This window comes from Cyprinus carpio, chromosome B10 (genome assembly GCF_018340385.1).
Source record: "Cyprinus carpio isolate SPL01 chromosome B10, ASM1834038v1, whole genome shotgun sequence".
Classification (NCBI taxonomy): Eukaryota; Metazoa; Chordata; class Actinopteri; order Cypriniformes; family Cyprinidae; genus Cyprinus; species Cyprinus carpio.
In genome coordinates, this window is record NC_056606.1 from 18,853,159 (window position 1) to 18,925,247 (window position 72,089).

The window sequence follows — 72,089 nt, forward strand, 5'->3', positions numbered from 1 at the left end:
TGTGCAGGAGCATTTCTGTTGTGTTGTGGCTGACTTTAGTTGTTGTGGCTTGATCCCACTGTGTTGTTATGTTTTGTTTTCTTTTTAAATTCCATTGTATTGTGCACTACTGGGTCACCATACAAAAGAAACAGGGCAAATGCACACCAGACTGATGCAACAGCTACTGCTTTCAACTGCAGGGTCGGGCAGTCGTTTTTATTATTTAACTATTGTTATTTATTATCATTATTAATTTAATACAGCAATTCATCTTTTCACTAAACTATTTCAAAAGTCATATGAAAGTGCATAAGCTGCCAAAGCTGACTGGATAATTAGTAAAAGCAGTTTAATATCACCCTTGTTTATTTCTTTATTCACATCAAATTTCATGAAACAACAAATATGATATCAATTGATGGTAATTGAATTAAAAAGTTACATTATAGGTTTTTGACTATTCTGATGTTTTGCTGGACATTTTTGTCGGTGGAGCAGCTGCGCTGATCACACGCTTCAAGAGGATGCGCAGACGGGGAAAAAAAAGAGCTGACGCGCTCGTGAGACTCAGAAAACGCGGATTTCGAATGCCGTTGCCTAGCATCCATCTGGCAAATCTCCGCTCTCTACCCAACAAAACGGACGAACTCCTTCTGCTCTCTCAGACAAATAAGGATTTCTCACACTCTGCTGCTCTGTGTTTCACGGAAACTTGGCTGCATGACGCTATTCCGGACAGCGCGCTCCATCTACCGGGCTTTCAGCTGTTCAGAGCGGACCGCGACACAGAATCAACGGGGAAATCGCGCGGCAGCGGGACGTGCTTTTACATCAATGAACGGTGGTGTACAGATGTAACTGTTAAAAAAGATGTGCTGCTCAGATCTCGAAACACTCTTCATTAATTGCAAGCCGTTCTATTCGCCGCGGGAGTTTCACTCGTTCATTCTGGTGAGTGTTTACATCCCTCCGCAAGCGCACATAAGCCTTGCTTTACAGAAACTCGCTGATCAGATCACAGAGACAGAACAACAACATCCGGACTCCATTTTAATCATTCTTGGGGACTTTAATAAAGCCAGTCTCTCCCGTGAACTGCCAAAATACAGACAGCATGTTACATGTCCCACAAGAGACAGTAATATATTGGATCACTGTTACACCACAATAAAGGATGCATATCACTCTGTTCCACGAGCAGCTTTGGGACGTTCTGATCACTGTCTGGTTCATCTTATACCGACCTACAGGCAGAAACTAAAATCAGCTAAACCTGTAGTAAGGACTGTAAAAAGATGGACTAATGAAGCAGAGCAGGATTTACAATCTTGTTTTGACCTCACTGATTGGAGTGTTTTTGAAGCTGCTGCCACCGATCTGGATGAACTCTTATATCAGTTATATCAGAATCTTATATCAGTTTCTGTGAGGATATGTGTATTCCTAACAGGACTCAACTAATTTACAACAACGGATCGTCCTTATAAGGATGCCGTTTCACCTGTGATGGTGATGGTGATGGTCACGATCGCTGCCTCATGTGTCTGGGCATCAAGCACGCTGAGGTGGCCTTCGTGGATGAGTCATGTTCCCACTGTGTTCTGGCGGCCGACAGACGAGAACCACTTCCAGCAGCGGGTGGTTTGAGGATTACAGTGGTGCCAAACCCTGCAGGGAACCAACCCTCTACGGACCATCACTCCTCTTGCACCTCCGATCCAGTGGAGGAACCCACGGAATGCGCTGGGCCCTCTTCAAAGAGCATACCAGCTGTATCCAGTGGGCCTCCCCCCAACCAGATGTCGATCTCAGCATCGGAGGGAGAGCTGTTCTATTAAGATTCGGCCGCGCTCCCGCCCTCCGGGATGGTGGCAAAGCCTGAATCGGATCCGGAGATGGCAGCTATGCTTTCCCGGGCCACCGAGAGGGTAGGGCTCGAGTGGAAATCTCCACCACGTCCCAAGCCCTTGAGGCGGGATGATTGTTTTCTCGAGGTGGCTTGCGCTGGTTCTTAGCACCCCGCCCCGGTGCCTTTCTTCTCGGAAGTGCAAGACGAGCTCACCAGGTCGTGGACTTTACCTTTTACTGCCAGAATCCGGCCTGTGGGCTCCTCCTCCCTCACCTCCCTCCGTCTTACATGCTATGGCGTTACTGCAGGTGCACCAGGCCAAGGCACTGAAGGATCTGCACAAGGGTGGTCATGATCCGGAAGTTCTGAAAGAACTCTGAACCGCCACTGACCTTACGCTCTGATCGACAAAGGTCACCACGAATTCTCTTGGTCGTTCGATGTCCACGTTTGTGGTCAAGGAGCGCCATCTCTGGCTGAGTCTAGTTAAAATAAGGGATGCCGACAAAGATTGTTTACTTAATGGCCCTGTGTCCCAGACCGGCCTCTTCGGCGAAGTGGTCGAAAACCTGGCCCAGCAGTTCTCGGCTGCACAGGAGCAGACTGAGGCGGTCCAACCTTCTGCCGGGCGTGCAGCTGCTGCCTCCACCCATACGCCGGCTGCAGCACCCCAGCCTGCTCGCACAGGGCACTGGAAGGGGCAGCACCCATGGCGCTTTGGTAGGGATCCCAATTCGTCTGTCACCGACGTGACGTCGAGAGTGACTGACTGAAAGGGTACGTCTCGGTTACGTATAGTATGTAAAAAAAAAAAAAAAGTAACCCTCGTTCCCTGAAGGAGGGAACGGAGACATCCCGTCGCCACGGTTGCTGTACCGCCGCTTAGTGGCCTGGTCGCTGGCTCGGCTCCTCAGCGAAAACCTTGTATGCATTGGACCTGCTGCCTTATTATGCTCACGCTGTGATCAGCGGCAGCTGGATGAAGTAATTGCATGCCAATGTGTGTCACTTGACTGAAAACTGAAACTGCTTTGTAATAATTATTCATTTTAATATTTTATTAAACAATATAAAGTCATTTTATAAGACTTTTTAACTCAATTGTAATGGCCCTGATTTTAAAAACCACAAGCCAATAAAATAACCACACTTTTACTGAAAGTAACAATAAAATTGGACAGAAAAAAATATTAATATTTAATATCACTGTATTATTTTTATTCAGTTCTATGCAACAGAATCAAATATAACTTTTTTGGGACTAATTATCCAAATAATATATAGTCCTACAACACTATTATTATTAGCGCATTGTGAGCAGTGTTGCGCGACATATATTTTCGGCTGCAGAAAATATGGTGCATCCTTACTTTATTGTAGGTTTACATATTATATTTAAAATGACAGATACTACAAGCAACTACACTTAACGGTTTTTCAAAAAAAAAAAAAAAATAATAATAATAATAATAATACAGGCTAAGTAAATAACTTAGCCGGCCATGCAATTACTTCTCTGTCTTGTTTTGCAATAATCCATGTCTTTAGAGGAATTTTGGAAGAACTTTAAGAGTGGTTAACCTAATGAAGTAAAGTAAACAACCGTACGCTAACATCCAGAGGCACAGCAGCGTTTATTGATTGTTGCTAGGTTAATCGACAGGACAAAAAAATAAAAAATGCTACTTACGCGGGCAAAAACCAAATGATTCTCATTGTGGAGCACCTTGGTACCAAAGTCGTGGACCCTACCACTAACAAAAAAAATATATACATCCATACTTTTGTACGCTTTCATCTGTTTTTGTGTGTAGAAGGATGTCTGGAGGATGAGGTAGTTGCTGATGTCTACTGCCTCGATGGCAGGCAAATATTTAAGTTCAGCAGAAGATTCACTCCTCTTCATAATAAAAGGATCCCTTCCAACATATTTAATGATTTTCTGTTTATACCTTTCATTAGAAAGGTATGGGTATTCTTGTCTTGGGTATTCTACGTCATCCGCCAGAGCGGGTTCCGGTTTTGACAGTCGGCAGAAGTGAGAGAAAAGTGTTTATAAAGCACATACATTTTTTTTTTTTAAATGACCAATCATTTCGCTAGATAAGACCATTATTCATTGTCTGGTATGGTTTATAGCCATTTGAAGCTGCACTGAAACTGTAATTTTGACCTTTTGGAGTCCATTGAAGTCCACTATAGGGAGAAAAATCCTGGAATGTTTTCATCAAAAACCTCAATTTCTTTCTGACTGAAGAAAGAAATACATAAACATCTTGGATGACATGGGGGTGAGTAATTTATCAGGAAATTTTAATTTGAAAGTAAACTAATCCTTTAATATGGCCTCCCAATCGCAGAAATGAAAAGAGCCAATCGCTAATTGGTAAAGTCAGCGCATCACTGCAGCTGCCGTTAGAAGTGTCCTGGTTGCTATAGAAACAGTCAGCGTTCCGAGACATGGGCTTAGGACTGCGCATGCGCATTGGCTGATCTAGACTGAAAAAATAAGCTTTTTATAATGCTATTTGAGCAAAAGAAACTACATTTATAACAGTTGTTGTCAGATTTCTCTGGTGATTTCAAATATGAAATTTAATTGTGAGCTTAGTGAATAGTTTGGGATAATTTAATGTTTCCCCATACAAAGTGATAGGAGCTGCACTTGCATGCCCGAGAAGCATTTCAAAGATGGCCACAGAGTGACATGACTTGCCTCAAAGGGACTTTGGTTTCGGGGCCCTGGATAAGTTTTGACATGTCCTAACATTTATGCTTTTTCCAGTATCTTAAAGGGGTCATGCACTGAGAAACCGAAATTCACTTGATCTTTTGACATATAAGAGGTCAATGTACTATAAAACATCCTGTAAGTTTCAGAACTCAAAACTTTGTCATTAGTCTAAAAACAGTTTTTCGAATGTTCTACTCTATGATGTAATAGTGTGGATAAGCACCACCCCTGCAGCTTTAGATCAGTGCCTGCTTCTACATCGCTGCCTGTTTAGCCCCGCCCACTGATTTGTGCATGTAGTGTAATGAGGGTCGCCATGATTTTGCCAAGCAAGACATGTTCAACATCCTTTGTTGATTCTGGATCAACATTGCTATCCAAAAATATAGACTAAACTCAATCCCTACCCCTAAACCAAACCCTAACAATAATTTATTCCTTAAATCAGTGTGAAATGATAGCTGATTAACTAGGGTGTAGAAGCACCTAACCCTGATCATAAGCCTAAAACTTAAAAACTTCAATTCTGATTGGTTAATTGGAATGTTGTTCCAGGATAGACAAGGATGATGATCCAGGAACATGTTGTACTTGGTGAAATCATGGTCACTGTGTTATGAGAGAGGAAAACGCGCAGGTCTGAACAATAAAGATACTCTGAAGACAACAAGACAAGTACCAAGTTGTGGAAAAACAGTGTTTGCATTGCCTTCCTTATGATCAATCAATCACAGCAGTGGGCATTTGCTTGAGTCTACAATCCACCACGCCTATTCAAACAGAGCGTTCTGATGAGGGGGGTATAAAAACAGGACAGAAAATGTTCCTCAGAGAACATTGCAAAATTAAACATGGCAATTCATGACCCCTTTAAAACATTAATGGCTAAAGTCTGATTACTGTATTCAGCACAAACTGTGCTGCAATAATATGTAAGCAATATGAATGTACATTTTTGTGTTTTTAAGAAAACCTTTATGCCTGACTAGTGAAAACCTAGGTAATTAGTCAAAGCAATTGATTAGGGAAAAAATGGTTTGCATTAATTTTAGCCTTGCTTGTATCAAAAGAAAGAGAAATCAGCCTGTGTAAGGTTATGTTTTGTTGTTCCATATGTCATCAATTTATTAACATCCAGTTTTATCAAACAATAAACATTACTTCAACTTTGTTGAAAAGTTACAATAGAATAGTTAAGCTCCAGCCTTTAAATTTCTTTTGGATGAAGCTGAAGTTACTTGAAGCTACTTAAATGTTTTAACCCTCTGAGGTGTCCTGAAAGGCATTTTAATCATTCACTTTGTGATGAACCACCATGATAATACATTTCATCTTTACAGTTTTATATGGCTTTCCTCTTTTTGATCATTGTGTTTTTCTGTTAACACAGATTCAACATGAGTGATAAAAGTACATAATATTTATCTTAATCATTTATTTCAGTAGATTGAAGATTTGTAATTCTTGCTCAATTTTCCTAATAAGCTAATGCAACACAGCTAAACACTTTGTTACTTAAACTTACTGTTAAAATGCATTTACTTAATTGTTAAATTCTGAAAACCTACAAAACCTGCATTTGAACATCAGAGTATAGGAATTATACAGCAATGATACTCAATGTAACAAACTACATAATATTAAAATACATGTAGTCTAAAACTATTATGATTATCTACCTTTATGACTTTGTAACAATTGGAGTTTAAGTTAAATTGTTCTCATAGTGATGGCTTTACCAGTTTAATTACAATTGATGTTCTGTTAAAATGTTGACCAGAGAGGATGCTGGCTGAAATACTTTCAGAGTTAAGATGTGTTTTACTGTTTTTTTAAACCAGGGGTAAAATAAAGCATAGACCATAGGATTCAGACCTGAGTTAATATACACAACCCATGTCAAAACATTTATGGTTGTGGAAGAGATTACTGTAATAGAACAGATATAGTAGGGAATATAGCAAAGCAGATAAACAGTCACAATGATTCCTAATGTCAGAGCTGCTTTGCTCTCAGATTTCCTCCTCAATGAACCTTCATTTACGTATTTGCCACCCTTCATCAGGGTGTTTATAGCTTTCACTTGCTGATGTACAACATAGAAAATCCTCAAATAAAAAGATATGATCAGGATACAAGGAAAAATAAAAGACATGTTCAGATCAGTGACTCTCCAAGCAAAACCCATCATAACAGAACAATCTCCATAACACTTGTCTGTTCTGCGTGAAATGTCAAAATATCCATTATTAATTACAAAGGCAGTATTATAAGTTGAAGAGCAAATCCAGCTCAGACAAATGCTTGTTAATGTTTTAGTCATGGTTATTTTCTGTGGATACAGTAATGGGTGACACACAGCTACATACCGATCGACAGCAATTAAAACTAAATTACTAAGAGATGCTGAGAAAAGCACTGTCAGAATTATCAAATAGAGTCCACAGAAAGTGTCTCCAAAGTACCAACACATCTCAATCAGCCTCATGGCCTCTATGGGCATCACAAGTCCAAGAAGAAGGTCGGCAACAGCCAGAGAGAGAATGATCAGGTTGGTTGGAGTGTGAAGTTTCTTGAAGTGAGAGATGGAGATAATCACCAGCAGGTTCAGAAACACAGTCCATGCTGACAGCAATGATACAAACACATATATGATATTATATTCATGACTGGAGTGTTTTCCCTTGATACATGATGAGTTGATGGCAGGAAAGCAGTATTGGGTCTCATGACCCTCTGTCTCATAAGCCATGATTAAAGCTCCTCCTGTTAGGAGTTTGTTCTGCTCTCCTTACTGTCCTTTCATTTATACAGTGTCTGGATCAGACTGACCAACCCATCTACCACCCACTCTGATGCAGTATAATGACATCATTTCCATCCAGCACTCTCAAGCTTGATCTGACTGAAGTGATCTAAAGACACCTCATTTAGGATCTATACAATATTCCTGCTATATTTTATGTAATTATTTTTAATTTTTTAATTATTATTTTTCAATTAATTATTTAGAGTATGTTGGCCCTTAGTAATTTTATCTGTTCCACCACAGTTTCATAATGAAACAAAAATCCAATCTATTCAACTATTTATTCCAACTATTTATTCTGTCGCACTGCGAGTTCCAAAGCAAAGCACAACACTGGGTTTAAGCAGTTTGAGCAAACTCAATGTCTGCATTTGTTGTGAATTTAACATGCATTTAAGAATGCCAACATCAGTGCTGGCTCTATCTAAATAAGTGCAGCACCCTGCTAGCAAATAACAAAAAGTGTTTTGTTTTCTATAATCATGAAAACTGTAATTTGTTAAGCCAGTGACAGACAGAAATCAGAAAATTCCTAATGGAGAGTCCCCTGCTCTGCTCGTTGGTACTTAAAGGTGTCATATGATGTGATTTCTATTTTCCCTTTCTCTTTGGAGTGTTACAAGCTCTTGGTGCATAAAGATCTGTTAAGTTGCAAAGACTAAAAAAGTCTCAAATCAAAAGATATATTCTTTATAAAAGTTAAGAGTCAACAACGCCCTCCTAAAACAGCTCACTCTAATACGCCCCCACATGTCTACATCACGATGTGGGAAGATTTGCATAACACAACCCAAATGTTCACACAAAGAAAGAAGGCGTAACTATTATTCTCGCTTTTGCTGCTGCCACCATGTTGTGGAGTCACAGCTTTTTTTTTCATTCTGAAAGCGAAACTACTTTGTTTGGCCTTTCAAAAGAGGACACAACTAGAAATCAGTGGTTAGGTTGTATTTACAACACTGTTCCAGAACAGTTCAACCCAGATATTCAGATGTGTGCAGTGCATTTTATGGAGGATGAGGTCTGTTTCCTGAATCAGTAGCCTACGCAAGTTTTGAGCAGTGTAGAGTGGGCTTGTTGTTTCTCCGATCACAAATGTAGACATGGTTTTATGTTTACGCAGCGCGATACACAACACGTAAAAATACAGTATAAGTAATTATAATCAGTAATTATGTCCCCACTGGATGCAACAAATTCCTTGTTTGTAATGGGTTTTATTTGTTTTGTCTCGTCTAGTAATGTCCGGATCACAAACGAATCGTTCTATTACATAGAATGGATATATCGTCCGGATTTTCTTGGTGAATTGGTCAAACCAGTTCACCAAATCGAACTGAATCGTTTGAAACAGTTTGCATCTCCAGTACGCACTAATCCACAAATTACTTAAGTTATTCGGTTTATAAACGTGCCTGAAACTCCCTCTGATGCAAAATAAACCAATATCCCGGGTTATTTAGTTACTCCTAATAGTACATTGACTGAACTGCTAAAAGAGAACCGATGATGGGATGTGCATGAGCAGAGCAGCTGGACTGAGTCTCGCCCTGCTTGGAGATGGCATCGCAGTATGTTAAGGGGTGTAACATTTGCATCACACGCTTGAGGCATTCGGCCAATCACAATACACTGGATAGTGAGAACTCTAGCTGCTGCATTTTGGACCAGCTGGAGTTTGTTTAATAAGGGTGGAGAACAACCACCCAGTAAAGCATTACAATAATCTAACCTTGAGGTCATGAACGCATTAATTAACTTTTCTGCATTTGACATTGAGAACATAGGTCTTAATTAGGGCCCGAGCACCGATGGTGCGAGGACCCTCTTGGAATTGCTCCGTTTATTAGGGCCCGAGCACTGGTGGTGCGAGAACCTTCTTGGAATTGCTCTGTTTATTATTTTTCTTCCGCTTCTTCTTCTTCTCCGAAATGAATCGCATTTTTGAGGACCTAAACATGCTCCAAAACTCACGAAACTTTGCACACGCATCAGAACTGGTGAAAATTTACATCTGATATAGGTTTCAGAAGTGGGTGTGGCAAAATGGCTCGATTGCGCCACCTGTTAAATTTCAATGGAGTGCGCCTCGAGCTACGTTTCACGAATGCATGAAAATCGGTACATACGTGTAACACACCATTACCTACAAAAAAGTCTCTTGGAACAAAATCCAAGACCCAACAGGAAGTAAGTTATTTTGAATTTTCTGTTTGATTTTGGGCAGTTTTTGGCATTTCCATGCCTTGTACTTTGAAGAACTCCTCCTACAGTTTTAATCGGATTATCTTCAAATTTGGTGGGGGTCATCATAAGACCTTTGTGACGTTAAATTGCGAAGATTTTGAGTTTTCGTCAAGGGGTGTGTCCCTGGCAGCCTGACAAATTTTGATGTTTCACCGTGAAACAGGAAGTCAACATGCTAGAAACATACTAATACATGCTGTGTATTACAAGTGAAAAAGGAAGTTTTTGTAACTCAGGCAAGCAATGCCCAATCTGCCCCAAACTTCACACATTTTATAAGAGTCCTGGCCTGAACACATCAACATGCCCATATTCGGTTATAGTCATAGCGTCTCCTGCTGGCAACAGGAAGTGTCGTGTGTAACATTGTTATGGACTGCTTGCAAGATAATAAAAAGCATCAAGAAGTGTTAAATATGCTGGCAAAATTCTAGAAGCATGCTAAAACATGCTAGCAACACTTAGCTCAGTGTTAAAGCATGCTATTAATGCAGTGTTGCAGAACATTACTGTAACTGGTGCATACAATGTCCAATCTGCCTCAAACTTCACAAGTTTGATTAGAGTCCTGGCCTGAAGATATCTACATCCTCATATTTGGTTATAGTTATAGTGCCACCTACTGGCAACAGAAAGTGACATGTTTTACACTTATGCACTATTAGCAACAAAGTAAAATATGCCATTGTGTGCTAATCATGCTAGAAATATTCTCAAACATGCTAGTAACACTTACTATGTGCTAAAGTATGCTATTAATACTATGAAACAGGGAGTTGTTGTAACTCAGGCAAGCAATGCCCAATCTGATATGAGGTTTATATGTTTTATTTTTGTTATTTCATGTGTTTTATAAGAGTCCCATATTCAGTTATAGTCATAGCGCCACCTGCTGGCAACAGGAAGTGTCATGTGTAACATTGTTATGGACTGCTTTCAAAATAATAAAAAGCATCAACAAGTGTTAAATAGGCTGGCAAAATTCTAGAAGCATGCTAAAACATGCTAGCAACACTCAGCTCAGTGTTAAAGCATGCTATTAATGCAGTGTTGCAGAACATTACTGTAACTCATGCATACAATGTCCAATCTGCCTCAAACTTCACAAGTTTGATTAGAGTCCTGGCCTGAAGATATCTACATCCTCATATTTGGTTATAGTTATAGTGCCACCTACTGGCAACAGAAAGTGACATGTTTTACACTTATGCACTATTAGCAACACAGTAAAATATGCCATTGTGTGCTAATCATGCTAGAAATATTCTTAAACATGCTAGCAACACTTACTATGTGCTAAAGGATGCTATTAATACTATGAAACAGGAAGTTGTTGTAACTCATGCATGCAATGTGCCCCGATCTGCCCCAAACTTCACATGTTTTGTAAGTGTCCTGGCCTGAAGACATCTACATGCCAAAATTCAATTATAATTATAGCGCCAACTGCTGGCAAAAGGAAATGACTTATTTTAAACTAACTTAAACATGAAATGTCTGATCTGCCCTAAACTTCACATGTTTGATAAGATTCCTGGTCTCAACAGATCTTAAGACCAATATTTCAGTTATAATCATACCGCCACCTGCTGGCGACAGGAAATTACTTGTTTTAAACTAACTTAAGCATGCAATATCTGGTCTACCCAAAGTTCATGTGTTTGATATGGGTCCTGGCCTGAACTCATCTTTAGGCCAATATTTATTTATAGTCTTAGCGCCACCTGCCTGCAACAGGAAATTACTTATTTTACACTAACTTAAACACGCAATGTCTGATCTATCCAAAACTTTGCATGTTTGGTAAAAGTCCTGGCCTGAAGACATTTACATGCCGATATTCAGATATAATCATAGCGCCACCTGTTGGCAGCAGGAAATGTGGCACAAATATTTACCATTTTAAAAGCATATGGTCCAACGTTCACTGATCTCCTATGTCAACCAGGTGGTGGTGAGCCTGGGTGCGAGGGCCCTTTCATCACTGCTTGCAGCTTTAATTTAGATATATTTTTGTGATGGAAAAATGCAGTTTTACAAATGCTAGAAATGTGGCTTTCAAAGGAAAGATTGCTATCAAATAGCACACCTAGGTTCCTAACTGATGAAGAAGAATTGACAGAGCAGCCATCAAGTGTTAGACAGTGTTCTGGTTCATTACATGCAGAAGTTTTAGATCCGATAATTAACACCTCTATTTTTTTCTGAATTTAACAGTAAGAAATTACTCATCATCCAGCTCCTCTTTGGCGAGGATTAGGATGGTGTATGCAGTGTTACATTTTTCATTCAGCTCTGCCAATTGCGTGGAACGGCTGGCAGCTAGGGGTATGCTATATTGACAAAAAAATGTGCTGATCTTGTGTTATTGTGCTGGTAGTCTTAAGGACTACCGTGGACAGCTGACTTTGATATTCTTCATATTCTTTGTGGTGGTCAGTTCATAGCAGGGATAGAAATGAATCTTTTCCAATAGTGCAAGGCAAGTGTGAAATCATATTCCTCTGTAAATAAATACAATTTAAATTCATGTCTCACACATTTCAATGCACTTTGAATGGAACATATACGTTCGCTTCGAACTGGAATCATAGTGGAATATCCTGTGATGTCCACTTCGCAGGGCACTTATGTTCAAACAGAACAAACATCTGAAGCCATAAGAGAAATATACAAAATGTGTAGAGCGGTGGGGGAGCGTGGGGTGAGAGGACTGGAATTGAGAACCAGTGCTCTACACTGCTCAGAACTTGCGTTTGAAACATCAGTGGCAAATCCTTTACATATGTAAACGTACTTACAGACTGTGAGTCAGTACAGCTGGCATTTTAGTCTTCTCTCCCAGGATCAGGAAACAGTCCTCCATAAAATGTGTTGCACACATCTAAATATTTGGGTTGAAGTGTTATGTAATTTTGTTGTGTATACGTATTTATAACTGATTTCTAGTTGTGTCCTCTTTTGGAAGACCAAACAAAGTATTTTTGCTTTCACAATGAAACAGGGTCTCCACAACATGGCGCCAACGGCAACAGCGAGAATCAAAGTTACGCCTTCTTTCTTTGCATGAACATTTAGGTGGTGTTATGCAAATCTACCCACATCGTGACGTAGATGTGGGGGCATGTTTAAATGAGGCATTTTAGGAGGGCGTGGACGAGTCTTAACTTTTATAAAGAATATCTCTTTGGGTTTGAGACTTTAGTCTTTGCAACTTTAGGGATCTTATCTATTCATGAACAGGTTGTATCAATCCAAAGAGAAAGGAAAACTTGAAATCGAATCATATGACCCCTTGTGTCTCCCGACTGCCTGCTGGAGATGGACATGAAATGAGTCCCATACCCTCTCGCTCTCACGGAACTAGTAATCTACCACTGGGACTTCTTGAACACTCCTCGGTCCAGGGAAACAGTGGCGCATGGTATCCAAGGACACACTGAAATGGAGTGAGTCCGGTGGTTTCCTGGCACAGGGAATTCTGGGCATACTCTGCCCAGGGTAGATACTGGCTCCAGCTGTCCTGATGTTCATGACAGTAGGCCCGGAGATACCGCCTGATTTCTTGGATTTTACGTTCAGTCTGGCCATTGGTCTGCGGGTAGTATCCGGAGGATAAACTGACCGATACTCCCAGGTGGCAGGAAAACCCTTGCAAGACCCTGGAGATGAACTGGGGGCCCCTGTTGGAAACTATGCCTTCCGGAAAACCGACGTTCCTATATACGTGTTGGAATAGGGCTTCTGCTGTTTCCAGGGTGGTAGGTAACCTTCGTAGTGGGATTAATTTGCAGGATTTGGAGAACCAGTCAATGACTATTAGGATGGTTGTTAATCCATTCGAAGGAGGGAGGTCAGTGGCAAAGTCCACCCCAAGGTGGGAACAGAGCCGGGGAGGGAGGAGTAATGGGACCAGTTTACCCTCAGGCAGATGACGTGGCATGGTGGAGATGGCACAGATCGAACATTCCTTGACGTAGCGGGTGACATGTTGGGCCACCATTAGCGGTTCTGGAGGAGCGAGAGGGTTCGGTGGCTGCCTGGGTGCCCGGATCCCAGAGAGGTGTGGATGGAGTCCAGAAGGGCCAGACGCAGGGTGGATGGGACGTAACTTTTCCCTTCTGGATCTCCCGGCAAAGCAGTTTCCGTGAGAGTGGCGGCATGGATTTGGTCGTCGAATGCCCACTGGATAGGAGACATGAAGACTGAAGGTGGTAGGATGGACTCTGGTTCCTCTGGGGTTGGATCAGGCTGGTGAATGTAGCAAAGTGCGTCCACTTTGACGTTCTTACTCCCCGGACAATAAGTGACCATAAAGTGGAAGCGGGTAAAGAACAAAGCCCAGCGGGCCTGCCTAGGGTTAAGATGCTTGGCTTCTCGGAGGTACTGCAAGTTTTTGTGGTCTGTGATCACCTCAAATGGATGTTGGGCACCCTTTAACCAATGCCGCCACTCCTCCAGGGCAGAGAGAGGTGAGTGGTGCCGCCTTCTGGCTATAGTGGGCGATAAAGCGGCTGTAGAAATTTGCGAACTCCAGGAACCTCTGAATCTTTGACCGTAGTGGGTTGTGGCCAGTTCCGAACCGCATTCACCTTTCTCTGGTCCATTTGTATTCCTGCAGGGGTGATAATGTAGCCCAGAAAGTGGTTGGTGGATTTGTGGAATTCACATTTCTCAGCTTTTAAATACAGGTGATGTTGGCGGAGGCGTTGGAGTACCCAGGGGACATGGCCATGGTGTTCTTCTAGATTGGGCGAGTACATGAGTATATCATCTATGTAGATGAGGACGAACCAGTTGAGCATGTCTCTGAAGATCTCGTGCATAAAATTTTGGAAGACGGAAGGTGAGTTGGAGAGCCCACAGGGTATCACCCAGTACTCATATTTCCTGGTTGGCATCACAAAAGCGGTCTTCCATTCGTCACCCATGTGGATGCAGATAAGGTTATAGGCGCTCCTTAGATCCAGCTTGTTGAAGACACGGGCACCACGTAGTCCCTCCAAGGCCGCTGGAACCAGTGGAAGGGGATAGGCGAATTTCACCATCTGGTCATTGAGTGCACGGTAATCAATACAGAACCTCAGACCCACATCTTTCTTGGCCACGAAGAAGAAGCTCAACGCTGCGGGTGAGGTGGATGGATGGATGAACCCCTGTTGTAAGGCTTCTTGAAAGGTATTCCTCCATAGCGGCTCTCTCCGGGATCAACAGTGGATAGATGTGTCCTTTGGGTAGTTTGGGGCCTGGTAGCAGGTCAATAGCACAGTCCCATGGCTGGTGAGGTGGAAGGTGAGTGGCTGCAACCATGCTGAACATATCCTGGAACGCCTGATACTCAGGAGGAATAGGAGTGACATGCGGTGAGTCTGGGCTTTCCACAGAGGTGGAGCAGATGGAGAGGATGGTTCAAACTAAGATCAGAACAGGCAGATCCTTTAAACATTCCTGCTTACACTCCGCACTCCACTCGAGAACATTCGTGGAGTTTGTGCTTACTATGGTTTGATGTTTAAGGTACCAGGGGCATCCCAGGACGATGTCCATGACAGCCTCCTCCAGCACCAGTAGCGAGATCCATTCAGTGTTGAAGCACCCAATACGTAGACCAACCTCTGGTGTGCGGTGCCGCACCAGCCCCTTGCCCAGCGGCTTTCCATGGACAGTGGATATCTGGTAGGTGGTGTCATTTTTTTGCAACAGGGAATTTTGAATTCAGCAAGGCTACAGGAGGAGATTAAATTTCCAGACGCTCCAGAGTCCATGAGGATTTTGACTGGAAAGGATTGGTTTTGATACAGTAGAAGTGCATCTATATGAGGCATGCAGGATACATCTGGAGTGATTTGGATAGTACTCATCACTGGGTGTGGTGGAAAAACGGGGCAGGTGTGGAGCTGGTGTTCACTGGATCCATGGTAGAGACAGAGGCCATGGATGAGTCGATGGGGCCGTTCCGTGGAGGATAGGTGGTAATTATCCGTGATCATGGGCTCTGGTGCTGGAGGTGAGAGGTTGTGTGAGGCAGCTGCAGCAGGTATGGATTCCATATGGCAAGCCGCAAAGTGTTGAGAGATGCGAGTTGCCTTTTGGAGGAAGCTTTCGAGCCCAATTCCATGACAGTACCATTATGTACTGCCCATTTAAGGAAATTTACAGTAACTTACCATTTCTAACATGGAAAATTTAAGATATAACATTGCAACTACAATGTGTGTTGTTTTGTCTAAAACAAAACCATATGAATTGTAATTGCAATATTTGATCTTACTTTCCCTGCTAAAGTGTTTTACAGATTAACAGTTGCTGTCATTTCCCATAGTAGAGTAGGGTATAAAAAACAGTACTATGTACAGCATATTTATACACCTTTTGTACATGTGATGGCATCAGCCACTTGCATTTTTCCGTTGTGCAGGAGGCTATATCTTAACACTAGCTTCAATAGGAAAAAGTACTGCCCCTACATGAGAACAGGATTCTGATAATCTGAAAAAGAATAGAATAGAATTTCTTAATTAATCACAAATGGTTGATACATTAAGATATAATAATAATAATATATTAACAGATTATAGGGATTCACCAAAATGAAAATTCTGGGCAGAAACCAAAAATTTTGGATGCACTTGACTGAAAACTGAAACTGCTTTGTAATAATTATTAATTTGAATATTTTATTAAATAATATAAAGTCTTTTGTAAGACATTTTAACTCAATTTTAATGGCTTTGATGTGATTAATGAATTTCTTATTTAACCACAAATGGCTGACACATTAAGATATAATAATAATAATATATTAACAGATTATAGGGATTCACTGAAATGAAAATTCTGGGCCGAAACCAAAAATTTTGGATGCACTTGACTGAAAACTGAAACTGCTTTGTAATAATTATTAATTTTAATATTTTATTAAATAATATAAAGTCATTTTGTAAGACTTTTTAACTCAATTTTAATGGCTTTGAATTTAAAAAGCACAAGCCAATAAAATAACCACAGTTTTACTGAAAGTAAAAAAAAAGTAAAAAAAAAGTAAAAAAAAAAAATTAATATTTAACATCACCGTATTATTTGTATTCAGTTCTATGCAACAGAATCAAATATAACTTTTTTGGGACTAATTATCCAAATAATATATAGTCCTACAACGCTATTATTATTAGCGTATTGTGAGCAGTGCGGCGCGACATATATATTTTTGGCTGCAGAAAGTATGGTGCATCCTTACTTTATTGTAGGTTTACATATTGTATTTAAAATGACAGATACTACAAGCAACTACACTTAACTGTTATACAAAAAAAATAAATAAATAAATACAGGCTACGTAAATAACTTACCCTGCCATGCAACTGCCATGCAACTGCAATGCGCTGCAATTACTTCTCTGTCTTGTTTTGCAATAATCCATGTCTTTAGAGGACTTTCGGCGGATCTTTAAGAGTGGTTAACCTAATAAAGTAATGTAAACAACTGTATGCTAACATCCAGAGGCACAGCAGCATTTATTGATTGTTGCTAGGTTAATCGACAGGGCAAAAAAAAATAAAAAATGGTACTTGCAGGCAAAAACCAAACGATTATCATTGTGGAGCACCTTGGTACCAAGGTAGTTGACCCAGCCATTAATGAAAAAATTATATGCATCCATACTTTGCACACTTTCATCTGTTTTTGGGTGTAGAAGGATGTCTGGAGGACGAGGTAGTTGCTGATGTCTACTGTCTTGATGGCAGGGAAATATTTAAGTTCAGTAGAAAATTCGCTCCTCTTCATAATATCTTCAACATATTTGATGATTTTCTGTTTATACCTTTCTTTAGAAATAGTTTAAACTGTTACAATACATACTTTCCTCTCTGACTTCCATTCTGGTTTTTTAACTTCCTGCCCTCCATCTGAATTTTGTGCTTCATCAGAATCACATGATTGCAAACAACCTATTAAAAGTAGTATAAAAATATTGAAAGTGAAAAAGTGAAAGTGACGTGACATTCAGCCAAGTATGGTGACCCATACTCAGAATTCGTGCTCTGCATTTAACCCATCCGAAGTGCACACACACAGAGCAGTGGACACACACACACACTGTGAACACACACCCGGAGCAGTGGGCAGCCATTTTATGCTGCTGCGGCGCCCGGGGGAGCAGTTGGGGGTTCGGTGCCTTGCTCAAGGGCACCTAAGTCATGGTATTGAAGGTGGAGAGAGAACTGTACATGCACTCCCCCATTGTCATGTTCTAGTGAAACAAGTATCTGTATTTTGTCTCATCTCGTGAGCTAAGTGTATTGTCACACCCCTAGTGTCGAAAAGTCGAAAAGTCAACCATATATTCATGAAAAAAATATCAGTTTGAATAAGGAAAGCAATAACTTTGCACTAGTATCCCTTCAAATGTTAAAGAAAGGACTGCCCCATCCCACACCTGGAAAAAAGTTCAGGTTCAGGATTTTTTATTTTTTTTGCTTTAACCCCTGTGTTTTACTAAATTCTGCTGAGGTGAAATTCAGTGCAGTCCTGTATTGTGATATGTACTGTATCTTGGCCTCTGTATCGTGATATGTATCGTCACTCCACACAGGCAGCGTACGCTCTTCTGTGTCAGCCATGACACAGGATGCGCTGTTTTCTTTCAAATCAAAGTGTAAATATACGTAGAAAATGTATCCTTGTGGTGCAGCTGACACAGTAGAGCATAAGTTGCCTGTGTATAGCTCAGATTTGCCAAAATGGCGCTTCGCTGATGTGGAATGACACAGAGGAGACAAATTGTTGAATAAAGTCATTATTTTTGTTTTATTCGGACACAAAAAGTATTGTCGTCGTTTCATAACAGTACGGTTGAACCACTGATGGCAGATGGACTATTCTGACGATGCTTTTCATACTTTTCTGGACCGTGACAGTATATTTTACTTGGCAGTCTATGGGACAGTCACAAGCCTCACTGTTTTCATCAAAAATATCTTAAATTGTGTTCCGAAAACGAACAAAGCTTTTACATGTTTGGAATGACATGGGGGTAAGTGATTAATGACAAAATGTTCATTTTGGGGTAGAGTATCCCTTTAAGGCATTTTGCAGGGTGTCATGGGTGGAAATGTCTCATGCTCAAACACACACACAGTGCTTTTGATGTTTTATCAAGAAATCAATTACAGTAAACTCTGAAGTCCTGTTATGGACATTATGGCTTGTTATTTTGGAAATGTGCACCTTAGGGTGCTGTTAACACCTGTGCTACATGTAGAGATAATTCTCAAGTGAATCAATCAATGAAGGTGCAAAAGAAACACAGGGAAGCACACACAACAGACTGATGTAACATCTAATGCTTTCTACTGCAGGTCCAGTGATTTAACCCTCTGGCATCTAACACCATGTCTACACTAGACGTGACAGTTGTCGTGTTGCGCTGCGCCACGCCGCAACAACTAAAGTCTGTCTAAACTGGACTCGACAAAGCGACCGTTGAAAATCATTCAGTGTAGACAGCATCACTGATCATAATGAGTTCTATAGTATTTTGTCACGCCATTCGCATCCAGTGTTGACACGGTGTGGGGGGTTTTGGCAAATACTATAGAATACCCAAGATGTGTCACTTGTATAGTTTTGAATGGGGAAAAATGCAACACTTAATATGGCCTCTCAATCGCAGGAAGCCCCGCCTTCTGAATGAAAGAGCCAATCGCTAATTGGTGAAGTCAGCGCATCACTGCAGCTGCCATTAGAAGCGTCCCGGTGGATACAGAAACAGTCAGTGTTCTGAGACGTGCGCTTAGGACTGCGCATGCACATTAGCATATCTAGCCTGAAGAAATACGCTTTTTATTATGCTATTTGAGCAAAAGAAACTACATTTATGACACAGTTGCTGTCAGATTTCACTGGTGATTTCAAATATGAAATTTAATTGTAAGCTTAGTGAACAGTTTGGGATAATTTAATGTTTCCCCATACAAAGTGATAGGAGCTGCACTTGCATGCCCGAGAAGCATTTCAAAGATGGCCACCGAGTGATATGATTTGCGTTGACATTTGTGCTTTTTCCAGTATCTTAAAGGGGTCATGAACTGAGAAACCAAAATTCACTTGATCTTTTGACATATAAGAGGTCAATGTACTATAAAACATCCTGTAAGTTTCAGAACTTAAAACTTTGTAAAAACAGCTGTTGGAATGTTCTGCTCTATGATGTAATAGTGTGGATAAGCACCGCCACCGCAGCCTTGATTTTGCCAAGTAAGACATGTTCGACATCTTTTGATGATCCTGGATCAACATTACTATCCAAAAATATAGACTAAATTCAATCCCTACCCCTAAACCCTACCAATAATTTATTCCTAAAATCAGTGTGAAATGATAGCTGATTAACAATGGTGTAGAAGCACCTAACCCTGATCATAAGCCTAAAACAGATATTCCCTGAAAAGTTATCCCTCAATTTTGATTGGTTAATTGGAATGTTGTTCCAGGATCAGCAAGGATATTGATCCAGGAGCATGTTGTACTTGGTGAAACCATGGTCACTGTGTTATGAGAGAGGCAAATGCGCAGGTCTACACTGAAACCAAACAATAAAGATGCTCTGAAGACAACAAGACAAGTGCCAAATTGTAGAAAAACAGGGTTTGCATTGCCTTAATCTGATCAATCAATCAATCACAGCAGTGGGCATTTGCTTGAGTCTACAATCCACCACACCTATTCAAACAGAGTGTTTTTTTTAATGTAAAAATCTTTATAACATTATGATTGGACCTCAGAAAACATTGCAAAAGTAAACGAGGCAATTCATGACCCCTTTAAAACATTAATGGCTATAGTCTGATTACTGTATTCAGCACAAACTGTGCTACAATAATATGTACTGTAAGCAACATGAATGTACATTTTTGTGTTTTTAAGAAAACAACATTTACGCCTGGCTAGTGAAAAACTAGGTAATTAGTCAAAGCAACTGATTAGGGAAAAGATGGTTTGCATGAATTTTAGCCTTGCTTGTATTGAACGAAAGAAAGAAAGAAAGAAAGAAAGAAAGAAAAAAAGAAAGAAATGAGCCTGTGCGAGGTTATGTTTAGCTGTTCCATATGTCATCAATTTATTAACATCCAATTCTATCAAACAATAAACATTACTTCAACTTAATTGAAAAGTTACAATAGAATAGTTAAGCTACAGCCTTTAAATTTCTTTTGGATGAATCTGAAGTTACTTTGTTTTAAATGTTTTAACCCTCTGATGTGTCCTGTAAGACATTTTAATCATTCACTTTGTGATGAACCACCATGATAATACATTTTATCTTTACAGTTTTATATGGCTGTCCTCTTTTTGATCATGTTTTTCTGTTAACACAGATTCAACATGATGGATAAAAGTGAAGCATAAAGTACATAATATTTATCTTTATCATTTATTTCAGTAGATTGAAGATTTGTAATTCTTGCTCAATTTTCCTAATAAGCTAATGCAACACAGCTAAACACTGTGTTAAAATGCATTTACTTAATTGCTAAATTCTGAAAACCTACAAAACCTGCATTTGAACATCAGAGTATAGGAATTATACAGCAATGATACTCAATGTAACAAACTACATAATATTAAAATACACGTAGTCTAAAACTATTATGATTATCTACTTTTATGACTTTATAACAATTGGAGTTTATGTGAAATCGTTCTCATAGTGATGGCTTTACCAGTTTAATTACAATTGATGTTCTGTTAAAATGTTGACCAGAGAGGATGCTGGCTGAAATATTTTCAGAGTTAATATGTGTTTTACTGTTTTTTTAAACCATGGGTAAAATAAAGCATAAACCATAGGATTCAGACCTGAGTTCATATACATGACCGATGTCAAAACATTTATGGTTATGGAAGAGATTACTGTAATAGAACAGATATAGTAGGGAATATAGCAAAGCAGATAAACAGTCACAATGATTCCTAATGTCAGAGCTGCTTTACTCTCAGATTTCCTCCTCAATGAACCTTCATTTACGTATTTGCCACCCTTCATCAGGGTGTTTATAACTTTCACTTGCTGATGTACAACATAGAAAATCCTCAAATAAAAAGATATGATCAGGATACAAGGAAAAATAAAAGACATGTTCAGATCAGTGACTCTCCAAGCAAAACCCATCATAACAGAACACTCTCCATAACACTTGTCTGTTCTGCGTGAAATGTCAAAATATCCGTTATTAATTACAAAGGCAGTGTTATAAGTTGAAGAGCAAATCCAGCTCAGACAGATGCTTATTAATGTTTTAGTCATGGTTATTTTCTGTGGATACAGTAATGGGTAACACACAGCCACATACCGATCGACAGCAACTAAAACTAAATTACTAAGAGATGCTGAGAGAAGCATCGCAATAAATATTGAATAGAGTCCACAGAAAGTGTCTCCAAAGTACCAACACATCTCAATCAGCCTCGTGGCCTCTATGGGCATCACAAGTCCAAGAAGAATGTCGGCAACAGCCAGAGAGAGAATGATCAGGTTGGTTGGAGTGTGAAGTTTCTTGAAGTGAGAGATGGAGATAATCACCAGCAGGTTCAGAAACACAGTCCATGCTGACAGCAATAATACAAACATATAGATGATATTATATTCATGACTGGAGTGTTTTCCCTTGATACATGATGAGTTGATGGCAGGAAAGCAGTATTGAGTCTCATGACCCTCTGTCTCATAAGCCATGATTAAAGCTCCTCCTGTTAGGAGTTTGTTCTGCTCTCCTTACTGTCCTTTCATTTATATAGTGTCTGGATCAGACTGACCAACCCATCTACCACCCACTCTGATGCAGTATAATGACATCATTTCCGTCCAGCACTTTCAAGCTTGTTCCTACTGATGTGATCTAAAGACACCTCCTTTAGGATCTATACAATATTCCTGCTATATTTTAATTATTATTTTTCAATTAATTATCGAGAGTATGTTGGCCCTCAGTACTTTAATCTGTTCCACCACAGTTTCATAATGAACCAAAAATCCAATCTCATAATGAACCAAAAAAGGTCTAACACTGTGCTTTACAGTTTAATTAAATATATATTTATTCTGTCGCGGTGCGAGTTCCAAAGCAAAGCACAGCACTGGGTTTAAGCAAGAAGCTCATTATGTGGTGTTTTCAGCAGTTTGGTTCACAAAGAATGTAGCAAACTCAATGTCTGCATTTTTTGTGAATTTAACATGCATTTAGGAATGCCAACATCAGTTCTGGCTCTATCTAATTAAGTGCAGCACCCTGCTAGCAAATAACAAAAAGTGTATTGTTTTCTATAATCACGAAAACTCTAAATTGTTAAGCCAGTGACAGACAGAAATCAGAAGATTCCTAATGGATAGCCCCCTGCTCCGCTCATTGGTACTTAAAGGGGTCATATGATGCAAATTCAATTTTCCCTTTCTCTTTGGAGTGTTACAAGCTCTTGGTGCATAAAGAAGATCTGTAAAGTTGCAAAGAATTATGTCTCAAATCCAAAGAAATATTGTTTATAAAAGTTAATAGTCACCCACGCCCTCCTAAAACAGCTCATTCTAATACCCCCCCCCCCATGTCTACATCACAATGTGGGAAGATTTGCATAACACCGCCCAAATGTTCATGCAAAGAAAGAAGGCGTAACTTTTATTCTTGCTGTTGCTGCTGCCGCCATGTTGTGGAGTCGCTGGTTTATTTTCATTGTGAAAGCACAATGAAAATAAATATTGGCGCATTTTGGATGTCATGAGAGCTACACATTCCAAAAAAGTTAGGACAGGTAGCAATAAGAGGCCGGAAAAGTTAAATGTACATTTAAGGAACAGCTGGAGGACCAATTTGCAACTTATTAGGACAATTGGCAACATGATTGGGTATAAAAAGAGTCTCTCTGAGTGGCAGTGTCTCTCAGAAGTCAAGATGGGCAGAGGATCACCAATTCCCCCAATGCTGCGGCAAAAATAGTGGAGCAATATCAGAAAGGAGTTTCTCAGAGAAAAAATTTCAAAGAGTTTGAATCAAAATTTGAAGTTCTTTTTGGAAAACTGGGACACCATGTCATCCGGACTAAAGAGGACAAGGACAACCCAAGTTGTTATCAGCGCTCAGTTCAGAAGCCTGCATCTCTGATGGTATGGGGTTGCATGAGTGCGTGTGGCATGGGCAGCTTACACATCTGGAAAGACACCATCAGTGCTGAAAGGTATATCCAAATTCTAGAACAACTTATGCTCCCATCCAGACGTCGTCTCTTTCAGGGAAGACCTTGCATTTTTCAACATGACAATACCAGACCACATACTGTATCAATTACAACATCATGGCTGCGTAGAAGAAGGATCCGGGGACTGAAATGGCCAGCCGGCAGTCCAGATCTTCCACCCATAGAAAACATCTGGCAAAAGAGGAAGATGCGACAAAGAAGACCTAAGACAATTGAGCATCTAGAAGCCTGCATTAGACAAGAATGGGACAACATTCCTATTCCTAAACTTAAGCAACTTGTCTCCTCAGTCCCCAGACGTTTGCAGACTGTTATAAAAAGAAGAGGGGATGCCACACAGTGGTAAACATGGCCTTGTCCCAACTTTTTGTGATGTGTTGATGCCATGAAGTTTAAAATCTACTTATTTTTCCCTTAAAAAGATACATTTTCTCAGTTTAAACATTTGATATGTCATCTATGTTGTATTCTGAATAAAATATTGAAATTTGAAACTTCCACCTCATTGCATTCTGTTTTTATTCACAATTTGTACAGTGTCTCAACTTTTTTGGAATTGGGTTTGTACTTAAATTATTTGGTTAACAAACGTGCCTGAAACTCCCTCTGATGCGAAATAAACCGTACATTGACTGGAGTGCTAAAAGAGAACCGATGATGGGATGTGCATGAGCAGAGCAGCTGGACTGAGTCTCGTCCTGCTGGGAGATGGCATCACAGTATGTTAAGGGGTGTAACATTTCCGTCACACGCTTGAGGCATTCGGCCCATCACAATGAACTGGATAGCTGGCCAATCAGAGCACACCTCGCTTTTTTAGAAACGTTGAGATTTGAAAAAAAATTGGGGCAAAATTGAGAAACAATAATGTATATTATATGTAAAAGAATGTGTTTTTTGAACCTTAAACAGCATAAACACATTGCATTACACCATATACACAAAATAATGTTCTTTTTAGCAATGTCATATGACCCCTTTAAGTATGATCTGCCCTGGACGCCGATTTGTGGAAACGTTAGACTACACAATAATCTACTTGAAAAATTATTTCAGAAGAGATCAGAATAAATCAAATATAACAATTTATTATTTGTCAGGTAAATTATATCATGCAATTACATAATGAAACAATTAATAGCCAATTTAGAAAGAATAATGCAAATGTGAACCACATTGTAGCCGCGTGGCAACCCTGCTCCTGTACACAGATTATATGGCTATATGGGGAATAGCCAAGTGTTCCATGCAGGAGGCAAACAAATTTAACATAGTCACACATGGAACAGTTATCCTAATTTAGCACAAGACACATGGTCTAAAATACATAGAATCTACAATCTTTTACCTAAGTATTTCAAAGAACACTTACAGCAAAGCAGTTGTCTGTTTGAAAGAATGAACTTAACTAGCCTACAGGTCCTTCTCAAAAAATTAGCATATTGTGATAAAAGTTCATTATTTTCCATAATGTAATGATAAAAATTAAACTTTCATATATTTTAGATTCATTGCACACCAACTGAAATATTGCAGGTCTTTTATTGTTTTAAAACTGATGATTTTGGCATACAGCTCATGAAAACCCAAAGTTCCTATCTCAAAAAATTAGCATATCATGAAAAGGTTCTCTAAACGAGCTATTAACCTAATCATCTGAATCAACTAATTAACTCTAAACACCTGCAAAAGATTCCTGAGGCTTTTAAAAACTCCCAGCCTGGTGTTTATTTGCTTCATTTCCAATTTGCATTTACTTGTACTTTTACTTTCAATACTTAAATATGTTTAATATTTAAAAAATACTTAAGTACAATAGATATCACATACTTTAAGACCTTTACTCAAGTATTATTCTAAACGGTGACTTCAACTTCTACTAAAGTAATTTTCTGGTAAGATATTTGTAATTTTACTTAAGTAGGGCTTTCAGGTACTTTATCCACCACTGCCAAATAGTGATGTTAAAATAAATAATTTAATGCAGGATCTAGAAAAAATCTGATCGTGATTAAATAGAAAATTGCAAAATAAAACTAAATAAATGAACGAAAACAAATTTTAAAGTTTGGGCTCTTAAACATTAGATCACTCACACCCAAAGCAGTTATTGTAAATAAGATGATCACAGATAATAGTTTTGATGTATTCTGCTTGACTGAAACCTGGTTTAAAGTAAATGACTATATTGGTCTAAATGAGTCTACTCCACCAAGCTACTGTTACTGTATAAGAATGAGCACTGTCAGACTGGTCATGGCGACAGTATGCAGCGATATTCTCAATGTTACTCAGAAAACAGGATACAGGTTTAACTCATTCAAAATACTTCTGCTTAATGTTACACTGTCAAACACAGTACGCAGAAAACAATCTCTCCTATCTCTTGCTCTGGGTACCATGTATACACCGCCAGGGCCTTATGCAGATTTCCTAAAAGTATTTGCAGATTTCTTCTCAGACCTCTTGGTTAAGGTTGATAAAGCGCTAATTGTTGGAGACTTTAAAATTCATGTTGATAATACAAATAATGCATTTGGATTTGCATTTACAGACTTAACATTTACATTGCTAAAAAGAACATTATTTTGTGTGTAATGAAATGTGTTTATGCGGTTTAAGGTTCAAAAAACACATTATTTTCCACATACTGTACATTATTGTTCTCCCCTATGCCCTGCCTTTCTGAAACGCGTCGATTTTTACAAAGCTCATCAGTCTGAAAAGCGAGATGTGCTCTGATTGGCCAGCTATCCAGTGCATTGTGATTGGCCGAATACCTCGAGCGTGTGATGAAAATGTTATGCCCCTTAACATACTGTGATGCTGTGTCCCGGAGTTCTAACAAATAATACTTCCTATCAGATTATGTTACCAACACTGTATTCATCCTACTGTAAGGGTAGGTTTAGGGTTGGGGTAGGTAAGCGGTTCTCAATTCAAGTCCTCAATTCCAGTCCCCGCTCTGCACATTTTGTATGTTTCTCTTATCACTTCAGACGTTTGTTCTATTCGAACATAAGTGCCCTGCAAAGTGGACAGGATATTCTGCCATGATTCCAGTTCGAAGTGAACGTATACAGGTATGTTGCATTCAAAGGGCATTGAAGTGTGCGAGACTTGAATTTAAATTGTATTTTTTTACAAAGGTATATGATGTCACAATTGTCCGTGTGTGAAGACGTTGCACATCGCATATCCATGAATGAATGTACTGAAGTGAGGTAAACTTCAACAGAATTGCCCTGCTCGGGGAGTAGGGAGCAATGAACACTGTGTAGAGACCATGTCAATGGGAACACAGTTCATGCATGGAGCTCACTTCTAACAAGCTGATTATCTGAATCAGGTCTGTTAACAGAGGGACATGCAAAATATGCAGAGCTGGGGGACGCGCGGACTGGTATTGAGAACCACTGGGGTAGGTGTACATGTTAATAAAGGATTTTGCTTCCGAATTATGCTACCATCTGTTTTAATGGGAGGCAGCGAAATCTGACAGGGTAGCACAAATCGTCAGAACACTGTCGCAAAGAGACAAAGCCAATAAAACCCATTACAAACGAGGCATTTGTTGTATCCAGTGGGGGCATAATTACAGATTATAATGACTTATACTGTCTTTTTATGCATTGCGTGGCATCACGCTGCGTAAACATAAAACCATGTCTGCATTTGTGATCAGAGAAATGACAAAAAACAAGCACTATTCTCTACACTGCTCAAAACTGCATTTGAATCGTCAGTGGCAAATCTTTTAAATTTGAAAACGTACTTACAGTCTGTGAGTCAGAACAGCTGGCTTTGTAGTCTTCTCTCCCAGGATCAGGAAACAGTCCTCCATAAAATGCACTGCACACATCTGAATATTTGGGTTGAACTGTTCTGGAACAGTGTTGTAAATACAATTTAACCACCGATTTCTAGTCATGTCCTCTTTTGGAAGGCCAAACAAAGTATTTTCACTTTCGCAATGAAACACACAGCCTCTTCACAACATGGCGGCTGCAGTGGCAGCAACAATAAAGTTACGACTTCTTTCTTTGCCAGTACATTTAGGTGGCATTATGCAAATCTTCCCACATCATGATGTAGATATGTGGGGGTGTGTACCAGTCTTAACTTTCATAAAGAATATCTCTTTGGGTTTGAGACTTTAGTCTTTGCAACTTTAGGGATCTTATCTATTCACAAACAGCTTGTAACACTGCAAAGAGAAAGGAAAACTTGAAATCGCATCATATGACCCCTTTAATCTAGATTTAAACTGACAGAGTGTGTCTGCCTCCCGAACAATGTTCGATAGATTATTCCAGAGTTTCGGCGCTAAATAGGAAAAGGATCTGCCATCCGCAATTGATTTTGATATTATTAAATTGCCAGAGTTTTATACTGGGGTGCTAAACAATTCACTGCTTTATAAGTAATTAGCAAGATTTTAAAATCTGTACAATGTTTAATAGGGAGCCAGTGCAGTGTTGACAGAACCGGGCTAATATGTTCATACTTCCTGGTTCTAGTAAGAACTCTAGCTGCTGCATTTTGGACCAACTGAAGTTTGTTTAATAAGCGTGCAGAACAACCACCCAGTAAAGCATTACAATAATCTAACCTTGAGGTAATGAACGCATTAATTAACGTTTCTTCTTTTGACTTTGAGAGCATAGGTCGTAATTTAGATATATTTTTGTGATGGAAAAATGCAGTTTTACAAATGCTAGAAATGTGGATTTCAAAGGAAAGATTGCTATCAAATAGCACACCTAGGTTCCTAATTGATGAAGAAGAATTGACAGAGCAGCCGTCAAGTGTTAGACAGTGTTCTAGTTCATTACATGCAGAGGTTTTAGGACCGATAATTAACACATCTGTTTTCTTTCAATATAACAGAAAGAAATTACTCGTCATCCAGTTTTTATATCGACTATGCATTCCATTAGTTTTTCAAATTGTTATGTTTTGCCGGGCCGCAAAGAAATAGAGCTGAGTATCATCAGCATGACAGTGAAAGCTAGCACCAAGTCTCCTGATGATATCTCCCATGGGTAACATGTAAAGTGTGAAAAGTAATGGCCCTAGTACAGAGCCTCAAAGTACTCCATACTGCACTTGTGATCGATATGATACCTCTTCATTCACTGCTACGAACAGATGGCGGTCAGATAGGTACGATTTGAAAAATGCTTATGCACTTCCACTAATGCCAACAGAGTTTTCTAGTTTTCCAATATTGTGGTCAATCGTTGTGGTCAATAGAATGTTGTGGTCGATATAGAACACAGTGCTAGTAGTCTTATGAGAACAGTCTCAGTACTATGATACTGTCTAAATCTTGCTTGGAAATCCTCACAGATACAATTTTTCTCTAAGAAGGAATATAATTGTGAGTATACTACCTTTTCCAGTATCTTTGACAGAAAAGGGAGATTCAAGATCGGTCTGTAATTAACTAATTCTTTGGGGTTAAGTTGTGGTTTTTTAATGAAATGTTTAATAACAGCCAGTTTGAAGGTTTTGGGGACATATCCTAATGACAATGCAGGGCTCAAAATTAACTTTTTTATTTGGTAGCACTGGTGCTCCCAACTTTAAAAAGTTAGGAGCACCAGCAAAAATTAATTAGCACCACAACTACAAAATATATATTGTGACGGGGTGAAGAAGCACACGACACGAGGATGCAGGTAAGTTCCCAGAAGGGTGGATTTTTATTGATAAAGTAACTGGGGAAATGACCAATGTGAGGGGGTCTCCCGCACGTGCTCCACCGTGGTTCGGTGCACCACCGGTTGCTGTTCCCAGGCCGCGGGGCTGCCGGCCGAAGAGGAGTTCAAACGGGGTGAAGCCAGTGAATGCTTGGGGGACCTCTCGGATACCGAAGAGTACATAGGGCAGCATCTTGTCCCAGTCCCGCTTGTCTTCGGCAGCCACCCGACATAACATCTGCTTCAGGGTCTGATTAAACTGTTCGACCAGTCCGTCGGTCTGGGGGTGGTACACACTGGTGTGGAGCTGTTGGACATTCAGGAGCTTGCATAGGTCAGCCATTATCCGGGACATAAATGGGGTGCCCTGGTCAGTCCATATCGCTCCCCAACCTCCTGGTGTTGGGCGGCCTCTGCCAGCTCGATGGCCTCCACCAGCTCGTCAATATTAGTCAGGTTCCACATGTCGGCTGCCTGACGAAGAGAGCGAGGAAGGGCTCGGAGGAGGCAGTCAACCACTACGCGCTCCGCTACCTGGTATGCGGTGGGACCCCCAGCCAGTAGCCAGTGTTGGGTAAGGCGAGAGAGGTTGGCAGCTTGAGCACAGGCCGGCTGCCGCGGGTCGAAGGTCCATTCATGGAAGATTTGTGCGGCGCTGATTGGCGATAGCCCAACCCAGCCTAGGATCTCCTTCCTCAGTTCCTCATAGGAAGCACTCCACTCGGGGGTGAGTGCAAAAAACACATGCTGTGTCTCTCCCGTAAAAAGTGGCGCCACAATCCATGCCCACTCATCCCTGGGCCACACCTCCCGGGCGGCAGGTAAGCTCCCCGAAGGGTGGATTTTTATTGATAAAGTGACTGGGGAAATGACCAATGTGAGGGGGTTTGGTGCTCATTGCTCAGCTTCTCTCTTTCTCTTATGTTTATAACAGTAATCTTGGGGGGTAGACTCGTTTAAAATAATGTAATCATCCAGTTTTAGCCAGGTTTCTGTCAAACAGAGTACATCTAGGTTATGATCAGTGATCATTTACAAAAAGTGCTTTCACAGAAAAGGACCTGATATTTAGTAAGCCAAGCTTTGTTGTTTCTCTGTATCATATACATTTTTTCCCTTAACAAGGGGTCATTTGATGTTGCTAAAAAGAACATTATTTTGTGTATTTGGTGTAATGAAATGTGTTTATGCGGTTTAAGGTTTAAAAACACATTATTTTCCACATACTGTACATTATTGTTTCTCCTCTGTGCCCCGCGTCGATTTTTACAAAGCTCATCGATCTGAAAAGTGAAGTGTGCTCTGATTGGCCAGCTATCCAGTGCTTTGTGATTGGCCGAATGGCTCAAGCGTGTGATGGAAATGTTACGCCCCTTAACTGGCCCAACAAGACAAAAACAATAAAACCTATTACAAACCAGCCATTTGTTGCATCCAGTGGGGACATAATTACATGTAATAATGACTTATACTGTGTTTTTATGCGTTGCATATACATAAAACAATGTCTGCATTTCTGATCGAAGAAGCGACAAACAACAAGCGTTACTCTACACCAGCGGTTCTCAATTCCAGTCCTTGCGCCCCCCAGATCTGCATATTTTGCATGTCTCTCTCTGTTAACAAACCTAATTCAGATAATCAGCTCGTTAGAAGTGAGCTCCATGCATGAACTGTCTTTCCATTGACATGGTCCCAACACAGTGTTCATTGCTCCCTACTCCCTGAGCAAGGGAAATCTGTTGAAGATTACCTCACTTCAGAACATTCATTCACAGATTTCCGCTGCACAACGTCTACACATGGGCAAGTGTGACATCATATACCTCTGTATATAAATACAATTTAAATTTATGTCTCGCACACTTCAATGCACTCTGAATGGAACATATACATTTGCTTCGAACTGGAATCATGGCGGAATATCCTGTGATGTCCACTTCGCAGGGCACTTACGTTTGATTAGAACAAACGTCTGAAGTCATAAGAGAAACATACAAAATGTGCAGGGCAGGGGGGCATGAGGACTGGAATTGAGAACCGCTACTCTACACTGCTTAGAACTCACGTTTGAATCATCAGTGGCAAATCCTTTACATATGTAAACGTACTTACAGACTGTGAGTCAGAAAAGCCGGCACTGTAGTCTTCTCTCCCAGGATCAGGAAACAGTCCTCCATAGTACAGCAAGAGCATTAAGAGAGCAAACGGCTCCTTTCGAGTCACACACCTATTGGTTAGCTTATTCAGGTGTGTTTGATTAGGGCTGAAGCTAAACTCTGTAGGAAAGTGGAGGTCCAGAGTAGGGCTGTGATGGTCACTGTGACAACCACGTCACTGTGGTGGTCTATTGCCACCAGGGGTAGTGCACATGACATCACACATCTGTAACAAGCATAATACAAAGCTTTGTATACAAGTGTAATAACAGTAACAGTTGTTTTATTTAGACTGTATGTTAATTCACAAATTACCTCAAATGCCATACATCATTTCATTTAGATCATGCTTTTTTATACTTGCCAAATACAAACGAGACAGCAGTAAATGGAAGATGCAAAAAAAGAAATGTGGAAACATATGCCACAACACAACAGGTTGAGTCTGTCTACAAGGCATTTGAACTTTGTGTCAGTACATCACAAATAGGACAAGGCATCAGTTTACTGTCTGGGATTTGTCATGTCATGTCGCACCACATCCAGTGTAGACTACATCACTGATTATAATGGGTTATAGCAGGGCTATTCAATTGGCGGCCAAAATATCTTAAATTGTGTTCCGAAGATGAACGAAGCTTTTACGGGTTTGGAACGACATGGGGGTAAGTGATTAATCACAAAATTTTAATTTTGGGGTGGAATATCCCTTTAATTAAAAATTTAGGAAAGTCAACAAAAATAATCAAAGGTAATCAGTTACATTACTTTAATAAAGTAATTGAAAAAGTTACGCTACTATTACATTTTAAATAGGGTAACTTGTAATCTGTGATCTATTACATTTTCAAAGTAACCTTCCCCAACAATGCTTATCAGGTTGTGGAATGTACTGTACATTTTAATTACAGTATACTTTCCATCCTCAAAGTAGTCCATGTGACATCAGAGGGTCAGTTAGAATTTGTTGAAGCATCGAAAATACATTTTGGTCCAAAAATAAAAAAAATTATGACTTTATTTAGCATTGTCTTCTCTTTCGGGTCTGTTGTGAGTGCGTTCAGTGGCGCTGCTGACGTATGATGCTGCCGACGTGTTATCTTTGTTATTGGGCGCACCAGAAAACACGTCAGTACGTCAACAGTCACAGCAGTCGCACTCACAACAGACAGTGTCTTGACTCCACTGTGTTGTTACCTTTTATTTTATTTTTAAATTCCATTGTATTGTGCACTACTGGGTCACCATACAAAAGAAACAGGGCAAATGCACACCAGACTGATGCAACAGCTACTGCTTTCAACTGCAGGGTCGGTGGTGCACTGTTTTTATTATTTAACTATTTAATACAGCAATTAATCTATTCACTAAATTATTTCAAAAGTCATATGCATAAGCTGCCAAAGCTGACTGGATAATTAGTAAAAGCAGTTTAATATCACCCTTGTTTATGTCTTTATTCACATCAATTTTCATGAAACAACAAATATGATATCAATTAAATTAAAAAGTTACATTAAGATATTTCATATTTTTCTTCTTAGGCTCCACTGCTCTTTTTTTCTTTTTTGCATAGCTCCATTCATTAAACACATTGTAGGTGAATTCAAAGTTTCATTGTTTCAGATTTTTAACCCTCTGAGGTTGTGTTATAAGCCATTTTAATCATTCACTTTGTGATGAACCACCATGATAAAATATGTGACCCTACATGACTCTAAATGACTCTTCTTTTTGTCATTGTGTTTTTGATATATAACACAGATGAAACATGACTGATGTAAATACTTAAGCATAATGTATCTTTAACTTAATGCAGTAGTTTGAGCATTCAATGCAATACGATTCATGAACATTTTGTCACTTAATTTCAGCATGATAAAAGAAATTTACTGTTCAATTCTGGTGATACCTGCATTAGAACATCAGAGTTTGAGACTTAAATAGCAAACATACTCTTCAAAACTGAACTAAATATTATTAAAGTACATGTAGTGTGAATTACAAATATAAATCAGATCTACCTTTGAGTGGCATCTTTACCAGTTTAATTATAACTAATGTTCTGTAAAAATATTGACCAGAGAGGATGCTGGCTGAAATATTTTTAGAGTTAAGATGTGTTTAACTGTCTTTCTAAACCAAGGGTAAAATAAAGCATAGATAAGAGGATTTAGGCCTGAGTTAGTGTACGTGACCCATGTCAAAATGTTTTTGGTCGTTGAAGAGATTACTGATATAGAACAGATGTAGTAAGGAATATAGCAAAGCAGATAAACAGCTACAATGATTCCTAATGTCAGAGCAGCTTTGCTCTCAGATTTCCTCCTCACTGAACCTTCTTTTAAACATGTACCTCCATTCATCAGTAAGTTAATAACTTTGACTTGGTGATGTACTACATAGAAAATCCTCAAGTATAAAGTTATGATCAGAATACAAGGAAAAATAAAAGCCACAAATAAATCGGTGACTCTCCAGACAAAACCTGCCATAACATCTTTTCTGTTTGAAGCATCCAAATTTCTGGTATTAATTACAAAGGCAGTGTTATAAGTTGAGGAGCAAAACCAGCCCAGACAGATGCTTATTAATGTTTTAGTCGTGGTTATTTTCTGTGGGTACAGTAATGGGTGACATACAGCCACAAAACGATCAAAAGCAATTAAACTTAAATTACTAAGAGATGCTGAGAAAAGCACTGTCAGAATTATCAAATAGAGTGCACAGAAAGTGCCTTCAAAGTACCAACAGATCTGAATTAGCCTGGTGGCCTCTATGGGCATCACAAATCCAATAAGCATGTCAGCCACAGCCAGAGAAAGAATGATCAGGTTGGTCGGAGTGTGAAGCTTCTTGAAGTGAGAGATGGAGATGATCACCAGCAGGTTCAGAAACACAGTCCAGGCTGACAGCAATAATACAAACATATAGATGATATTATGTTCAAAACTGGAGCGTTTACCCTTTATACATGATGAGGCAATGGTAGGAAAGCAGTATGGTGTCTCATGATTCTCTGTCTCATTAGCCATCAGTGAGTCTCCTCTTGTTAGGAGTTTGTTCTGCTCTCCTTACTGTGCTTTCATTTATACTGTGTCTGGATCAACCCATCTACCGCCCACTCTGATGTAACTGAAAAAAAAAAAAAAAAAAAACAAGCCAGTCGATTAGTCTGGGTCTGGAGACGTCAAGCATCGGCATCTTCATCTGTCTTTATTTTGGTTAGGTCCAGATTCCTCTGCAGTTGTTGTATGTTGTAAAAAATGCTAAATATTCATTTACGCCATGCAACAGGCAGAAACAGTATATAATGTATGCTATTATCCGTCAAAATGCAGATTCGTCACGCGAAAACTTACGCAAATGAGATTGGGGAAGCCATTAGTAAGTTTGATTTTATTTATTAATTTATTTACAAAATAACTATTTAAAATATATTTAAAATACATTATGTGCATATTTACTTTTGAGTTGAAAACATTATTATCAAATATTTAATAAAATCTTTCAGTCGTTATGGGGGTCCCTCTGGCTTCCCGCAAGCTCCGCTTATGCTGGTTGCCATGCCAACCTCACATGCTTGCTGCTCTATGTAATCATATCAAAACCTCTTAAATGGTACACAGAGTGTGTATTTGTACATTTACTACAGAAATGATGAAATGTATTTAAATGTTTGACTTACCAAATCAGTTGGCTTGGTCCACTAGTTTATCAGTGAATTATTCAAATGTTAATGCAGCCTCCCTACTGTTTAGCCTTGACATTCATAATCATTATTTCTGCAGTGCGCTGTGGCAAGCTTAATTATAATGATTTAAATGGTTTATTAATAAACGTTCAATTAGTCAACTACTGCTTAAAATGAACGACTACTAGTCGACCAGAAAAAATCCTTAGTCGAAGGCAGCCCTACTTTTTTCCCTTATCAAAAGTGCGGTGTTGATTGCTGTCTTTTCAAAACTGCGGGGGTCAAGACTAGAGGTCGACCGATATATCGGTCGGCGGATATATCGGGCCGATATTTGTCATTTTTTAATATATCGGCATCGGCCGATATCCGTGTTTAGTAGCACCGATTTAAATTCAGGCACGTCGGCGGGCAGCCTCGTGTTATTGGTGCGGTGGAAAGCGCTGCTGCCGCATGTGAAGGACCCCAAGCCAAAACTTTTGGAAGATTCAACAACAGTCCTGGGAGATAAAGGTAGTCAGAGAATTTCACTCTGTGAATGAGGTGGAGTAGGTGGCAGTTCTCACAAACACTGCAGCGTAATTGAGGGCTACGTTACTCTGCCCCGCTCACAGACAGCACCGTGCTCGGAGAGACAGCTGTCCTGGAGCACCACAGAACGGTGAATGACATTTGTTCGGAACCATGGTTTGATGCAGACAATAGCCAGGTTTCCATCCAACTCATTTGCATTTAGGGATGTCAATATTTGATCATTTCCATGATCGATCGTCATTTAAATTAACAATCAATGAATAAGCGTAATGCTGCAAAAAACCGTCTGCAGCGGTATTATGTGCAAAAGCCACTCGGAAAAAAGCTTTCTCACCCGAATTAAAGGGGTTTTAGTCTGAATAAAATGCTAGTAGCAGGACTGTAAAATTAATATGTGATTATGATCATTTGATAAAATGAAGAGAGCGCGCTGTACATTTGAGATCATTTTACTTTGTTGACTGTTTCCCGTCAAGGTGACCGCCGAATGCACCTCTTTAAATGGTTTCTTGGTGCTCGTTGTTGTATTTTAAAACGCAATTGCAATGTTTTCAAATGACACTATAGTATTAAAAATAAAATGATCCCAAACGTAACTGGCGCATGTGGCTGTGCTGCGCAGTCAGTGAACCGCTTTTTTCACATTAAACATTTTATGCGAGTATTAATGACCAGTACTTTATTTGATCATGTTCTGCAAAATGTTCGATTTTGAATTTTTGCATTCCGGTAGGCCTATTTGTTTTAAAAAATCCTGCATTTACAGTGCATTAGATTGTGACAGTGTGTGTGTGCGTGCAGACGAGGACGAGCGCGCGCGGGTTTGGCTAGATGTATTTGGAGGTTGTTGCTCACATCTCGTTCTGTACATATCCAAATGTTTCCATATTCGCAATGTATCTGAATGTTAAACTATAATATTTTTAATTTTTTTAATGTAAACTAGACGGAAAAGATGATCCTCTTCACATGAGCAAAAACGTCCTTGGGATAACAGCAGAGTGGACCGGTATACTACGGTCTTTTTAAACTGTCCAGTGTAACCTTTTATATGTTTGGTTGACTGTACTTTATTTTAATAATGAACAGACTGCGATTTAAGTTTGAAATTAGAATGCACTTCAGATGTTCTGTGTCATTTATACCAAACACAAATGTTGCTGGTTGCTAGTGTGTTTGCAGCACTATTATTTATTTTTATATATATTATTTTTTATATTTTTCAGTTTAATTGATTTTTTATTTATAAAATTGTATTTCTTTTATTTAAATGTATATTTAAGTTTACATTTATGTTCCAACAAACTTGAAAAATTCTGCTTGATAAATGCTCTAAAATAAATATTACCTGTTTTATATATTTAATACTTGGTCAGTTTATTGATTTGTTTGGTTAACTTTAGATATTTTTTTTTTATTTGTAATACCGTGCAGTGCACAAAATTAAGGATTCGAGAGATGGTTCAAGTCAGTGCTCAATAAATGATGATAAGTTTAGAAATGTTGTGCATCCACTTATTATTAGTGTGACATTTTAGCATGCAAATGAGGGGGAAAACTTCAAGATATCGGCCCTAAAAATCGGCAGCACATATCGGCCATCGGCTGACCCTAACCTCTAAACATCGGCATCGGCTATAGAAAAACCCATATCGGTCGATCTCTAGTCAAGACCCCCTGTCCCCTGTGTCAATGGCACCCCTGTTACTGATAATCAATATTACTGAAAATATTGTGTTACAAGAAATCTGTCTGTTATATCTAAATATGGCACAACTGTTTATTATTATTGTTATCATTATTAGTATATACATCACAAATGTACGCTAACATTACAGTTACTTTTTTTCCTCTTATTTATTCTTTCTCTTGCTATCATACAGTATATTGAAAGGCTGTGGAAAATGTTTACATTCTGTGTTTATTCATATATCTGTCTTTGTTTTTTTGTTTGTTTTTTAAGACTAGGAAACTACAGCAGGCTCCATAATGTTGCTATCACTGACTAGCGATATGCGCATAAAATACTCTGCCCTGAATGGTGGTGTGAGACTGATTTATATACTGTGTGTTATTGGTAGCAGCTGTGTGTAATTGGTTTCAGGTGAGCTTGTGATTCGTGCAATGGAGTATGGGAAATGGAGTCCAGGGTAATGTGTAACAGTCTGTGTGGTGTGAAAGTCCATGTGGAGAGCGGGTGACCTCTGTTGGTGAGTGAACGGAAGTCCATGGACAGGATTTGTGACAGTGTCACTGTATAAATTAAATATAGATTAATCTTTGTCAAAGTTGTATTTTGTTGTTCGATTAACTGACAGACATCAGCAGGTATTTATGCTGCTGTCCCTTTGAATGCACGGATTCAATATAATGGTACACATTGGGAAGTCGTGGCCTAGTGGTTAGAGAGTTTGACTCCTAACCCTAAGGTTGTGGGTTTGAGTCTCGGGAAGGCAATACCATGACTAAGGTGCACTTGAGCAAGGCACTGAACCCCCAACTGCTCCCTGGGTGCCGCAGCATAAATGGCTGCCCACTGCTCTGTGTGTGTGTGCACTTTGGATGGGTTAAATGCAAAGCACAAATTCTGAGTATGGATCACCATACTTTGCTGTATGTCATGTCACTTTCACTTTTTTCACTTTCATTTGATTTCTTTCTTTGTTTACAAAAATAATTGCCTAAACTGGTATTCTGAGATAATTTACTAAGAGCAAGTAAAACTAGTGAGGTGCAGCCTCAGTCCAATGCTACAAGTCAATCAATTAACAGTACAGTTTCTGTGTGAGGGTGGGGCCTGAATCATGACTTACATTTTTCAGATATCCTTTTTTTTTTTTTTTTTTTTTTTTTTTTGCAAGAAGGAACACAATTAAGCTGACACGTATTTTTTCCCTAATATTTTAGACATGGACTGAAGATTTGAAATGGTCTGTAACTTTCCATTGTGTTTTTTAATGACAGGCTAAAAAACTGCTTGCTTGGAGGGTCTAAGGATGTGACCTACAGAGGAAAATGATACTTGAAAACGAGCCACACTGGAACACGTTAAATCGGTTCACAAATTGAACATTTCATATGCCAATTTCACTGATTGGATAGCAGCTGTTCCCAAGTCAACAACTCACTGATTCAGATGATCCAGTCAGAGCGAGTCTCCAGCTAAAGTGAATTCAGAAGTCTGACTCAAAATGAGCCAAGAGCATAAGATCCTTGGAGTTTGAGTGCGTGCGAAACGTTGCTAATGCCGAATTTTAGGATTTATTATTGTAAATGAAAATCAAACTTAGGTCACGACTGTCAGTTGTTTGGAAACTAAATCTGCAGTAAAAGGGTGTGCTGTTTAAAGCCACTTAACATGGACATGTCCACATTTGTGTATCATCATCTCAACTGGAAAGGTTTTAGGTAAACATGAAGCATAACATTAAAATAATGCAAATTAATGCCCATGCATCTTCCCTGCTGTCAAAGCAGTTTCAAATGAGTTTCAAGCTAGTATGTTTGCATAGTGCTCTTCTTAAGAATTTTATTTTGACTTATGTGACGTCTGTCTTTTTTTGTAGTATATTTGTTTTTGTTTTTTTGTGGTTTTTTTTTTGTTAATTTTTTTGATTTTGTTTTTCTTTTTTAATTTTTGTTTGTGTATGTTTTTTAATTCTTTTTTTCATTATTTCTCAGGTATTTTGAACAGTAATTCCATATTTCAATATATATATATATATATATATATATATATATATATATATATATATATATATATATATATATATTACAAAATAAACATTTACCAATCAGTACTTTTTACTTTTAATAAGAATCAAATACTTCTGTACTGGAAACAAAAGCAAAGTTGATAAGGAATATTTAATGCTTTTACTGGAGTAATATTTTTTTCGGGTATCTGTACTTTTACTCAAGTATTTGATTTGTATACTTCATCCACCTCTGTAAAGAAGAAAATAATTATAATTTAGTGTAAAATACAATGGGCTCTGCAAATGGCAGTGTGGGTGGGCCTCTATCAAGGAAGTCTCATGGGTTAATCTGACTTGTACAATTACATGTCTTTGTTTAGTTTGTTTACTATTACAGATGTCAGAAGACCAATTATAATTTTGATTTATGTTCTTCATTTATTATTGCTCCAGAGACGATCCTCCACTAAACCACTCATTAAAGGTGTGAAATACTGTAAACATGTACACACACACACACATACGCACACATGCGTGTACACATAGAATGAGGAAATTTTCGTCATCTAATGTACTGGTACTGTGTACCATAACTATACTGTACGTATAAGTATAAAACCCCTGTAGATGATTCATTCAGCTCTCTCTCTCTCCATTGTTAGGAAGCAGAGATTCTGATTGGTATGTTGATGAATCTCAGACATATCCGGACGGGATTAGATATCTCGGAGGATATCTCAGTTAGCTGAGAAACAGTAATTTTCTGTACAAATGTAAAAATTTGTTAGTTATCTGTGTTTAGCTGTGTGAGCTTTGTGTTTGCGAGTCCCAAAGAACTGGTTCGTAAGAGTCACTTGTTAATGACACCAACTACGCTAGGCGTGCTGCGTGCGCATGCAACCATCATGCACAGTTCACTGAAAGATGGGTTTACTCTGTCATCGCCACTGCTGAAAAGTAGCACATGAAACACTGCTTACATTTACATTTCATTCTGTGATAATTCTGGGGTAATTCCAGGTAGAAAGAAAGACATGATGGGTTCACGTGCCACTTGAACTGAAGCGATTGTTCATGCTACATTAAAGAGCACCAAAACAGTTTATTGTTTGAACGTTGTAATGAATTCAGCAACATTTTAGAGTTGATACGTTTTTATTAAAAGGTAACAGAGCACAAAGCTTATTGTGATTACTGGACAGAAAGTGTGCTACAAATAATATGAAGCTCATGCATTAACAGAACATGGCATATAGACTAAAGATCTTGACAAGGAGCCATAGTATTGATTATAAACAAAAATTGTTAACAATATTGCCAATATCCACAAAGCTGACAGCTTTATCTGTTGTAGTTTGTTCAAGTTGTGCATGAAATAGACACTGCTTTTCTGCACTTTTAGTTGTCACGTTGCCACCATTTTCGATCTCTCTCATGCAGCACAACTGGTGCTGCTTTAAGCAGGTGTGCCATCAATGCTGGTGTTCAGCAGAGATGGGGACTCTTTTTCCTCTAAATCTTTGATGCACATCATCTCAAGTCACAATCTCAACATAAAAGATGTAATCACAAAACAATCAAGAAAAAATGGCATTACATGCAAATTTTTAAATCATAACAAAATTATATAGTTGCCAGTGGCAATCTCGTCAAAAACTTCATGCAAATTAATATTTTTGCTTCCAAATTCGACAGTTTTATTCACAGTCTGGAGCCCTGAGTAGCCAAGAATCACTGACGTCAGTCAGCTAAAATAAAGCTGAGGCTGGAGGCGGGAGTTTAAATGCAGCTAGAGTTAACAATAAAGTGGCAGAATGATAAATAAATGAAAGTGAATTTAAAAGATCACTGTAGCAAGGTACTTGTCAAGTCATGGGTGTACTGTGGCTTGCCTAAACTAACGCAGTGCTTGATATAAATTGGGTCTTCTTTGCTGTACACATGAGAAGCACTATTTGTGTGATGGGCAGAGCTGCAGTGTTCCACATCACTTAAGATGTTGCATGATGGTTGGAAGGCAGCTGTTTAGGTAGGCTGTTAAACACACAGTAAACAGTGTATGCATAATTAAGGCAAGTTGATATTCTAATTATATATTTTTTCCCCCAACATTATTACCAATTCCAGGCAATACCAGTCTTAATAACTACCCTAAATTTTGTCATTAATTTTTAAGTGATATATAACTTATAAATGAGAATGTTAAAGGGATAGTTCACCCAAAAATAAAAATGATGTCATTAATGACTCACCCTCATATCGTTCCTGAATGTGTGTGGGGCTGTGCAATTAATCACATTCGATTGTCATGCGCATCCTGTCAGTAAAACCGGTTTCTGTTCCTCCATTGAGAATGTATGTACGGTATACTGTCCTGTCCAGAAAGGTAATAAAAAACATCTTCAAAGTAGTCCATGTGACATCAGAGGGTCCGTTAGAATTTTTTGAAGCATCGAAAATACATTTTGGTCCAAAAATATCAAAAACTACGACTTTATTCAGGATTGACTTCTCTCCCGGGTCTGTTATGAGCGCGTTCACAACACACCAGTGTAGTGATATCCGGTTCGCGAACGAATCGCTTGATGTAACCGGATCTTCTTGAACCAGTTCACCAAATCGAACTGAATCGTTTGAAATGGTTCGCGTCAACAATAAGCATTAATCCACAAATGACTTAAGCTGTTAACTTTTTTTAACATGGCTGACACACCCTCTGAGTTCAAATAAACCAATATCCCGGAGTAATTCATTTACTCAAACAATATACTGACTGAACTGCTGACTGAGCCAGATAACGAACGAAACATTGACTCGTTCTCGAGTCAAGAACCGTTTCTGTCGGACGCGTCCGGTTCGAGAACCGAGGAGCTGATGATACTGCGCATGCGTGATTCAGCGTGAAGCAGACTGACACACAGCGCGTCTGAACCGAGCTGGTTCTTTTGGTGATTGATTCTGAACTGATTCTGTGCTAATGTTATGTATAAACCGAAGGCTTGAATCAAGGGCAATCATCGCCAATGAAGTCATTACGTCGAGCGCAAAAGAACTGGTGAACCGTTTTCGGCAACCGGTTTATTGAATCAAACTGTCCGAAAGAACCGGTTCGCGGAAAAAGAACAGAACTTCCCATCACAACCGGTGATCAGAAAACCGATGCAACCGGTTCTTGACTCGAGAACGATTCAACCCGGAACTAGTTGTGTGGTTTTTTTAGGGGTTGGGTGAGTATACTGTTTGAGTAAATGAATTACTCCGGGATATTGGTTTATTTGAACTCAGAGGGAGTGTCAGCCATGTTAAAGAAGTTAACAGCTTAAGTCATTTGTGGATTAATGCTTATTGTTGATGCGAACCGTTTCAAACGATTCAGTTCGATTTGGTGAACTGGTTCAAGAAGATCCGGTTACATTGAGTGATTCGTTCGCAAACCGGATATCCCTAAACATCTCGGTTACGTATGTAACCACGGTTCCATGAATAGGGAACGAGATGCTGCGGTGACGTCACCGTATGGGAACACCTCTCGGTGTGACGAATGTCTGAAGCCCTATACCATCTCGCCAATCCTATTGGCCAAATAGCGCTTGGCACCGCCTTACGCATGCGTACGCATTGTATACCCGGGTGCCGCGCGCTATTTCGCTCAGATTTCATGAACTGAAGAGAAGAATGCTATCAGGTATGGAACGGCCGGGACCGCAGCATCTCGTTCCCTATTCAGGGAACCGTGGTTACCGAGATGTTCCCTTTCATAGGTCACTTCGATGCTGCGGTGACGTCACCGTATGGGAACCCTATACCATAACACCTGACGTACCTGATAGCTGGGATCCAAGGAAGCATCTGCTCAAGCGGAGAGAACCCGGGAGCCAGGAGCCGTCCTTACATCCAGACTGTAAAACTTGATAAAAGTGTTCTGTGAGGACCATCCTGCCGCAGCACAGATATCAGTCATAGAAGATCCACTGAGGACAACCTGAGAGGAAGCACACTGCTCTAGTGGAATGAGCTCTAACTCCTAGAGGCATAGCCGCGGCCTCATAGGGTAAAGATATTGCCTCCACCAATCAATGGGACATGCGTCGGCTTCGTGACAGCATGGCCTCTATTCTTGTGTCCAAAACAGACAAACAGCTGGTCGGACTCACGCCATGCTTCATCACATTTTATTACAAATACAAAATTCCGTACGCATCATTGCATTTTATATGAGATGGTGGGTTAGACATTGCTTACCATATGTATAAAACAGCACTGTTGCATATTTATCTATAAAGAAATGTTAGGTCTCTGAAATGTTAGGTAAACTTCCGTCTTAGTTCCGGAAGTTACCAGCTACGCTCTTCCAAGTGTTTGCTTTTTAACGTACCTCGAATTTGTACAGAACTGGGAAAAACTGCATTTTTGTATTATGCACCCTGGGCATGGAATAATTTGCAAAAAGATTTAAAACTTTATAAATTTGTGTCAATTGATGAATTTAAAGGCATCATAAAGAGATTTGTAATTGAGGCTTGTGATTGTTTTTGTTGAGAGGATATTATGTTTAAAATTTGTTTTAATGTGTATTTGTTGTATTTTAAAATGTGTCTTACTATATAGCTGCTACCTTTGCCAGGTCTCTCTTGTAAAAGAGATTTTAATCTCAATGAGACTTCATGGTTAAATAAAGGTAAATAAATTAGACTGTGTATCCATCATATCAAAAGTTGGGGAAAGAATATTATTATATAATTATTCAGCATCAGAGTGGGTGGTAGATGGGTTGGTCAATCTGATCCAGACACTGTATAAATGAAAGCACAGTAAAGGAGAGCAGAACAAACTCCTAACAGGAGGAGAGTCACTCATGGCTAATGAGACAGAGAATCATGAGACTCTATATTGCTTTCCTGCCATCAACTCATCGTGCATCAAGGGAAAACGCTCCAGTTTTGAACATAATATCATCTATATGTTTGTATTATTGCTGTCAGCCTGGACTGTGTTTCTGAACCTGCTGGTGATCATCTCTATCTCTCACTTCAAGAAGCTTCACACTCCAACCAACCTGATCATTCTCTCTCTAGCTGTGTCCGACATGCTTGTTGGAATTTTTGTGATACCCATAGAGGGAATCAAGCAAATTGAGACATGTTGGTACTTCGGAGACACTTACTGCGGACTGTTTGTGATCATCGTTAGGTTGCTCCTTATTACATCTCTTAGTAATTTGGTATTAATTGCTGTGGATCGTTATCTGGCTGTTTGTCATCCTTTACTGTACCCACAGAAAATGACTACAACTAAAACTTTAATAAGCATCTGTCTCTGCTGGTTTTGCTGTTCAATGTACATTATTTGGTTTGTAATAAGTAACAGATATTTTAATATGTCAGACATAATACTGTGTTATGGCCAGTGTATTGTTTTGATGACACCTGTTTGGAGATTAATTGATTTAATAGTGTCTTTTTTATTTCCTTGTACTGTGATCATCACTGCATATTTGAGGATATTTTATGTTGTGCAGAGGCAAGTCAGGGTTATTAACTCTCAAATGAATGGTGTAAAATGTGTAATGGACATTTCAGTGAGGAGGAAAACTGAGAGCAAAGCTGCTCTGACATTAGGAATCATTGTGACAGCTTATCTGCTTTGCTGGATTCCATTCTTCATCTGTTCTCAAACAAAAACAGTTTCCTCCACTACACTGACATTTCTAACATGGACCATCTATGTAAACTCAGGTCTGAATCCTATTGTCTATGCTTTATTTTACCACTGGTTTAAAATATCGGTTAAAAACATTCTAACTCTTAGAATTTTTCAGCCAGCATCCTCTCTGATGGACATTTTTACTGATTGTCATTAATGATTTTCAGTGGGGATTTATTTGTTTTATTTTATGTTCTTACCTAGACACCCTCTGAGATCAATCCAAAAATTACAGCATGGAAATGTATTCACATGCTCAGATATAGGAATTACATATAAAATAATCAATAATAACTAAATATTAAAGGGAAGTTAAAACAAACTTTTGAAAATGGACTTCATTTACTGTTCAAAACCTGTATGTAATTTTTGAACATTAAGTCACGGTCTCGGTCACCTTTCACTTACTGTACATTGTATGGGGAAAAAAATGAAATGATCAAGAAATAAAGCTTTTTTTCTCTCAAATTCTCAAAATCATGTGCACTCAAACTTCTACAACTAATACAGAACACAGCAGCATGTCTAGTCTTCATTGAGCCCACGTCACACCTCTGTAATGGCTACCAGTTACAGCTCACATCAAGTTTAAGACAATGATGCTTGAATACAGAATGGGCATCAACTCCGCACCTTCCTACTTCACCTTAATCTTACCAGTCTACTTTCCATCCAGAAAGGTCAGAGAGGTCAGATTTCAAACATTTTCGTTCACTGTCCACTGCTGGTGGCATGATCTTCCCAACCCCATCCCCAACAGCCAAATCCCTGACTATATTCAAAAAAAAGCTTAAAACTAATCTTTCCCATGAGCACTTAACTGCATCCTGCTGAACGTTGTCAAACTTTGTATTACTAGCACTTCTTATGTTTATGTAGTACCCCTGGAAAGAAGAAAATGATTATAATTTAATGTAAAATACAATGGGCTCTGCAAATGGCAGTGTGGGTGGGCCTCTATCAAGGTAGTCTCATGGGTTGATCTGACATGTACAATTACATGTCTTTGTTCAGTTTGTTTACTATTACAGATGTCAGAAAACATCAATTATGTGCCAACTTTGAAGACCAATTATAATTTTGATTTATGTTTTTCATGTATTGTTGCTCCAGAGACGATTCTCCACTACACTCATTAAAGGTGTGAAATACTGTAGAAATGCACACACGCACACACACACACACACACACACACACACATGGAGTGATGCAATAGCTCCTCCATGATCATAATAAATGCTGACATAAACAGGTGGTTACAAAAAGGCCACAGACAGTGTTGTCAAACTACAAACATTAAAATTTTCTTCACTCCATAAGCATTACAAGCCTGTCAGGATTCATGTGCAGTGAATCTCAAACCACCAATAAATGATGCCAGTTGATAATCAGTCACTGTGTTTTCCATCAGGATTATTATGGGATCAGTATGTTTATTTAAATGTAAAACATCTTCAAAATATTTCACATTATTTTTTTTCCTGTTACTGCTCTAAGGTATCCGATATCCAGTGTTTTCACATACTGTTTAAAAATTGAGACAAAAGAGTTGTACATTAGTTTGAATTGTTCCCCACACCTTCCTCCACCAAAGGTCAGGAATAATCAGTAAAAATGTCCATAAGAGAGGACATTTTTGTTCTAGTTTTTCTAAAGCCATATGATCTTTTTCTTTTTCTTTTTCTTGCTCATGCTTGTCCATATTATGGCGTGAATAAAGACCACCTTTAAAATAAAAAAATGCATACACTCATGCAAAGTCATGGCTATTGTAAGGTGCATCAGTGGCGGTGAATACAATACCTGTAAATAAAATTAGATATGTATCAACTGACGAACTGCTGATTGATAGTAGTTGATATTTGTCCGAAACTTATACAGTACATGTTAATGAAGATTAGCTGATCATGAAAGTAAAAGTACAAGTAAATGCAAAATGGAAAAGGAGAAAACAAATTAATTAAATAAAAAAGTTACAAATGGTGGCAGTGGCAGTAAGTCAGTGTTAATGAGTGAGTCATTAATATTCAACTGATTAATTTAAACAGTTGATTCATTCAGGAACAAAGCATTTGACTGTGTTATTGAGTGAGTCAATGAATCAAAAAAATGATTCATTCAGTAAGTAAACACCATCCATTGCTCAGAGATGCAAAATAGTGCTGACATCTTTGTTTGGAACTATTTTCATTGGCAAAAATTTAGCAAAAACAGGCAATGTTGTGTCTAAAATGTAATTCACTAAATGTTAACTTTATTAAACTTGTATAAAATGATTATTACATTTGTAATCATGCTGATATCTGGAGAAAAATACGGCACTCTTTGTGTGATATACAGGTCCTTCTCAAAAAATTAGCATATTGTGATAAAAGTTCATTATTTTCCATAATGTAATGATAAAATTAAACTTTCATATATTTTAGATTCATTGCACACCAACTGAAATATTTCAGGTCTTTTATTGTTTTAATACTGATGATTTTGGCATACAGCTCATGAAAATCTCAAAAAATTTGCATATCATGAAAAGGTTCTCTAAACGAGCTATTAACCTAATCATCTGAATCAACTAATTAACTCTAAACACCTGCAAAAGATTCCTGAGGCTTTTAAAAACTCCCAGCCTGGTTCATTACTCAAAACCGCAATCATGGGTAAGACTGCCGACCTGACTGCTGTCCAGAAGGCCATCATTGACACCCTCAAGCGAGAGGGTAAGACACAGAAAGAAATTTCTGAACGAATAGGCTGTTCCCAGAGTGCTGTATCAAGGCACCTCAGTGGGAAGTCTTTGGGAAGGAAAAAGTGTGGCAAAAAAACGCTGCACAACGAGAAGAGGTGACCGGACCCTGAGGAAGATTGTGGAGAAGGACCGATTCCAGACCTTGGGGGACCTGCGGAAGCAGTGGACTGAGCCTGGAGTAGAAACATCCAGAGCCACCGTGCACAGGCGTGTGCTTTTGAACCAGAAACAGCGGCAGAAGCGCCTGACCTGGGCTACAGAGAAGCAGCACTGGACTGTTGCTCAGTGGTCCAAAGTACTTTTTTCAGATGAAAGCAAATTTTGCATGTCATTCGGAAATCAAGGTGCCAGAGTCTGGAGGAAGACTGGGGAGAAGGAAATGCCTGAAGTCCAGTGTCAAGTACCCACAGTCAGTGATGGTCTGGGGTGCCATGTCAGCTGCTGGTGTTGGTCCACTGTGTTTTATCAAGGGCAGGGTCAATGCAGCTAGCTATCAGGAGATTTTGGAGCACTTCATGCTTCCATCTGCTGAAAAGCTTTATGGAGATGAAGATTTCGTTTTTCAGCACGACCTGGCACCTGCTCACAGTGCCAAAACCACTGGTAAATGGTTTACTGACCATGGTATTACTGTGCTCAATTGGCCTGCCAACTCTCCTGACCTGAACCCCCATAGAGAATCTGTGGGATATTGTGAAGAGAAAGTTGAGAGACGCAAGACCCAACACTCTGGATGAGCTTAAGGCCGCTATCGAAGCATCCTGGGCCTCCATAACACCTCAGCAGTGCCACAGGCTGATTGCCTCCATGCCACGCCGCATTGAAGCAGTCATTTCTGCAAAAGGATTCCCGACCAAGTATTGAGTGCACAACATAATTATTTGAAGGTTGACTTTTTTGTATTAAAAACACTTTTCTTTTATTGGTCGGATGAAATTTTTTGAGATAGGAATTTAGGGTTTTCATGAGCTGTATGCCAAAATCATCAGTATTAAAACAATAAAAGACCTGAAATATTTCAGTTGGTGTGCAATGAATCTAAAATATATGAAAGTTTAATTTTATCATTACATTATGGAAAATAATGAACTTTTATCACAATATGCTAATTTTTTGAGAAGGACCTGTAGATTAACTATATTAACTATATAAATATAAAACACAGACAGAGGGATTTTTGCCATCTACAATTTAGAATGCCTTGTATTTTTAGTTTTATTAGACTAATAAATCACATGCGTGCACTCTCTGTGTGATTTCGTGTTACTGAATACTCAATAATGTCAGATTGCACATCATTACAACAACACTTACCATATTATTGCAGACGATATACTGTATATCACACACCCCAGCCTTGACTTGAGTGGAAAATGAAATTGGCCACGGTTGGCGAGCACTTGTTTGCAAATGAGTCTAACTTGCAAGTGCCAGACCACTGATTCGTCAAATCTTCTTTCTTGCAGTCTGTGTTCTTCCGATGTTATTTTGTAGTAAGTGACGAATATGCTTTGGGGATATGTATCGGAGTAAAGGTATACATTTTAATTAGGGAATGTAATTGGGTAAAAGTGAAAGTTGACAGAAATGTAAAAACTCAAGTAAAGTATGGATATTCCTAAAAAAAAAAAAAAAAAAAAATAACCCTAGTCATATATTTGAATGTTGAGCAGCGAGTTACTGATACAAGAGAGAACCAATCAGCGTCATTTGGCGTATGCCTGCAAATACAGGACAAACTGCGTTCCGTATAGCTTTCAGATGGAATGCTTCTCTGATGCCTTAAATAAAGGACTATTCTGTATTATATGGAATGGTTGGTAACCCTATTTAAAACGCAAGAGAGAATTGTTTAGAGGCCCCCTAGCGTGCCGGGCCCTGGGCTGCAGCCCATCTTGCCCATTAGGATAACACGGCCCTGGCTGTAACTGACAAAAATACCCACAATTTTTACCCTTCAGGTCAAATATTGTGCTGCAAACATCATTATGGTGATTTATTGACAAATAGATCAGGTAAACAAGATTACACTAGTAGCAGGGCTCCAGACCAAAAATAAATAAATAATAATAAAATAAATAAAGGAGCCACAGTTTGTCATGTGTTAGTGTACATATACAGTATTTATATACAGTCACAAAGATCTGTTTATTACACTGAATCTGTGTGAATATCATGGACCATAACTATGTCAGCATCACTTGGCCACTAAATGCAGTTTGGTCTTCTCAGTTCATCCTATAAATATTGTCTTGTGTCTTAAACAGGTCTGTTTTTATTATAAGTAACATGCAATTTTATAGGATGTGTTCAATTTTATCTTTAGCTCCTTGTATCGTTTCTACAATAGGATAAGTAAACATAAATTTGCAATATAGTTAATAAATTTAGTAAAATGCTCCTCTTTAAAGATATTTTTTCTAGCTGACTGATGAGCTTTTGGATGCCGGATGGTTATTCTGAGGTAAATGTATTGCTACGTTGCATTGTTTACAGATTTTGAAACACTGAAAGAACAATTACAGGCTATCTTATAAAATAGCCTACCTTTTGATGTCCATTTATGTTTATTTTGTATTATAGAGGTGGTACAGAGCAGGGTCGGATCTAAAAAATATTTTTTAGGGTGGCAAAGGCATGGCATGGGGTCTATGAGGGATGGCAACACCAAAGCAAGCACCCATGTATAGTTTTTGAGGATTTATGGCCTGACATATAATCGTGTGCACAATTATTGCATTACCATGAAATAATCATCTATGCTGTTTAAAATGAAAAAAAAAAAAAAAAATCAATATCCATATCCATCATCACACCAAGTCAATACACAATATCAAAAACTTCAACAGGTCATACATATTTAAATTTTATTACCTTAAGAAATCTTGCAGTAGATGAAAAGCACTTGAAAAGTTCAAATAAATCTGTATATGAACTTGGTATGTGTAACAGTGAAGCGTGACAACAGAGCTGAGGATCTAAATGCAGACTTTATTATAAAGAGTGTAGTCAAACAGGCAGAGTCAAAATGCCAGCAAACAGCAACATCTAAGGGAAAGGCAAAAGAGTAATCCAATGACAAACAATGGTCAGGGCAGACAGCAAACAATTACAAAACCAGGAAAGCAAGGGAAGAGTCCAGGGTCAAAACACAGGCAAGGCAAAAAAATGCGGTACATAAATATGGTTACAAATAAAACTTACACATTTGGGGGTGTACAAAATGTGCAACAGTTTACTGTAAACATAGAATGATGAAGTTTTCGTCATCTAATGTACTGGTACTGTGTACTGTAACTATACTGTATGTGTAAGTATAAAACCCCTGTAGATGATTCATTCAGCTCTCTCTCTCTCCATTGTTAGGAAGCAGAGATTCTGATTTGTGAGTTGATGAATCTCAGACATATCCGGATGGGATTAGATATCTCGGAGGATATTTCAGTTAGCTGAGAAACAGTAATTTTCTGATTCCTGAACAAATGTATAAATTTGTTAGTTATCTGTGTTTAGCTATGTGAGCTTTATGTTTGTGAGTCACAAAGAACTGGTTCATAAGTCACTTGTTAATGAAGCCAACTACTGTAGGCGTGTGCATGCAACCATCATGCACAGTTCACTGAAAGATGGGTTTACTCTGTCATCGCCACTGCTGAAAAGTAGCACATGAAACACTGCTTAAGTTTATATTTTATTCTGTGATAATTCTGGGGTAAGTCCAGGTATAGAGAAAGATATGATGGGTTCACGTGCCACTTGAACTGAGGTGCTAAAGCGATTGTTCATGCTACATTAAAGAGCACCAAAACAGTTTATTGTTTGAACATTGTAATGAATTCGGCAACATTTTAAAGTTGATACTTTGTTTATTAAAAGGTTACTGGACAGAAAGTGTGCTACAAATAATATGAAGCTCACGCATTAACAGAACATGGCATATAGACTAAAGATCTTGACAAGGAGCCATAGTATTGATTATAAACAAAATTGTTAACAATATTGCCAATATCCACAAAGCTGACAGCTTTACCTGTTGTAGTTTGTTCAAGTTGTGCTTGAAATAGACACTGCTTTTCTGCACTTTTACTTGGCACGTCGCCATCATTTTTGGTCTCTGTCATGCAGCACAACTGGTGCTGCTTTTAGCAGGTGTGCCAACAATGCTGGTGTTCAGCAGAGATAAGGACTCTTTTTCCTCCAAATATTTTATGCAGATCATCTCAAGTCAACATAACAAAAGATGTAATCACAAAACAATCAGGAAAAAATGGCATTACGTGCAAAAAAATTATATAGTCGCCAGTGCCAATCTCAGAAAACTTGCCTCACAAATTAATATTTTTGGTTCCAAATTCGACAGTTTTATTCACAGTCTGGAGCCCTGAGTAGCCAAGAATCACTGACGTCAGTCACCTAAGATAAAGCTGAGGCTGGAGGCGGGAGATTAAATGCAGCTAGAGTTAACAATTAATTGGCAAAATTATAAATAAATGAAAGTGAATTTAAAAGATCACTGTAGCAAGGTACTTGTCAAGTCATGGGTGTACTGATGTGGCTTGCTTAAACTAACGCAGTGCTTGATATAAATTGGGTCTTCTTTGCTGTACACATGAGAAGCACTATTTGTGTGATGGGCAGAGCTGCAGTGTTCCACGTGACTTAAGATGTTGCATGATGGTTGGAAGGCAGCTGTTTAGGTAGGCTGTTAAACACACAGTAAACAGTGTATGCATAATTAAGGCAAGTTGATATTCTAATTATATATTATTTTTCCAACATTATTACCAATTCCAGACAACACCAGTCTTAATAACTATCCTAATAACTACTGTCATTATTTTTTAAGTGATATAAACATTATAAATGAGAATGTTAAGAATGTGTTACACTTAAATACTTTATCCAGTTGAGCAGGGAAGAGGTGAGACATGTGTAAGCAGTGTTATTAGCAGAACACAAACACACATGCAACTGTGACATTTACAGCAAACAACCAATACCTGCGCCTTGATGAGAAATTAACTTATTCATCCACAAAAAAATCACACACATCCACAACTCTGTTTGACTTTACTTAGCATAATTTCTGTTACAGTACATCATAAATAGCCTAAACATATAGAGAGGTGATTCAAAATAAATGTTACTAATTATTGTAAATTTATTTGATGCTTACAAGAATAAATGTAATTCTGATTTACTATATTATATTTAAATATATATATATATATATATATACTTTATTATATTATATATATATATATATATATATATATATATATATATAACAAGACGACCACTGGCACGGCGCCAACATACCTAAGCTCATTAGTTCAATCTTATGTCCCCTCCAGAAGTTTACGCTCTGCAAGTGAACGACGCTTTGTGTTGCCATCCCAAAGAGGTTCAAAATCACTCTCACTGACTTTTTCCTGGACTGCTCCCAGCTGGTGGAATGACCTCCAGATCTCAATTCGAACAGCTGAGTCTTTACAGATTTTCAAAAAACATCTAAAGACTCATCTTTTTCACCTGTACTTAACCAACTAATACTAGTACTTACCTTTTCTTTTTCTTGTATATCATATTCATTTAAAAAAAAAAAAAAACCTGGCTACATGTTCTGTACTAGACTAACTGAGACTTGTCATAGCACTTGTATACCGCTGCCCACTGCTCCGGGTGTGTGTTCACGGTGTGTTCACTTCTCATTGCTGTGTGTGTGCACTAGGATGGGTTTAATGCAGAGCACCAATTTTGAGTATGGGTCACCATACTTGACAAATGTCACGACTTTCACTTTCATTTGTAAGTCGCTTTGGATAAAAGCATCTGCTAAATGATTAAATGTAAATGTAAGTATACTATATATAGTATACATGCATGCAGCTTCCTCCATCTTCAAGAGCCTTGATTCAGTGTACCATGCTTCATTACGTTTTATTACAAATACAAAATTCCGTACTCATCATTGCATTTTATATGAGATGGTGGGTTGGACATCGCTTTCCATATGTATAAAACAGCACTGTTGCATATTTATCTATAAAGAAATGTTAGGTAAACTTCCATGTTATCTCTGTACCCTCCATTGTCTTAGTTCCGGAAGTTACCAGCTACGCTCTTCCAAGTGTCTGCTTTTTAACGTACCTCGAATTTGTACAGAACTGGGAAAAACTGCATTTTTGTATTATGCACCCTGGGCATGGAATAATTTGCAAAAAGATTTAAAACTTTATAAATTTGTGTCAATTGATGAATTTAAAGGCATCATAAAGAGATTTGTAATTGAGGCTTGTGATTGTTTTTGTTGAGAGGATATTATGTTTAAATATTGTTTTAATGTGTATTTGTTGTATTTTAAAATGTGTCTTACTATATAGCTGCTACCTTTGCCAGGTCTCTCTTGTAAAAGAGATTTTAATCTTCAGTGAGACTTCATGGTTAAATAAAGGTAAATGAATTAGACTGTGTATCCATCACATCCAAAGTTGGGGAAAGAATATTATTATATAATTATTCAGCAGAGTGGGTGGTAGATGGGTTGGTCAATCTGATCCAGACACTGTATAAATGAAAGCACAGTAAGGAGAGCAGAACATACTCCTAACAGGAGGAGACTCACTCATGGCTAATGAGACAGAGAATCATGAGACTCAATACTGCTTTCCTGCCATCAACTCATCGTGCATCAAGGGAAAACGCTCCAGTTTTGAACATAATATCATCTATATGTTTGTATTATTGCTGTCAGCCTGGACTGTGTTTCTGAACCTGCTGGTGATCATCTCTATCTCTCACTTCAAGAAGCTTCACACTCCAACCAACCTGATCATTCTCTCTTTAGCTGTGGCCGACATGCTTGTTGGAATTTTTGTGATACCCATAGAGGGAATCAAGCAAATTGAGACATGTTGGTACTTTGGAGACACTTACTGTGGACTGTTTGTGATCATCGTTAGGTTGGTCCTTATTATATCTCTTAGTAATATGGTATTAATTGCTGTGGATCGTTATCTGGCTGTTTGTCATCCTTTACTGTACCCACAGAAAATGACTACAACTAAAACTTTAATAAGCATCTGTCTCTGCTGGTTTTGCTGTTCAGTGTACATTATTTGGTTTGTAATAAGTAATGGATATTTTAATATGTCAGACACAACACTGTGTTATGGCCAGTGTATTGTTTTGATGACACCTGTTTGGAGATTCATTGATTTAATAGTGTCTTTTTTATTTCCTTGTACTGTGATCATCACTGCATATTTGAGGATATTTTATGTTGCGCAAAGGCAAGTCAGAGTTATTAACTCTCAAATGAATGGTGTAAAATGTGTAATGGACATTTCAGTGAGGAGGAAAACTGAGAGCAAAGCTGCTCTGACATTAGGAATCATTGTGACAGCTTATCTGCTTTGCTGGATTCCATTCTTCATCTGTTCTCTAACAAAAACAGTCTCTTCCACTACACTGACATTTCTAATATGGACCTTCTATATAAACTCAGGTCTGAATCCTATCGTCTATGCTTTATTTTACCACTGGTTTAAAATATCGGTTAAAAACATTCTAACTCTTAGAATTTTTCAGCCAGCATCCTCTCTGATGGACATTTTTACTGATTGTCATTAATGATTTTCAGTGGGGATTTATTTGTTTTATTTTATGTTTTTACCTCAACACCCTCTGAGATCAATCTCCAAAAATGTATTCACATGCTCAGATATAGGAATTACACATGAAATAATCAACAATAACTAAATATTAAAGGGAAGTTAAAACTAAACTTTTGAAAATGGAATTAATTTACTTACCCTTGTGTTGTTCCAAACCTGTATGTAATTTTAAACATTAAAGTCATGGTCTCGGTCAACTTTCACTTACATTGTATGGGGAAAAAATTAAATGATCATGAAATAAAGCTTTTTGGTTTTTTTTCTCAAATTCTCAAAATCATGTGAACTCAAACTTATACAACTAATACAGAACACAGCAGCATGTCTAGTCTTCATTGAGCCCACCTCACACCTCTGTAATTGCTACCAGTTACGGCTCACATCAAATTCAAGACAATGATGCATGAATACAGAATGGGCATCAACTCCGCACCTTCCTACTTCACCTCAATCTTACCCATCTACTTTCCATCCAGAAAGGTCGGAGAGATCAGATTTCAAACATTTTCGTTCACTGTCCACTGCTGGTGGCATCTTCCCAACCCCATCCCCAACAGCCAAATCCCTGACTATATTCAAAAAAGGCTTAAAACTAATCTTTCCCATGAGCATTTAACTGCATCCTGCTGAAAGTTGTCAAACTTTGTATTACTAGCACTTCTTATATTTATGTAGTACCCCTGGAAAGAAGTTAAAGAAGCATGCTGCTGCGATGGCTTCCATCAGTTTGTATAGTGTACATATACAGTGACACTCAAATTTCACGCTCTTTACAAACAGAAAAAGATTTCCAGAATGTAGACATTCTCATCAATATATACCCTTAACAACCAAATGACAATATGAACTTGATGATACAACAATGCAGTTAAAATATTAAACATAAATACTGTTCGATCCATCATATCTGATGTATTCCATACAATAAAGACACATACAAGATTGATTAAAACAAATGTTAAGCATAACAGGTACGACAGTATACAGATTTGTTAGTTGCATACCTGCATACAATTGTAATATTGATCAATAGAACTGGTAAACAAGATTCAAGATTTTTATTCATCACATACATGATTATATAGAAAGTGAAAGTGACGTGACATACAGCCAAGTATTTCTCCGCCCTCTGTCGCTGAACTTCAGATTATCGCTGCAAAACCACCCAACTCCTATTCTAAAACAACTTAAAGTCAACCTAATGTCATTGCAAGTTAAACATGCCCAGGGGAGTATCAAAGAACAAGTATAAAAAAACTCTCTGGACTTTCAAGCTAGCGAGGACAGTGTCTCAGAACCCGAACACAGTGAAGCAGACGCCATGTCGGTGGACACGGACAGCGCGCAGGTGAACAATGTAACCAGGGCTGATATTATGCAAGTCATCAAATCCCTCAAACATGAATTTCATACAGAAATTAGTGGTGTGTTAACGACTATTAAGGATTTTCAGGTGAACATACACGAGTGCAACGGGCGCATCACACAGGCTGAAGAGCGAGTATCCTCGGCGGAGGATTCAATTAGCGGCCTACAGACAAAAGTCAGCGCATTGGAAATAAAGGTGAAGTTTTTGTACACGAAGGCAGATGATCTGGAAAACAGAATCCGTCGCAATAACATGAGAATCGTGGACATACCAGAGAAGGAGGAGGGGGCAGATTCTTTCGCTTTTATGGAAAAATGGATTGTGGAAATATAAGTGTGGGGGGGGGGGGCAACCGGATCGACGAGCGCCCCCACTTCCTCCCCGCGAACCTTCATTGTGAAGTTTCTAAACTATCGAGACAAGGAGCGCATATGGAGAGCATCAAGAGCAAAAGGCCAGTTGATCTACAAGAATAACAGCATCAGGTTCCCCCGGATCTATCGGTTGAAGTATATAAACAACAGAGAGACTTCTATGAAGTGCGACAGAAGTTGAGGGAGAAGGGAGTTGACAAACAAAGGATGCTTTTTCCAGCCAAGTTGCTTGTGACCCACGAAGGACGCACACACACTTTCAACACGCCTACTGCAGTCTATAAGTTCATTAATGGTCTGGGAGGGGACGCATGATGAAGCTATGGTGACATCTCTTTCATGACGTTTTTCTGCTGCTCACTTTCTTCCCTGCTCTCCCGTAATAATAACTTGCTGCGCGACTATATTAGGGAGGTAAGCTACTACTTGCTGTTTTCATAGGCATTTTTCATTGGTTTCTAACTTGTTGGATGACTTTATGGGTGTAAAGGCAATGGCACTAAATCCTCTTCAGTGGCGGATAAAGGATCATTTTTTCTTTTTATTTTTTCTATTTTTTTTTATTTCAAAAATTCTGCCGATGAGAGTGGGAGACATAAACGCAGGACATCTGTGATGGTCGGAGGGGACACAGATTTACTGCGGGACTGCAATAACGAACTTGCAGTCAAGGCCCAGTCTTATGGAGGTTCTGGATAATCCTTCACTTCCTTGCAAAACATTTTCTCTCAAGTGCTTTATATGGTTTTGTTAATGTTACTGCAAGGAAAACTCATATGTTTATGGGTGAATAAATTGGAAGTCTGGATGCAAAATGTTATCATGGATATAGTTACAGTGTTCGTGTTAATGTTTTATTTTACAACATAGGATATGTATAACAATGAGCCCCAAGAACATAAAAGAACTGCAATGTGTGATAAATGGTTTGCATACGTAAGCGTTAATGGATAGCATAAGAGTAATTAGCTATAATGTTAAGGGCTTACATAACCCCATAAAAAGGAAAAAAATTCTCAATGAGCTTAAACATCTTAATGGTACTATAGCCTTTATACAAGAAAGCCACCTATCAGACTCTTAACATATGAAACTTAAAAGGTCATGGGCCAGCCAAGTGTATTTTTCATCTCATGGTTCAGGGAGAAGGCGTGGAGTGGCAATATTGTTGCACAGTTCACTGCAGTTTTGTTTACACTCAGAAATTACTGATAAAGAAGGGAGATTTATTTTGGTAAATGGATCCATCTGTGGTGTGAATGTCTCTATGCTGAATATCTATGCTCCAAATGAAAGCAATCCTAAATTTTTTAAGAAAATTAGTGAAATGATTATAGAAAAAGCTAAAGGAATCATTTTGATGGATAAAAACCCACCATCATTTGCCACGCTTTCAGGGACCAGTAGGATTCTAAAACAAATGGTGAAGGATCTGGGATTACATGTTCTATTCAAACCCACACTCCTCATATAGCAGGATTGATTATTTCTTTGTTGCTAAAAATGAGTCTTACAGAGTCCTAGATTGTAAAATACATAACATAACCTTAAGTGACCATGTCCCAGTTAGTTTGATTTGGGATTTGGGTAGGGGTTATAGTCAGGGTTCGAATTACAAAGTGGCTTTCGGGGGAGCCCTATTTTCCGATCCTCCCTGACTGACTTTAACGCTTTTGGTGCATGTTAGGGCATTTAAAACAATAGGTTTACAGTAAACTGTTTACTTGTAAACCGTTTACTTTAAAACGCAAGCGTCAGTCAGTGTTGTCAGTGTTAGGGCAAACAGCTCTGTCCATGGTTCTGAATCAACCGCGCTTAGGCCTACATCATGCAAATCATGATAAAAAAACAGAATAACTCCCATAACAATCATATAAAAAAATACATCAATATTAAATAGGATTAGGGCCAATCCTCACAAACGCACAGATCAAGTAAGTAATTCCATGATTCTTACCTTAAATCAGAAGTGACCACAGAGGCCTGGGGTCTTCTGTCTTTGCTTTCCATCCTGTAACCCAGGATAGCAGCAACTTTTAGCGGCGGCGGCGGCAAGCTAGTTGTTGCTGGTGCGCTGTCATCACTCCTCTTCGTTTGTTTTGTAAATCCAAATTGACTGAGGTTTGGCTGCTTTCTTTTTGACACTTGAACTTGAAGTTAAGCTAACATTCAAATACCAACTCAGTGAGAAGTTCAAGTGGTGACGTAAACATAGTAATTTCAGTGCAGCGCTGCCACGCATGGATGTGTCAAAGCAGGAGACACAGCGGAAATATAGGTGTTCGGAAATAGTAATGTAATGAGCGAATAAACACACAACATTGACACATTTTTAATATCATCATTTATTTCAGGAACCTTAATGTACAGAATATCAAAATCTATATGCGACACAAAAAATGGACAGTGTTTTAGAGCTCCCCCTAAATGTCTCAAATTAGGCTTTCAGGGGAGCCCAGGTCCTTTTCAGGGGAGCCGAGCTCCCCTTAGCTCCCCCGTAATTCGAACCCTGGTTATAGTCCAAGCCTATGGCACCTAAATGTCTCACTTCTAAATGATAATGCATTTAAAGATCATATAAAGGCAGAATTGGACCAATACCTTCACTTTAATGACACGAGTGAGACGTCACCAGTACTCTTGTGGGAGGCGGCTAAAGTAGTTTTGAGGGGAAAGATAATTTCATTTGCATCAGCTAAGGCGAGACTTAGAGAAGCCAAACGTAAAGAACTTGAAGAACAAATTAAACAGTTAGAACAGAGACATAAAAGTCAACTATCTACAAATGATCTAACTCAGCTTAAGGAAGCCAGGAGGGCCTTGGGAGACTTGCTCACAAATAATACTGAGAGAAATTTTTAAAACAGCGCTATTATGAGGATGGGAGTAGAGTTGGGAGTTAAAATAACGACTCAGATAAGCCCTTTCTGTATAAGCCAGATGAGATATCGGGAGCTTTTGCCACTTTTTATAAGAAACTGTACTCAAATACAGACACATGTACAGAATTTGAACAAATTGATGCCTACTTAGAAAGCATAAACCTGCCAAAGCTATCAGAAGAAGATTCACAAGCTATAGATCGAACCATTATGAGAGAAGAAATTATAGAAACAATCAAGGGGTTAAAAAACGGCAAAAGTCCGGGCTCGGATGGATACTGTAACGAATTTTATAAGGCCTTTGTAGATGATATAAGCCCTATTTTAGAGAAAGCATATGCTTATGCATTTGAAAGGGGGGAATTCCCACCAAATTGGAAAGAGACAATAATTTTGGTTATTCATAAGGAGGGAAAGGACCCTACAGAGTGCAGTTCATATAGACCCATAGCACTTCAAAATTCGGACTGCAAAATATTGACCTCTATACTGGCAAAAAGACTTAAAACAGTTATTACGACTCTAGTGCACCAAGACCAGACAGGCTTTATTACTGGTCGCCAGCTGTCTGATAATATTCGTCGGCTACTGAATGTTATGTCCTATGCCAAGTCTAAACCGGTGCCATGTATGGCATTAGCTCTGGACGCAGAAAAAGCATTCGACCATGTCTCCTGGCCTTTCCTTTTTAGTGTTTTGAGGAAATACGGTCTGGGCCCTGGCTTTATTAAATGGGTCCAACAGTTATGCTCATCTCCAAAAGCATCAGTATGGGTAAATGTGTGTTTCTCACAAAAAATTCTGTTGGGTAGGGGTTGCAGACAGGGGGACCCTCTTTCGCCTCTTCTTTTTGCCCTTAGTATAGAGCCCCTTGCACAGCTAATACGAGATAGCACAGATATTAGTGGTATTGAAGTGAGTGGAGAGGAACACAGGTTGTCGCTATACGCAGACGATGTAATTGTGTACTGTATATCTCAGATCCCACAAAGTCTGTTCCAAATTTAATGAAATGTACTGAGACCTTTGGATTTTACTCAGGTTACAAAATAAATGTGACTAAGACAGAAGCACTCCCCATGAACAATTTAATTTCCCCACAGATGAAATCTGCTTTCTCATTTAGATGGCCCAGGGAGGGAATTCGATATTTGGGAATAAATATACCCCCTGACCTTAGTTTATATCAAAGTAACTATATTAAAATAATAGATAAAATTAAGCACGATTTGAACCACTGGAATACACTTCCCCTTACTTTAATAGGCAGGGTGGAAGCTGTTAGGATGAATGTTCTTCCAAGGCTCCTTTTTCTTTTTCGAACTCAATCTCTCCGCCTAAATCTACTTTTAGTCTTTTAGATCATCTCATCTCAAGATTTATATGGCAGGGTAGGAGACCCAGAGTTAGATATAAAGTCTTACAACTGGCAAAAGCAAAAGGGGGTCTAGGACTACCCAACTTGAAGCATTACTGGTTAGCGTCACAATTATGTGCAATGATAGTGTGGCTATCAGATGACACAAGTACAAGATGGCTCAATATAGAAAAAAGTTACAGTCCTGATATGCCTTTGTCAGTGATCCCCTTTAATAGGCTTAAATCCACCAGAGATCTTTTGGGAGATTGGTCGAACACAACATGTGTAGCTTGGAAGGAAATACAACAAATGTTTAAGCTAACAGGCGATTTCTCTGTTTTGAGTTCAATTACTTATATTCGAGATTTTCTTCCATTGAGACTTGATACAGGATTCAAAAACTGGAAACTTTTGAACCTTCATTATGTACACATTTAGTAATAACAACTTCAAATCATTTGAACAACTAAGAATAGAGATTAAACTACCAAGAACAGACTTTTTCAGGTACCTACAATTAAGGAGTTTCATACTAAAACAACCAAACTGGAAAAGATTAATAGAGCCCTCCCTTTTAGAATAGTATTTATTAAAAATTCAGGGTGGAGAACATATGAGGAAACCAATAACCAATGTTTATAAAATCATTGCTTCAATGACAAGAGATAATTCATTCTATGTGAAAGACAAGTGGACTAGGGAGCTACGGCTCGAAATTAGTGAAGAAGTTTGGTTGGAGGTATGTACTCAGGCTCATAAAGTCACGAATGCCAATCTGTGGAAGGAATTTCAATGGAAAATAAATAACAGATTTTTCAGAACACCACAAGTTGTGGCTAAAATGAATCCGAATCAATCAAGTCAGTGTTGGAGGGGGTGTGGAGAGACAATGGCTACTCACTCACATATTTTTTGGCAATGCCCTTTGTTGGATAACTTTTGGAAATCCATTTTTACATATATTAATAAAGTATTGAATGTTGATCTGATAAGAGACCCTCTGATAGCAATCCTAGGGATTAAACCAGTTGTCATACACAGTGGGAAAAAGATGCATTTATTACAGATATTACTGATAGCAGCAAAAAAAGCAATTACAATAAAGTGGTTTAAAAATGAGTCACCAAACCAAGCTGAATGGCTAACAAATTTGAGAAATATTTACACTATGGAAAAAATTACATATTCGTTGAGATTACAGAGGGAACTTTTTATTGAAAGATGGGCACCATTAATGACGGTGATGGAGGACCATTAGAACTAACTGGTTATACAGGTGCTGGTCATATAATTAGAATATCATCAAAAAGTAGTTTTATTTCACTAATTCCATTCAAAAAGTAAAACTTGTATATTATATTCATTCATTACACACAGACTGATATATTTCAAATGTTTATTTCTTTAAATTTTGATGATTATAATTGACAACTAAGGAAAATCCCAAATTCAGTATCTCAGAAAATTAGAATATAACTTAAGACCAATACAAAGAAAGGATTTTTAGAAATCTTGGCCAACTAAAAAGTATAAAATGAAAAGTATGAGCATGTACAGCACTCAATACTTAGTTGGGGCTCCTTTTGCCTGAATTACTGCAGCAATGCGGCGTGGCATGGAGTCGATCAGTGTGTGGCACTGCTCAGGTGTTATGAGAGCCCAGGTTGCTCTGATAGTGGCCTTCAGCTCTTCTGCATTCTTGGGTCTGGCATATCGCATCTTCCTCTTCCCAATACCCCATAGATTTTCTATGGGGTAAAGGTCAGGCGAGTTTGCTGGCCAATTAAGAACAGGGATACCATGGTCCTTAAACCAGGTACTGGAAGCTTTGGCACTGTGTGCAGGTGCCAAGTCCTGTTGGAAAATGAAATCTGCATTTCCATAAAGTTGTTCAGCAGCAGGAAGCATGAAGTGCTCTAAAACTTCCTGGTATACGGCTGTGTTGACCTTGGACCTCAGACCTCAACACAGTGGACCAACACCAGCGGATGACATGGCACCACAAACCATCACTGACTGTGGAAACTTTACACTGGACCTCAAGAAATGTGGATTGTGTGGCTCTCCTCTCTTCCTCCAGACTCTGGGACCCTGATATCCAAAGGAAATGCAAAATTTCCTTTCATCAGAGCACATAACTTTGGACTACTCAGCAGCAGTCCAGTCCTTTTTGAAGCGAGACGCATCTGACGCTGTCTGTTGTTCAAGAGTGGCTTGACAAAAGGAATGTGACAGCTGATGACAATGTCTTGCATACATCTTTGTGTAGTAGTTCTTGAAGCACTGACTCCAGCTGCAGTCCACTCTTTGTGAATCTCCCCCACATTTTTGAATGGGTTTTGTTTCACAATCCTCTCCAGGGAGCGGTTATCCCTATTGCTTGTACACTTTTTTTCTATCAAATCTTTTTCCTTCCCTTCGCCTCTCTATTAATGTGCTTGGACACAGAGCTCTGTGAACAACCAGCCTCTTTTGCAATGACCTTTTGTGTCTTGCCCTCCTGCAAGGTGTCAATGGTCGTCTTTTGGTCAATTCAGCAGTCTTCCCCATGATTGTGTAGTCTACAGAACTAGACTGAGAGAACATTTAAAGGCCTTTGCAGGTGTTTTGAGTTAATTAACTGATTAGAGTGTGGCACCAGGTATCTTCAATATTGAACCTTTTCACAATATTCTAATTTTCTGAGATACTGAATTTGGGATTTTCCTTAGTTGTCAGTTATAAACATCAAAATTAAAATAAATAAACATTTGAAATATATCAGTCTGTATGTAATGAATAAATATAATATACAAGTTTCACTTTTTGAATGGAATTAGTGAAATAAATCAACTTTTTGATGATATTCTAATTATATGACCAGCACCTATAGTAGTTTCTCGGTCTCCCGACACAAGACGAGGCAGTCATTTCTCAGTTCTGCAAAAATGCAGTGTATAAAAAATGGTTACAAATACAACTTACACATTTGAGGGTGTACAAAATGTGCAACAGTTTACTGTACACATAGAATAATGAAATTTCTGTCATCTGATGTACTGGTACTGTGTACTGTAATTATACTCTAAAAACCCCTGCAGATGATTAATCCAGCTCTCTCTCTCTCCACTGTTAGGATGCAGAGATTCTGATTGGTGTGTTGATGAATCTCAGACATATATGGACAGGATTAGATATCTCAGAGGATATCTCAGTTAGCTGAGAAGCAATCATTTTTTTTTTAGATTTTTGAACAAATGTAAAAAAAATTGACTGTTAACTGTGTTTAGCTGTGTGAACTTTGTGTTTGTGAGTCACAAAGAACTGGCATAAGTCACTTGTTAATGATGCCAACTACACTAGGCATGCTGCGTGCGCATGCAACCATCATGTATGGTTCACTGAAAGATGGGTTTTCTTGCAATTATTTTGTGTTACACTGTCATCGCTGCTGCTGAAAAGTAGCACATGAACATGGGTGGCGCTATGGAGGGGCTAGCAGGTGCTTCAGCGCCCCCTAGAAAAACAAAAGCACCCCCATAGCACCCCCACAGATTTTTTTTTTCCTGGAACCAATTATATACATGCAGTAGCCTGTTGTATTTAATAATTAAGATTATAATAAACAAGAAAAAAAAACATTTGGCTCTTTATACGCATAACTTGTGCAATGCAATAATGACAAGATTTGCAACTGTTCCATTTTCGTAATGTCATTATTGCATTTTATTTAAAAAAATTGAGCACTTCCTCATGCTAAGTAGGCCTGCCCCCGAATAAAGATTTTTCAAGTCAACTTGTCGCACGTTATATTAAATCGATTAAAATAGTAACCATCCTTTAATATACACTCACCTAAAGGATTATTAGGAACACCATACTAATACTGTGTTTGACCCCCTTTCGCCTTCAGAACTGCCTTTATTCTACGTGGCATTGATTCAACAAGGTGCTGAAAGCATTCTTTAGAAATGTTGGCCCATATTGATAGGATAGCATCTTGCAGTTGATGGAGATTTTGTGGGATGCACATCCAGGGCATGAAGCTCCCGTTCCACTACATCCCAAAGATGCTCTATTGGGTTGAGATCTGGTGACTGTGGGGGCCATTTTAGTACAGTGAACTCATTGTCATGTTCAAGAAACCAATTTGAAATGATTCGAGCTTTGTGACATGGTGCATTATCCTGCTGGAAGTAGCCATCAGAGGATGGGTATATGGTGGTCTTAAAGGGATGGACATGGTCAGAAACAATGCTCAGGTAGGCCGTGGCATTTAAATGATACCCAATTGGCACTAAGGGGCCTAAAGTGTGCCAAGAAAACATCCCCCACACCATTACACCACCACCACCACCACCAGCCTGCACAGTGGTAACAAGGCATGATGGATCCATGTTCTCATTCTGTTTACGCCAAATACTGACTCTACCATCTGAACGTCTCAACAGACATCGAGACTCATCAGACCAGGGAACATTTTTCCAGTCTTCAACTGTACAATTTTGCTGAGCTTGTGCAAATTGTAGCCTCTTTTTCCTATTTGTAGTGGAGATGAGTGGTACCCGGTGGGGTCTTCTGCTGTTGTAGCCCATCCGCCTCAAGGTTGTGCAAGTTGTGGCTTCACAAATGCTTTGCTGCATACCTCGGTTGTAACCCTAATCAAAAAATATAAAAGGTGTGCATTATAGTTGACACCTGGATGAACAGTTAAAGGTTGTTTTCATGACTGTTAGTCATTCTCCTTGCATGCTATTGACGTTAGAGAAGTGTATAGTAGTTTCGCATGTAACTTTGGAGACGGTCCCTAGATTTGCGAATATCGAATGTCCAACATCAAGTCAACTTTATGCCAGTAGACTGCGATCATTCTATGTGACTAAATTTTGTGAGCGGTCACACTGGCGCGACCACAGCATTGATCAACTCATATGCGCTGCTATTTTTGTTGCATATGAGAAACATCAAATGACAACTCGCTTGAACTGTGCAGCACTTGGAGTGTAGAGCCTGGTTTATACTCGCCGCGTCAGCACGAGCGCCAAGCAAAAATGACGCGAATATTGAGGAAACGATGGATGGTTTTTATGCTAAAGTAAAGTAAAAGACTTCTTCTTAAACCAGAGAAGGTGAACATGTTGGTATTCTTGTGTGGGGGGAAAACATGCAAGCACTGTCACCAAAAGTTTAGTTTTACTTTTCTTTTTGTTTTCATTTTGAAAACTTATCTTTACTGTTTACCTCACATTATGCTATGGAGGCTCTCTTTTATTTTTTTATTTTTTATTTGATTCTTGAGTGTTTGCTAAATGTTCTGTAATTGTAATTTATTAGACATTATATAATACAGCATGTGGTGAAGGCTATGCCATGCCGCACCTTATTCGTTTTTGTTAATAAACATTTTGTAAGCTAGTTTGTCATTGTATCTTGTTTTACTGTTGTTGTGCTTTTTTAATGAAATATAACAATGAATCCATCATTTAGCTTTAGTCTTAAAAAGTGAAAGGTGTATAGCAAAATAGACAATGATCTTTTATTGTAAAAAGTGACAAGATGGCGAAATCGAAAGTGAAAGCATCCGAAGCCGGGCTTATAACAGAGCAAAAGAGGGACTCCCGGACACAAAATTCAAATCACAAATAATACTAATCATGAAAAAGAACGTGTTGAATGTTAACCATATTTTGTTTCCATATAGCCCTAACTATAAACTATGATAAAAGTTCATCAGCATGCATTGATTAATCCCATGTTGTAACAGAAAAAAAAAAAAAAAAAGTGCTCCTGCGACCAACTGAGAAAGTCGCAAAAGAGCTACCAGTGGGAAGAATGTGTCTGGAACGCTGAATTGCCCAGCTCCCCCTGTCAATGATCTAGCACCCCCTCAGCACCTTAGTTCAAAATTCTCTGGGGCGCCCCTGCACATGAAACACTGCTTACATTAATATTTTATTCTGTGATAATTCTGGGGTAATTCCCGGTGGAGAGAAGATATGATGTGTTCACGTGCCACTTGAACTGAGGTGCTAAAGCGATTGTTAATGCTACATTAAAGAGCACCAAAACAGTTTATTGTTTGAACATTGTAATGAATTCAGCAACATTTTAAAGTTGATACTTTGTTTATTAAAAGGTAACAAAGCTTATTGCGATTGCTGGATGAAAGTGTGCTACAAATAATATGAAGTTCATGCATTAACAGAACACAGCATATAGACTAAAGATCTTGACAAGGAGCCATAGTATTGATTATAAACAAAAATTGTTATCAATATTGCCAATATCCACAAAGCTGACAGCTTTACCTGTTGTAGTTTGTTCAAGTTGTGCATGAAATAGACACTGCTTTTCTGCACTTTTAGTTGTCACGCTGCCACCATTTTCGATCTCGTGGTCATAAGAGGCATGGGTCAAACTGTGGCAAACAGGTACATAACAGGCAAGACATAGAGTATTCCTAGGGCAAGCATGGGTCAACGATCAGCAAACAATATCCAGAGGGCTAGACACGAGGGGAAATCCAATAACAGAGCAATAGTCCAGGCGAGGTGCAAACAGTCCGAAACAGAAAGGCAAAAGGGTTAATCCAAGATTAATAATAATGCTCGGTAAAGCAGCTAACACTAGGAGAGTGATACATGCAGAACATTACTCAGCGACTTGAGTAGAATCTGGATGGGTGTTATATAGTGTGTGTAATAGCTTTCAGGTGAGCACGTGATTGGTTACAGTTGTTTGCAATCAGTGCAATAGATGATGGGAAATGTAGTCCAGGGTATAGTGGAACAGTCTGTGTAGTGTAGCGTAGCTCGCTGAATGGAACTGGATAGGAAGACAGTTCAAAATTTGACTCATTGACTGGAATTGGACAGGTAAACAGTTCATAAACAGACTCGCTAGCTAGGAATGGCATTACAGACAGTTCATGAATGGTATCTATGGCAGTGACAGTTAACAGGATAAACATGTAGTGCATTTACAGTTTCTGGGCTCACAACTGGCAGCTGTGGCACACCGGAGTGTTGTGTCCGACATTTTGTGAATGTGCTCTAGTGTGGCCGCCATTACACGAGTGAGTGCGGGGTCGCGTTCCTCTGCGACACCCACAGTAAATAAACAGCCAACAGTCAACAAAGCTAAGTCCAAAAAACAACTGAGTGATGAACACAGACCCTCGCGTCTAAGCTCAGATCTTAGAGGTTGATTCAGGCCATCACAAAAAAAAACTCTATCAAAAGACATTCCGGTAGATCAGAATAGTGTGCTATGGACAGACACACTATGGCAAACACAGTCCAAAACAGAAAGGCAAAGGGTTAATCCAAGATAAACAGGCAATAATCAGAAAACAGAGAAATGGCTCAGTAAAGCAGCTAACACTAGGAGAGCGAAACATGCAGAACAATACTCGGCGACTTAAGCAGAATCTCGATGGGTGTTATATAGTATGTGTAATAGTTTTCAGATGAGCACGTGATTGGTTACAGTTGTGTGCAGTCAGTGCAATGGATGATGGGAAATGTAGTCCAGGGTATAGTGGAACGGTCTGTGTAGTGTGAGAGTCCATGTAGTGAGTGGGTTACCTCTGGTGGTGAGTGAACAGACATTAGTAGGATTCATGACAGACATGTTACTAATTATTGTAAATCATTTATTTGATGCTTACAAGAATAAATTTAGTTCTGATTTACTATATTATATTTTAAAAAAAGGAATAAATCTTAGACTGTGTATCCATCATATCAAAAGTTGGGGAAAGAATAATATTATCTAATATTTAGCATCAGAGTGGGCGGTAGATGGGTTGGTCAATCTGATCCAGACACTGTATAAATGAAAGCACAGTAAAGGAGAGCAGAACAAACTCCTAACAGGAGGAGAGTCACTCATGGCTAATGAGACAGAGAATCATGAGACTCAATACTGCTTTCCTGCCATCAACTCATCATGCATCAAGGGAAAACGCTCAAGTTTTGAACGTAATATCACCTATATGTTTGTATTATTGCTGTCAGCCTTTACTGTGTTTCTGAACCTGCTGGTGATCATCTCTATCTCTCACTTCAAGAAGCTTCACACTCCAAGCAACCTGATCATTCTCTCTTTGGCTGTGGACGACATGCTTGTTGGAATTTTTGTGATACCCATAGAGGGAATCAAGCAAATTGAGACATGTTGGTACTTCGGAGACACTTACTGTGGACTGTTTGTGATCATTGTTAGGTTGCTCCATATTACATCCCTTAGTAATTTGGTATTAATTGCTGTGGATCGTTATATGGCTGTTTGTCATCCTTTACTGTACCCACAGAAAATGACTACAACTAAAACTTTAATAAGCATCTGTCTCTGCTGGTGTTGCTGTTCAGTGTACATTATTTGGTTTGTAATAAGTAATGGATATTTTAATATGTCAGACAAAATACTGTGTTATGGCCAGTGTATTGTTTTGATGACACCTGCTTGGAGATTCATTGATTTAATAGTGACTTTTTTATTTCCTTGTACTGTGATCATTACTGCATATTTGAGGATATTTTATGTTGTGCAAAGGCAAGTCAGAGTTATTAACTCTCAAATGAATGGTATAAAATCTGTAATGGACATTTCAGTGAGGAGGAAAACTGAGAGCAAAGCTGCTCTGACATTAGGAATAATTGTGACAGCTTATCTGCTTTGCTGGATTCCATTCTTCATCTGTTCTCTAACAAAAACAGTCTCCTCCACTACACTGACATTTCTAGCATGGGCCATCTATGTAAACTCAGGTCTGAATCCTATCGTCTATGCTTTATTTTACCACTGGTTCAAAATATCAGTTAAAAACATTCTAACTCTTAGAATTTTTCAGCCAGCATCCTCTCTGATGGACATTTTTACTGATCGTCTTTAATGACTTACAGTGGGGATTTATTTGTTTTATTTTATGTTTTTACCTAGACACCCCCTGAGATCAATCTCCAAAAATTACAGCATGGGAAATGTATTCACATACTCAGATATAGGAATTTCATATAAAATAATCAACAATAACTAAATATTAAGGTGAAGTTCAGCCAAACTTTTGTTATTCCCAGGCATTTTAAATTGGATTTTATCTATGTTCCATTGTTTTACTGTATCATCTGTTTTGTTTATTTTATGTTTATCTTTGACTTTATTCAGCGCTTTGGTCAGCTTTGCTGTGATAAATGTACTATATAAATAAACTTTACTTACTTACTAACTTGCAAGTGCCAGACCACTGATTCATCAAATCTACTTTCTTGCAGTCTGTGTTCTTCTGACTTTATTTTGTAGTAAGTAACAAATATGCTTTGGGGAAATGTATCGGAGTAAAAGTATACATTTTAATTAGGGAATGTAGTTGAGTAAAAGTAAAAGTTAACAGAAATGTAAAAACTCAAATAAAGTACAGATATTCTTTAAAAAAACAAAAAAAAACTGCACTAGTCATATATTTGAATATTTAAAGGAGCAGCGAGCTTATTGGCTACTGATACAAGAAAGAACCAATCATCTGTGCCATGTGATAATGATTATTAAACACTTACTCACTATTAACTACTACTTTTCCCTCAGTAAATTCCTAATTTGCTGCTTATTAATAGTTAGTAAGGAAGTTGTTAAGTTTAGGTATTGGGTAGGATTAGGGATGAAGAATAACATCATGTAGAATAAGGCATTAATATGTGCTTAATTACTACTAATAAATGGCTAATATTATAGTAATATGCATGCTAATAAGCAATAGTTAAGAGACCTTAAAATAAAGTGTTACCAGTTAGATCTATTGGACTGCGCCATCTAGAATTTCACGCCAGAACTTTGTATGTACTTTGTATAAGTGAGAAAAAAAGTACATATATATTTTTAAATATAAATCATGACATTTTTCTATATTTTATATTATATATAAATATACAAGTACATACTGTGTATATACACACACACACAGGTACACACTCATATTAGGGATATGCCGGTATCAAATTTTCATGTTGCGATTAATTGCTAATGCTTTTATCACGGTATACGTTATCACAGTATTTAAATTTAGTTGTAAAAAAAGTGTTGACAATACAGTATAAAAGGTTTAATAACTTTTCTTATGACAAAAATAACTGAACATTTAAATACAATAAAGCAATACACCAACATTTCTAAAGTTAAATATTTTACACAGGTTAAAGTGCATAAGAATAAGGACTAACAGGTACCGTATCACTTTACAATAAGATCTCATCTGTTAACCTTAGTTAATGCATTAACATTCTGAATGAGAAATAGCTACATTTGATACAGAACTTATTAATCTTTGTTAAAGAAAAACTAC

General features: G+C 38.6%; 4 protein-coding genes and 2 pseudogenes across 4 annotated transcripts; 3 read left to right on the forward strand and 3 right to left on the reverse strand.

Annotated features, from left to right (window-relative positions):
• Positions 1-6,226: 6,226 nt before the first annotated feature.
• On the reverse strand, positions 6,227-7,332 carry LOC109108715 (trace amine-associated receptor 13c-like). Its single transcript, XM_042732009.1, has one exon. The coding sequence runs from the start codon at positions 7,315-7,317 to the stop codon at positions 6,313-6,315; it is 1,005 nt and encodes a 334-aa protein (XP_042587943.1). The 5' UTR covers positions 7,318-7,332; the 3' UTR covers positions 6,227-6,312.
• Positions 7,333-20,653: 13,321 nt separating this feature from the next.
• On the reverse strand, positions 20,654-23,003 carry LOC122138611 (trace amine-associated receptor 13c-like). Its single transcript, XM_042732010.1, has one exon. The coding sequence runs from the start codon at positions 22,355-22,357 to the stop codon at positions 21,353-21,355; it is 1,005 nt and encodes a 334-aa protein (XP_042587944.1). The 5' UTR covers positions 22,358-23,003; the 3' UTR covers positions 20,654-21,352.
• A 10,495-nt stretch (positions 23,004-33,498) lies between these two features.
• On the reverse strand, positions 33,499-34,763 carry LOC109108716 (annotated as a pseudogene).
• Positions 34,764-44,465: 9,702 nt separating this feature from the next.
• LOC122138624 (trace amine-associated receptor 13c-like) lies at positions 44,466-46,724 on the forward strand (the record flags this gene model as incomplete). The annotated part of the gene is made up of 1 exon (XM_042732034.1): positions 44,466-46,724. A coding segment is annotated over one exon (1,056 nt), but the record flags the coding sequence as incomplete, so codon positions are not given.
• Positions 46,725-54,683: 7,959 nt separating this feature from the next.
• On the forward strand, positions 54,684-55,769 carry LOC122138612 (annotated as a pseudogene).
• A 13,821-nt stretch (positions 55,770-69,590) lies between these two features.
• Positions 69,591-70,945, forward strand: LOC122138625 (trace amine-associated receptor 13c-like; the record flags this gene model as incomplete). Its single annotated transcript, XM_042732035.1, has 1 exon — positions 69,591-70,945. A coding segment is annotated over one exon (1,056 nt), but the record flags the coding sequence as incomplete, so codon positions are not given.
• Positions 70,946-72,089: the final 1,144 nt, after the last annotated feature.

Excerpts from the sequence above, each read along its gene's own strand:
- LOC122138611 (XM_042732010.1), bottom strand. The coding sequence starts at position 22,357 with ATGGCTTATGAGACAGAGGGTCATGAGACTCAATACTGCTTTCCTGCC.
- LOC109108715 (XM_042732009.1), bottom strand. The coding sequence starts at position 7,317 with ATGGCTTATGAGACAGAGGGTCATGAGACCCAATACTGCTTTCCTGCC.